Raw genomic sequence first — 64,482 nt, forward strand, 5'->3', positions numbered from 1 at the left:
CAGAGGGGGCGGCTGCCCCTTCCTTGTCGGGGCAGGCGAGGTCCTGAAGGAGACAAAACCAGGCACCGAGCTGAACGCAGGGAGGTTTTGTGAGGGTTTTTTTTTGGGGGGGGGGGGGTTGAAATAGGCTGGCACACCAGCAGAGGGACAGCAGCACAGAAGGGTGCTGATCAGGGAGCAGCGGTGCTTCTCCTACCTCTTCCTCCCCGGAGAGCCCTCTCTCGCTGGCAGCTGCCTCGGCCATCAGCTCTTTCCTCACTGTGAGAGACAAAGCCAGGTTATGGCGGCAGCCGGGGCGGAGGTTCAGCAGATTGCAGAGGAGCCAACGCCTCCCCGGGTGCTCTGTCCCTGGCCTGAGAGTCCACGGGTGAGTGTGACCCCGTTTCCACGACCCTCAAGCAGTCGCAGGAACCAGCTGCGCCCCAAAACAGCCTCCACAGCTGCACCCCAGCAGGTGCTCACTCGGGGCCTCCCTCTTCGAGTCACCCCCATCCCAGACAGACCCCCCCCCTGGTCCGGCTGCCCCCTCTCTACGCCGGCGCAGCAGCTCCGTGGCCTGCAGCGAGCTCCTACCCTGGTTCTTGATGGCCTCCTGGGACGGGGGCAGCTTGGCCTTGGCCTTCAGCTCCATCCGGGCCAGCGCCGCCGCCGCCGCCCTCTGCGCTTCATCGGTCGGTGCTTGGCGAGGCTTCGGTGCCGGTTCGGCTTTCGGCTTCTCCTTGGGGACCCTTGGGCAGGACAGAGCTCGGGAGGGGACGGGCTCCGACGCCCCCACTCGTGCCCAAGCCACCGAGACAACGACAGCTCTACAACCGCGCTGGCCCGGGTGCCGTCACCGCCCCGGTGCCCCCGGGGAAGAAGCCGGGGAACCGGCCGCCCCGGTGCGGCAGCATCGCTGCCCGGTGAGTGTCAGCTCCCTGCGGGATGGGCGGCTTGGGCACCGCGGTGAGTGTCGGCCACAGGACCCCGTGGCTGGCGACGTCGGTACCAGCCCGGTGTCCCCGGGCAGCCTCGGCCCGGACCCTCCCACGTACCGGGTTGCACCGGGCCAAGGGCAGCGGCGGGGCCCGTGGATAACCGCAGCGGAGCGGAGGGGGCCCGGTCAGCCCCGCTCGCTGCCGGCAGCGCCCCGGCCTGCCCGCGGACGGCGCCCCCACCCCACCCGCCGTTACCGGAGGGTCCCCCCTTCCCCGTACCGGGACGGCTCCGAGAGCTTCTGTCCGGGCCCCGCGGTCTTGAACTTCAGGTCGGCCTTGATCTCCTGGAAGAACTTCCGCATGGCGGCGGGGCCGCGGCGACAGCGGCACCGGCACCGGGACGGCGGCGCCCCGCCCGCGCTTCCGCCCCGCCTACGTCCCCGCCACCGGAAGGGGCGTGCCCATCTCGCTGGCTCTAGCGCCTCTCTAGGCTCCCGCTGCTCTATGACCTCTGCGGTCCTCCAGGGCCTGAGGGGAAGGGGGTGCTGCGGGTGAGGGCGGGCCCGGGCCCCCCAGGGCCCCCCAGGGCCCCTAGGCCTGCACCCACGGACCCCCACAGACCTTCAGCCTGCACCTACGGACCCCCACGGCCCCCAGGCCTGGACCCACGGACCATCAGCCTGCACCCACAGACCCCCATAGCCCCAGACCTGCACCCATGGACCCCCACAGATCCCCACAGCCCCCAGGCCTGCACCCACGGACCCCCACAGACCTTCAGCCTGCACCTACAGACCCCCACGGCCCCCAGGCCTGTACCCACAGACCTCTACGGACCTTCAGCCTGCACCCACAGACCCCCATAACTCCAGACCTGCACCCATGGACCCCCACCGACCCCCACGGCCCCCAGGCCTGCACCCACGGACCCCTATGGACCCCAGGCTCCCCATGGCCTGCGCCCACAGCCCCAGCTCTGCAGCCTCAGTCCGCCCTGGGAGGAACCAGCAGCCGCAGCCTGACCAAACCAGCCTGACAAGGGCCCTCCGGAGCGAACCTCGCCTGGCCCCGGGGTGCGACCCAGGCTGAGGGAGCCTCAAGCACAAGATTATTTTCGGTTACCTCTGCCTGGGCCCCTGCCTGCCCCCCTGGACGGGCAGGGGCCTCGCTTTCCCCCCGGCCACCGCAGTGACACCGAGAGCCAGAAACACACAGCTGGAGGCCAGGCCCACGGCTGCATCGCCAGCGGGCACTGACGCCCTGAGCCGCGGCCCCGCCGGCTGCCGGGACCCCCGTGCCACGGCATCGGTGCCACCGCAGAGAGCACATGCTCCCCGAAGACCTGCACGGGGATGTTTTTGCCACCCCGGCGCCAGTCGCGCACCACAGGTTCTACAAGGCCAGCGAGGCAACGTGCGGCCCGGCACTGCTGCCCAGCCCGGTGTACGGCACAGCTTGGTGTACAGCACAGCCCAGGATACAGCACAGTTCGGTGCACGGCCCATCCCGGGATACGGCCCAGCTTGGTGTATGGCCCAGCCCGGGATATGGCCCAGACCGGGATACAGCCCAGCCCGGGATACGGCCCAGCTCAGCACTGCAGCCCAGCCCGGTGTACAGCACAGCCCAGGATATGGCCCAGCTCAGTGTATGGCCCAGCCTGGGATACGGCCCAGCCCGGTGTACGGCACAGCCCGGCATATGGCACAGCCCAGGATACGGCCCAGCTCGGTGTATGGCCCAGCCCGGGATACGGCCCAGCCCGGGATACAGCCCAGCCCGGGATACAGCCCAGCTCAGCACTGCAGCCCAGCCCGGTGTACAGCACAGCCCAGGATACGGCCCAGCCCGGTGTATGGCACAGCCCAGGATACGGCACAGCTTGGTGTACGGCCCAGCCCGGGAGGAGTGAGCGCTCCCTTGCAGGGCAACACGGAGAAACACCCCCACCCTCCGGGTTCCCGCCTGCTCCCCGACACCCCTCACTTCCCAAATTCCCTCCCGCAAAGCCCCGAGGCAACTCCTCCTCTCCCCGTCGTGCCGCAGGCCACACGCCGGACCCTGCCTGCGGTTCACCGAACCGTTTCGATCGGCAAAGACCTAGAAGATCACCGAGTCGGTCCCCGCTCGCCTTCCCCCCCAGGGCCACAATCGCCCCGTAAGCAGTTTTTCCCCCGCCCCGAGCACCGTTTGTGGTTTGTACCCACCCGGCGCTGGGAGCTCCGGGTGAGCCCGCGCGGGCAGCGAACCCTTCGCGTTTCCATGACCCAGACAAGCCAGATTGGGTTAAACCCGGGTTTAAAAACCCAGCGAGCTTCCAGGCAGACGCCTTAGACTGTTTCTCCCCAGCTCAGCTGGGCCGAGTTCAAGTTTTTCAAGCCAAGGTGGGCGAAGCAGGGCTGGCTCCTTCCCCCACCGCCTCGGCCTGGGCGGCTCTTGCTGGTGGCCCTGTCCTCGTCCCGGGGACCCCAAACCAGACCGGCCCCCCTCAGCCCCAGGGCGCAGGGGATGGAGCCCCCCCCGACCCAGGTGGGTTTCGGTTGAGACCGTGCAGCAACGGAACCGCGTCCCCAGGCCAGGGGGGCCGAGGTGGTGGTGGGGCAGAGTGGGAGCTCACCCTGGGGGGCAAACCCCCCTGTGTCCCCCATGTCCCCCCCCCACAGCCGCATACACGGCTGCTCTGCCGGCCCAGCCCCTGGCCCCCACCCACAACCCCACCCTACAGGCCTGACCCCACCCTATAGCGCTGTCCCACACCCTATAGACCTGGCTCACACCCTATAGCACTGACCCTACAGTCCTGACCCACCCTATAGCACTGTCCCATACCCTACAGACCTGACACCCACCCTATAGCGCTGTCCCCCACCCTATAGCCCCAGCCCCCTCCCTATAGTGCTGTTCCATACCCTACAGGCCTGGCTCACACTCTATAGTGCTCTCCCCCACCCCATAACCCTGACCCATACCCTATAGTGCTCTCCCCCACCCTATAGCGCTGTCCCATACCCTACAGACCTGGCTCACACCCTATAGTACTGACCCCCACCCCACAGTCCTGACCCACACCCTATAGCACTCTCCCCCACCCTATAGCCCCAGCCCCCTCCCTATAGCGCTGTCCCATACCCTACAGACCTGGCTCACCCCCTATAGCCCTGACCTATAGCCCTGGCCCCCACCCCACACCCTTGTGTCCCCCCCAGCTCCGGCCCCACCCCCGACCCCGGCCCCCTCCCCCGCCCCCTCTGGCCACGCCCCTCAGCGGCCCCCTCCTCGGCGCCTCTAGCGGCGCCGCCCAATCCCGTTATCCCGCCGTGCCCTCGCCTCGCTCCTATTGGGCGAGACGACGGAGCGACGCGGCGCGGAGCCAACGGGAGCTGGCGCCGCGGGCGGGGGCGGGACATCCTGCGGGCCGGGCCGTCCCCGCCCCGCTGCCCGGTGCTGCCCGCGGCCTGGGCCTCCGCCGCCGCCGCCCCGCCCCGCGGCCGCCATGCCGCACAGCTTCAAGCCCGGAGACCTCGTCTTCGCCAAGATGAAGGGGTACCCGCACTGGCCGGCCCGGGTGAGACCGCGGGACCGCGCCGGCGGGGGGCCGCACCGCGGAGGGGGAGGGGGGGGGGGGCCGCACCGGGGCGGGGGGTTGGCCCGGGCCGGACCGGAGATCCCGTACCGGGATGGAGATCCTGTAGCAGGATGGGGGGGGGCTGGTAGCGGGATGGGGACACGTACCGGCTCCTGTCCCGGGGTGAGGGGGGGGGCTCGTACTGGGATGGAGATGCCATAACGGTACCCATACCGGGATGGGGGACCCGGTACCGGCATGGGGTGTCCTATACCGGCATGGGGGCACCTGTCCCGGGATGGGAGCCCGGTAGCGGCATGAGGGTCTTGTACCAGCATCCACAGTGGGATGGAGATGCCATAACGGCACCCATTCCGAGGTGCGGACCTGGTACTGGCATGGAGCATCCCATACTGGGATGGGAGGTCCCATGCCGGGATGAGGACCCGATACCGGGAGGGGGGACCCCTACCTGTATCTGTCCTGGGATGTGGACTTGGTACTGGTATGAGGGACCATACTGGGATGGGGAGGCCCATCCCAGCACCTGCACCGGCTTGGGATGTCCTATACTGGGATAGGAGCTCTTCTACTGGCACCTGTACCAGGATGGGGACCAGTACCGGGTATCCTGTACTGGGATGGGAGGTCCCATTGCAGCACCCACACTGGGATGGAGATCCAGTATGGGAATGGGACATCCTGTACCGGAATGGGAGACCCCATGTTGACACCTGTACTGGGATGAGAGCCCAGTACTGGCACAGAGATCCCGTATGGGCACCCATGTTGGGATGGGAGCCCAGTACTGGGATGGGGTCCTGCACTAGGATGGGGGGGTCCCATGCCAGCACCCATACTGGCACTGGGGTTTGATCCCAGGAGGGGGGTCCCATGCTGGTACCTGTGCTGGGAGGGGATCTGGCAACAGGCTGGGGGTCCCGTACTGGCACCTGCACCAAGGGAGAGAGAGGGGGTCCCACACTGGTGCCTGTACCTGGCAAGGGATGGGGGAGACCTGGGGGTCCCTTCGCCAGGAGGGTGTTTGACAGCCCCACGCAGAAGGACCCAGGACCCCTTTCCTGTCCTGGTGGCACCCTGAACCCTCCTTTTTCACCTGCACCCCGGGGAGACCCTGACCCACTTGGGGTAACCACATGGGGCCTCAGCCCTGCTTCACCCACCAGGACCCCCTGGCCTGGGGACCCTCTTTCCTGCTGGGGTGACCCCTGCCGCCCCCCTCTCCCCTGCTGCACCCCAGGACCCTGACCCTCCAGGCACCCCGACCCCATGGGGCTGTCCCTCACAGCTCACCCCTTGCTCCAGCACCCCTGCCCTTCACCCTCCATCCTCATCCTCCTGCTGCCCAGCAGAGCCCTTCCCCTCCAGAGACCCCCCCTTCCCAGCTCCCTGCCTGGACGTCAGCCACCCTCTGTCCCCAGCTGAGGGGGAACAGAGCTGGGGTCTGGGGCTCCGTCCCGTGTTGGGGACAGGGGGGGACACACGTGCTGGGGACAGCGCCTGGGCTGGGGGGGGGGAGGGGGGCTGCCGCTGAGCTTCCGCGAGGTGCAGGATCGGAGGGTGCTGGTGCAGTTCGGGGCGGGGGGGGGGGTTTGCGGATGGGGCGATGGAGCGTTCGTGGCGGGGGGCGACTGGTCCCAGCGGCCGGGTGACAGTGTTGGGCCGTGGTGGTGCCTGGCGGAGGCCCGGAGGAGCGGGCAGAGCAGGGGCTGGTGTAGGATGCGCTCACCGGGGGAGTGCGAGGCAGCTCGGGGGGGTCTGCGGTGGTCCCTGGCGGCAGCGGAGGGCGAGGCAGGTTCGTCCACTGAAGGTGTCTGATGGGAAGAGACCGGCTGGTGGAAACCCTGTGGGATCGGGGCCGACAGGTCCCGGGGAGGCTCAGGGTGCCGGAGACGACGCTGCTTGGCCGCACCACGCCGTGAGATCTAGGATGCCATCCCCGCCGTCCCTGCGCCGTGGCGGCCGACCTGGCGCCGAGAGGACTCGGTCCTTCCAGGAGAGCCCTCGCGCTGCCGGCGTCTCTGCAGCCCCTCCTGCTTTAGCTCGCTTGCTTATTTTTTGGGGAAGGCTCACCCCCCTCCTCTCCCGAAGACCTCCCCAGCATGCGGGGCAGCCCTCGCCCACCCCGAGGCTCCCACCCGCGGCTCTACCCGCAGCCCAGACCACGGTGGAGCAGAGAGACGGGCGCTGGAGCCGGCGCGTGGGAAGAAGACGGGGTAGCCCACGCGTCCCGCTGGCAGCGGGGCTTTTCCTGCGGCCGGTCTCCAGCCAGGAAGGACCCGTTGGAGCAATCGCCCCCCAACCCCGGGCTGGAGGGGGCTTTCCCTCGGGCGTCCCCTCCCGAGGCGGCTCGGGCGATGGATCTCTGGGGGGTAGCACAAGGCCCCGCGTTTCCCCGGGCGTTGAGCCCGGCGGTGGAGAGACGACCTCGCGCCGAGCTCTGGCCGTAGAGCCGCCGTGCCGGATCCCTTCTGTTACTCTTCTAGAGATCCCGCCGGGCCGTGACGCCGCAGTGGGACTCTTGGGCGTAGCAAGGTCCCCGCCCGGGTGCTTTCTTGCCATGCTTGCTTCCCAGCGGGTGCGGGTGCCGGAGGCCGACGCTGCTAGCCGGGGCTGACGTGCCTTGCGGAGGATGTGCTCAAGCCGCTCTCTCTGACCACCTCCTGCTTTGGGTTTCCTTTCAGATCGATGACATCGCGGACGGCGCCGTGAAACCCCCACCGAACAAGTACCCCATCTTCTTCTTCGGCACCCACGAGACGTAAGCGCTGCCTCGCTCCCCTCTCCGGGCTTTTGGCCCCGCTGCCTCTGCTCCCGGGCTCACCTCTGCTTTGTTTCTCTCCAGCGCCTTCTTGGGCCCTAAAGATCTCTTCCTTTACGAAAAATACAAAGACAAATATGGGAAACCAAACAAGAGAAAAGGCTTCAACGAGGGCTTGTGGGAAATCCAGAACAACCCTCACGCCAGTTACAGTGCCCCTGCGGTGAGTGCGGGCCTCGCGCGGCGGGGGGGCAGCGAGGACATGGGCTGCCGGCGCCTCCGTCTCTCCTCCGAGTCGCTCTCCTCCCTTTTCTGCTTCTCGTTGCGACGGTGCCTCCGCGCTTCCAGCTCACAGAGCGGCTTTCTCAGGGTTGAAGTAGCTTTCCCTTCCCTGCCCTCTCCCTTCCTGAGGGAGTCAGCGCTCCTCCTCCTCCTCCTCCTGCTCCGGAGGCAGATGCCTTTACCCCCCCTGTCTTTGAGGTGCAGCCAGGGATGCGCTTCGTGCCGCTTGCCCAAAACCACGGAGGATTCGTTGTCAGAGCGAGAACTTGAGGCTTGCTTGTCCCCGGCTCTTGGACCTGTGCGTGGGCTCTTGGGCAGTCCCTTTCTTCATCCATTTCTAAGGTCCTGAGCCGAAAGCCGCTGACCTGCTCCTTCAACGGGCTTCAGAGCAGGCCGGGAGACGGATCTTTGCTGTCAGTTGCTTGCGTGGGCTTTTCGTCACCGTAATCGCGTGGTACAATTTGTTGTATAGGGATCTTCAAAGGAGTTGTCCAAAGCAGCTTCGTAGGCAGTTGGTCTGAAGAGGCAGAGGAAGGTTTTTAAGGTGAGCTACAAGGACGAGGTGGTCTGGAGGTAGGCAGGCTCAGGGAATGAGCCCCCCCCCCCGGCTGGGCTGCTGCCAGTGCAGGAGGGAAGATGTGGTTTTAGTAGCTGTGGGAGATGGTCGGACGCCAGACTGCGGACCTAGGGTCAGGTGAGACCACGGAGGTGCTTGAAAACCAGGAGAACAACTTCAGCTTGTTGGGCGGGAGGTTGGTGATGGTGAGGGAGGCAGCACCCGCTTTGTCCAGGGACTCCACCGCAAACCCCCAGCAGCGGCAAGAAACCTGTTGGTGAGGGACCTGCTGCGACGGAGCGACCGAGGTGATGCCAACAGCGCCAGCAAGGCTGAGGGTTCACCAGCTGCATCTTGTGGCCAAAATTCCTGGAGAAGAAGGTGCTGAAGCAGAGGTCTTTTTTGGCTTTGAGACCTAAATGAAGTGAGGTGCCAGGAGCAGTCAATGATGAGGAGAGGCTTTCCAGCAGGAAGGCTCAAGCATTGGAAGAATCCCAGCTCTAGGAAACCCCTTGGGTGCGACACACTTGCGTGAGGAACCCCACGACGGGCTGCTCAGAAGCCAGGAGACCTTCCCTGCATGGGAGCGAGGGAACACGACACAGGAGCTCCCAACTGGGAAGAGCGGTGGCCACCACAGCGGACACAGTGGTCATTTCTGCTGGGGAAGGCGTGTGATGTGCTGTGGCGTGAAGCCACCTGAGAAGGAAGAGACCTGACCCGAGCTGCGGGCTGGTGGCCAGCCCACTGGGAGAGAACGGTGCTGGAGGAGAGGCTGGACTGAGCCACCCTGCCCCGCTTGTCTGGCGCCACGAGGGCAGAAGAGGGCTGGGGTCTGCTCCCCCAGGAGGGGCTGTCAGGTCGAGGCTTCTCCGGGGGTCTTTGGCAGAGCGCGAGGATGGCGGGGGGAGAGGGGAGCTCGGCGGCGGCAGCGGGTGGAAGCCGAGCTGGGGGCTCCAGAGGGAAGGTGTGGCTGGTGGTCTCGGGGTGAGGGACCTTGGGAAGGGGGTGCAGGGGAATTAGAAAGGGGGGGGTTGACTGAGTGTTCTCGTTGAAGGGCTGGTCACGTTGTCCGGAGCCGATGCCGAAGGGATCTGTGCTGGGAGGGGAGGCTGCCCCACGCTGCTCTGCCTCTCTGCTCAGCGCTGCCGTCCATCGCTTGTCACCCTTTTGTGCCCCTTCTCCTCTCCCCCTCGTGTGCCACAGGCCCCCTGGGGGCGATAACACCGCTCTCGTCCCCGCTGTCTCTAGCCTGCGAGCTCCTCGGACAGCGACGTTCCCGAGAACGACCCGATGGGGGGAAGCGATGCGGGCGACGACGAGGAAGACGCTGCCATGGCTGCCGTCACCGCGGAGAAGATGGAAAGCGATGAGGACTCGGATCGGGGCAGCGACCACAGCGGGCTCAAGCGAAAATCGCTGGCTATGAAAGTGAGTGTGGGCTGAGGGGGTTCCCCTCGGCGCGGCCAGGAGGGTGTCGTGGTCAGGAGGACGCGGTCGTGGGGTCCACCGCTGAGCTTCCCTCCGCCGGGCAGCGTGTCGAACGCACCGTGGGTGGAGGTGGTGAAGAAACCAGCTCCCTCTGGATTGTCTGGTGGGAAATGGGGTTCAGTGTGTGTTGGGGGGGTCTGGGAGCCGGCTCGTCTTCGAGATGGTGGGATGGCCAAGTCCTGGTGTGGTTTGCAGGCAGGAGCTGCACGGCTCGTCTGAGTGTGTGTGGCTGCTCTTGCAGGGCTGGTCGGGAAGAGTTGGGCGAAGCCAAGGGGGACTGGGCTTCTCTCACATTCTCTCTTCTCACGTACCAGATGCCGGTGACAAAACGGCCTCGGAAATCCTCCAGTGACCTGGATCAGGGCAGCCCCTCCCTGACAGAAGAGGAGAACTCGGAAACATCTTCCGAGTCAGAAAAAAACAGTGACCAGGTGAGAGGGTTTTGAGATACGCTTGCGTGGAGGCTGGCAGGGCGGTGGGGAAAGGGCTGGAGGAAGAGCATCGCCGTCTGCGGGGGCAATGGCTTGAGGGAACCTGACTGGCTTTTGAAACCATCGTGAGACTGGTCCCCGTTTCTTCATGTCTGTGTTTTCCTCCAGGACTTCACTCCCGAGAAGAAGCCAGTGGCCAGGGCTCCCCGGAGGATGCCAGCAGCGGGGAGGAAGAAGAAGGTAAAAGACCCCTCGTCTGCAGCGCTGCCTGAGGGAGGCTGGGGGTCTGTGCTGCCTGGAGGGGGGAGCAGGGGGTGGCAGGGCTCTGCCATGGACTTGGACGTAGGTTCAGCGCTAGGAGGGACCTCGCTGGTGCCTCAGTGACCCGGTTGGGCCCCGTCCTGGTTTGGGGCGTGCTGCTGAGCTGCTGCCACCCACCCCATCCAACCCCCCTCTGTTCCTACAGAAAGTGGAGTCCGCCTCTGACTCAGACTCCAAAGCGGACTCGGATTCGGAAATGGGAAACGCGACGGTGGACATGACCAAGTCGGACTCCAACTCCGATTCAGACTCAGATGTGTCTGTGAAGAAAGCTCCACGGGGCAGGAAGCCAGGTAACGCCGAGGAAACTGGTCCTGCCACTGCTGGGCCACTGCTGGCTTCCTCAGGGGACTGGAAAGCATGTGAGGCTGGGGGCTTCTGAGGCTCTGGGGTCTCCTTCTGTGGTGGGCACCTTCCAGCCCGTATCTGAACAGCCCTCTGCCCCCCACCCCCGAGTTTAGGGCTGTTTTCACAGAGGGACAACCAGGGCTCCTGCTGACCTTCTCCCCGTTGTCTTGCAGCTGAGAAACCCCCTCCCAAGCCCCGTGGCAGGAAACCGAAGCCTGAGCGTGTCCCGACCAGCTCCAGCAGCGACAGGTGAGATCAGCTGGGACACTGTCCCCCTCGGGGCCCGGCTGGAGGGTCACCCGCCTGCCCGCAGCACAAGGGGGCCAAGCGTGCTCTGTCCTTCGCAGTGACAGCGATAGCGACGTGGACCGCATCAGCGAGTGGAAGAGGCGAGATGAAGAGCGACGGCGGGAGCTGGAGGAGAAGAGGAAGAGGGAGCAGGAGGAAGAGATCCGTCGGCTCCGGGAGCAGGAGAAGGAGGAGAAAGAGAAGAGGAAGGAGAAAGCAGAGAAGGGCGAGGAGGCGCGCTCGGACTCGGACAGCAGCGCGGAGGATGAAGTGGCCAAAAAGGGCCGCAAAGGCCGGGCCAAGGCCCCGTCCTCCTCGGACTCTGAACTGGAGCTGGAGAAAGAGGTGAGTGCAGAGCTCCGTGGGGAGCTGGGGACAAACAGACAGCCCGTCCTCTCCCTGTCAGGTCAGCGGGGACCTCCAGGAATGGTAGGGACCTCCAGGAGTGGCGAGGACCTCCAGGAGTGGCGAGGACCTGTCTCGGTGGGGTTGCCCACGCAGCGCTGGGCAGGGTCGTGGCCGTAGGCCCGCCCGTGCCTTGCGAATGGGAGCTCTTCCCCTGGCCCAGGCCACCCCCGTCCAGCTGCGGGTGTCGCATCTCCGTGCCGCTCTCCTTCCCACCACAGTCATGGGATTTGCTCCGCTGCCCTGCCCGGAGCGCCAGCTGGATTTGGCTAAAGGCCAGGGCAGGGTTGCAGAGGAGTCCTAGAGCCACGCTGGCCAGCGGCGAGGTCGCCCTTTTTAGTTCCTCCCTGTGGAAGGGGGCTGGGAAAACAGCCCGAAGATCTCGAGGGCTGGGGTCCTGCAGGGCTGGGTTGGGCTGCTGGAGGTCCCAGGGCGCTTTTGGAGCAGCGCAGCGCTGTGCTGCAGCCCGAGTCCTTCTTTTTTTGGGGGGGGGGGGACACAGGGGATGGCCCTGCACCACCCTCGCAGCAGTGGTGGGGTGGGTGCTGGCCGCTCGCGTGGCTGGGTCGTGGCCAGCCGGGGCCGTGGCACCGTCTCCCTTCCGCAGCAGGGAGGGCTCTGCCGCTCTCGCCCGCATTGTTCTCTCCTCCAAGGTAAAGAAGCCGGTGAAGAAGCAGCCCTCGGAGTTGTCAAGGAAACCAAATCAGAAGGAGAAGAGGGGCCGAGCAGAGGAGAAACCACGGAACAAGTCAGCATCTCCCCTCCCCGCATCGGTGCTTCCCGGGGACGGGGCCATTCCTGCTGCTCCTGCTGCCCAGCCCTCCCCGCCTGACACCCCCGGGGTGGGGATGGGGCTTCCGTGGAGCTGCCCCTGGGCCAGCAGCACCCGTGGAGGAGCCGGGCTCTTACCTCCCCTCCCGCCTCCTATTGCTGAAGGGGCTGGAGGAGGTTTTGGGGAGCACCAGGATGAGCTTCCCTGGTGTTTTCTGTCTGGCAGGGGAAGATCCTTGGGGTCTCGCTCTGGGGCTTTGCCTTTCTGCAGTCCCGGGCAGCTGGGGCATGGGGGAGCTGCTGTCTCAGGGCTCTTGTCCGCCTGCGAGCTGGGAGACCGGGGTGGAGCGTGGCAGGGCTCTGCTGCCTGGCTAGTGCCGTCGGGCAGGCTGAGGGGGCTGCCCCAACGTGTGCCGTCCCCCTCCTTGTTAGCCCGGTGGCGAGCAGGGGGTTCCCCCCGAAGGATCTTACCTCTTCACTTTTCCTCCCGCAGACCTTTGAAAGTGGAACGAGGCCGGAAGAAATCTGACCTGATTCCCGAAAGGAGGATGGAGAAGAAAAAGGGTGAGAGCGCCCTTGCTTGCCATCGCAGAGGGGGAGGAGAGGGAGAGAAAGGATCCGGGGTTGGGTTCCCCCATCCCAGGGAGGGATCTTTCCCGCAGGGATCGGGATGGTTTTGCTGGGGCCCTTCCCGGCCCTGCTGCAGTGCTGGCATCGCCTCGGGAAGTGTTTCCAGGGTGTGCAGAGACAATGAACTTCCCTGTACGCATCCCCTGCCGACCTTGGCACACCCCAACCCATCCTCTTCAGAGAAGGGCTGCGTTTGACCTTGGAGATGCAGGAGGGAACCCGACCCTTGCTGGGGGAGAGGCCCTGGGTTCTGGGCAGCGCCGTGCTCTCCTCCAGGGGCCTGATGCCTCGGCCTCTTTCTCTTGCTGCTCCAGAGCCCACAGTCGAAGAGAAACTTCAGAAGCTTCACAGCGAGATCAAGTTTGCCCTGAAGGTGGATAACCCGGTGAGTGCCCGAGGGTCAGCCTGGCCTGGGGCGTCCCTTCTTGCCGTGTCCTCGGCCACGGCTGCGATATCTGGGGGTGCTCAGCCTGGCTGAGCCTCCTCTTGCCTTTCTGGATGGCATTAGGGGGCTGTGCTCCACGCAGTGCTGCCCCAGGTGCCCGCAGGGACACTTGCAGGCAGCTTCTGAGCTTGGTGCCATCCTTGCAGGACATCAAGCGGTGTCTGAATGCACTAGAGGAGCTGGGCACGCTCCAGGTCACCTCCCACATCCTCCAGAAGCACACCGACGTGGTGGCTACGCTGAAAAAGGTAGGGCAGAGGGTCGAGTCCCTCCCTGGAGGGAGCAAGGAGCCTGCTGGGGCCACCCCAGCTCTAAGGGCGTCCCTCCTCCCTCTTTCTGGTGCAGATCCGGCGCTATAAAGCAAACAAGGACGTGATGGAGAAAGCTGCCGAGGTCTACACCCGGTTGAAGTCGCGTGTCCTGGGACCAAAGATGGAGGCGATCCAGAAAGCCAACAAAGCTGGACCTGAGAAGGACAAAGGGGAGGCCGAGAAGGGCCAGGAGAAGCTGTCGGGAGGGGAGACAAGGAGTGAGAAGGGGGAAGAGGAGACGAATGCTGGTAACGCTCCCTGAACCCCTCGGGGTGGTTCCCTGCTCTGGCCGGGCACGTAGCGATCCCGGGGCCCTTCTCGGGGCATGGCACGTCCCCCTGGGGACTGGGGACATGAACAGGGACACAGCACGTCCCAGTGGGGACTGGGGACATGAGCAGGGGTGGCTCTTGGCCTCGGTGGTGGAGGGGATCAGCGGCCACGTGTGGCACTTCCAGTCCCTTGTTCGCTGGAGTGCCAAGAGTGGGAAAGGACTGGATACCGACCGCTCGTGGCAGTGAGAGCAGAGGGCAAACCTCGACGCCCACGCCCTGGTTTTGGGTGCCTCTGGGCTGATTTTTGGCCCGGGACGGCTCCTTGCTGCCAGCTTGAGCGTTGGTCGAAGGCGCTGGGGGGACAGAGGAATGCGGAGACGCCCTTGGCCGCTGGCTCAGGCTCTTGCGCAGGCAGCTGGTGACGGGGATCTTCCACCCTCAGAGCCGGGTCCCTGCCTGGGGACCTGCTGGGGATGCTGCAAGAGCCTTCCCAGAGGAGCTGATGGGGAAAATCCGCTCTGACGCCTGCCTCTGGGCTTGGAGGATGGAGTTTTGGGGCCCTTCACCTAGCTAGCGGGGTCAGGCCAGACCTGGGGGCCCCTTGGTTTTGGCTGGGTGTCCTTCGCCCTGGATGGGGACAGCCAGTGGCCACCTGTGGGATGGGATGGACGAGGTCCACTGTGGCGACCTGAGCCTTGATCTTCCCTTTAGACTTGTCGGGTCCGGTGAACGGTGAATCCCTGACCCAAAAAGCGGAGGGCCCAGAGGAGAAGGACAAAAGCCAAGGGCCGGGAGCGGGAGAGCCAGAGGCATCCACCGAGGAGACCCACAACAAGTGAGCGTGCGAGGGGCAGAGCTGGGGGCTCGGGAGCTCCCCTGGATCTGATGCACGGCCAAGCGGAGCTCTCCCATGGGTGCTCTTGAGGGGGGGGTCTCATGGGTTGTGTCGGGCTTTTCCCAGCTTGGGAAAGGAGCCTGGGGTGCAGGAGAGGGGCAGGGGAAGGCAGAGGGGCAGGGGAAGGCAGAGGGGCAGGGGAGGTGCTCGCTGAGATGCCTGTGCTCTCCCCCCAGCAGCGTGCAGGACTATCCCAAGGCCGAGCGAGCCGGGCCGGAGCGGGAGAGGGCTCGTGGGGAGTCAGAAGCTGTGGATGACGAGGAGGAGAGCTGAGAAAGCAGCTTCTGCCCGGAGGAGGAGGAGGAGGAGGAGGAGGAGGTGGAGGTGGAGGGGCTGTGAAGGGAGACCAGCCTCTGCCTCGTCCCCTGCTTGAGATACTTCACTAAGTCACACAGTAGCTGATGTCCTAGGTCTTGTCCTGTGCCCCCAGCCCCGCGAAAGCACCGACTGCGGGGGCGGGGGGGGCTGTGCTGGTTGTCTGTATTTGTCCCCTCTTTTTTTTTTTTTTTGTTTTGTTTTGTTTTGTTTTTCCCTTCCACCTAATTTCTTGTGATTTCAACCGCCATGAAATGAATATAAAGGGTTTTTTAATGAAAAACACAAGGAGCCCTACTGTCTGTTTCTTGAGGCATCGCTGACTGTGACGAGGGGAAGGCAGGAGCATCCCCCTGCCCAGGATGGGAAAACGCCCCCGTGGGTCCCTCCCCCCTTCTCCCCTAGGAGCCAGGAGCAGGCACCCATGGGTGTCCCTGTGGGGCAGCCAAACCGGGCTGCTTGATTTTCTGGCGCCCAAACTGGGCTCTGCCTCAGCCACCAGGGCTTCACCCCGCTGCTCCGCGCCCCTTTCCCCACCATCATCTCTCCGGCTGAAGGCAGCTGCTGGAGCCAGGTCCCGCTGCTCCAGGGGAGGCAGCAGGGCTGGGCGCCAGGGTTTGGGTTAAAACCAGTTAAAAAATAAAAAAAAAGGGTGTTGTCTCCTAACTCACCCAGGGAGGGACTGAACTGGGGCAGCATCCTGCCTTGTGCTGGGCAGCATCTTTGGCCGTTTGTCTGTCTGCTCTTTTGCAAAGACCTGGAGCTTTTTGTACGTGTAAAATAAAGATGTTCCCAGCTCAACCAGACGCTGCGTCCTTGAGTGCTGTTTGTGCCGGGAGGGAGGGAGGGAGGATGCCCTGACCCCCCCTTTGGAGGCGGCTGTTGCTGTAACTCTGCCCTGGGGAGAAATTTTTGGTCGGGTTGGTTCTTTTTTTTGTTGTTTTTTTTTTTTTTCCCGGGGCTGATTTCATGCTCCAGCCCTCCGTAAACAAAACCCAAATAAAATCCCCAAAAAAAGCCCCGTGTGCCTCTTGCCCAACTGCCGGCGAGAGCTGGGGTGAGATGGGGGCTGGGGAGGCTCAGCCCCATCCTCAGGCTGGGGAGACTGGGAGAGACGAGGGGGGGGCCCCCACCTGTACCCTGATGCTGGGAAGGTGGATGGGGACCCGGGGATGTGTCGCTGCACCCCAGGAGGGGCTGGTTAAACCCTGCACCACCCCAGCCAGAGGATTGTGTGAGCCCTCTCCCCACCTTGGGGCATCACCCTGGGTCGGGGGGGGGGGATTTAAAGGCCGAGATGAGGGCTGTTCCCTCCCGCCCCCCCCCCCCCCCCCAAATGCCCCCATCACCTTTGGCTGTGTTGCAGATGGCAGCACCGGAGGGGGACAGAACACCAAGACACGGCCACGAACAACGGGAGCAGAACCATGTGGGTGCCACCGAGGACGCAGCAGGGTGTCCAGAGCAAGGTGGGGGGGGGGGGTGGCCATGGCTGGTTGAATTTGGGGCACTCCTAGGTCTGGGGCTGCCAGCAGCCTTGGTGACATCCTCCAGCCATGGCACTGATGGGTGCTGGGAGCAGGACCACCCCCAGCGCTTGCCAGGCCTGGGCCCCCACCTCAAGTCCCCAGGCCACCACGGTGCCCAGCAGCTCCTGCAGGGACCCGGCCGGGCTGAAGGTGCCGCAGAGCTCGGCCACGCCGTGCCGGGCTCGCCGGGGTGCCCAGCTGCCCTGGCAACATGGCGGGGGGGGGGGGTGGGTGTCCTGCACCCCCTGGGTGCTGGGACAGGCAGGGTGCGGGCAGGGGTTTGCCTGCACCCGGTTCCTGCCCGTCCACATCTCCTGGCAGTTGCAGAGCGGTTCCTCCAAGCTTTGCTGCACGGCCTCCAGCGGCAGGAGGAATGGCACCATGGGCACGGGGGTCCTGGGGACCCCCCCTCCCTCCCCAGCGCCACAAACTGGTGGCTGTCACCGTGTCGAGGCTGTGCTGGAGCTGCGGGAGGATGTGGTGGGTGTCCAGCCACGGCTGCACCAGGGCCACGGTTTGGCTCCTGGCTTTGCCAGGGAAAGAGCCGAGGGGAAGAGGGTGGCTCTGCTGGAGAGCCGCAGCAGAGCCCAAATCTGGCCCATCTGCTGCGGGGGGAAGAGGAGCTGGAGATGGGGTGCTGGGGGTCCTGCCCCAACCCCCCCCCCAGCAGCATCCCAGGGCAAAAGGGATGTGGGGACCCCCAGCAGCATCTCGGGGTGAGGGGGTTGTGAGGAACCTCCCAGCAGCATCCCAGGGCGAGGGGGACATGGGGACCCTCCAGCAGCATCCCAGAGTGAGGGGGACGCAGAGAACTCAAGGTGCAGAGGATGGTGGCCATGAGGGAGGGGACTCTGGGCTGCATGGGGGGACACCTCGAGGCAGAGCCTGCAACACACAGAGGCTGCCGTGAGACACACAGCCCTGGGACACCGACATGGTCCCATCCAGGGACCTGTGGGACCCCAAGAAAGGGCATAGCCCCAGGGATGAGGTACCTGCTGGGATGGCCTCATGCGCAGGGTCGCAGGCAGAACTGAGAGGGGGCACTGTGCTGTCGCCCAGGGGGCAGGTGGGTGCCATGGAGCCCCAATTTCATCTCTGGGCCCAGCCCCTGCTTGGGGTGGGATGCAGACAGGTGGATGGTGATACGACCCCCCAAAAAAAGCCTCAATCCAGTGCAAAACTAACCAGAGTTTATTGCTTCACAAGCGCTCCCTGACGCTACATGACCAGGGGCTTGAAGGCATCGAGGACAAGGGGACACAGGGAATCCAGCCAGGCGCTGGAGGTGACCCCGACAGGCACTTGGGGGAACCAAGGCACGTTACTGCACATCCCTGGCACAGGTGACAAGGGACAGAGGTGTCCCCTGCAGAGGCAGGCACTACGGTTACAGGCAAGGTGGGCCAGGCAGGGGTTAGTAGATGCTCCTAGCGTGGCTTGGGGAGGGGAACCAACATCACCCCACCCCAGAGGATGCTACTTCATCTCCAGGTCCACCAGGCGCTGGCCTGAGGGGGCAAAGGGTCCCACCAGCCAGGTCAGGGGGGTGTTGTGAGCCACATGCTCCACCAGCTCGTCCATCAGCTGGCGAGCTTTGGCAGCGTGGGCACGGGCTTGGGCCAGCACGCTGCCCGTCACGTCCTGGAGGGAGGTGGCAGAGGAGAGGGCTGCCCGTAGCTCCTCCACGTTTTGCCGGACCTGCCCCGCCGTGTCCTGGATGCTGGCAGGGAGGCCCTGGAGGCTGGACACCAAGGGCTGGCAGGAGCTCTGGAGCTGCTGCGTCAAGCTCTGCAGCAGGGCCAGCGTGCCCGACTCCACCGGCTGCGGGGGGAACAAGGGGGTGGTGAGGGGTGTGGGGGGGAAAGGGACACCGGGTGACCCCGGGGACCCCCTACCTTCCACCTACCTCTGGTGGCACCAGATCCTTGCCACCCCCAGGTTGCTTCTTGCTCCACTCCAGCCACATCTGCTGCAGCTTCTCCTGCCCTCCCTGCAGCTTCTGGTCCATGCCCTGCTTGAGGTGCTCCACCTGGGGGGAGAAGCAGAGGCTGGTGTGGGTGGGCTGCTGCAGCCCCAGGGTGGCATGGGGGGTGGGGGACAGGACACAGGGATGGGTCCTACCAGGTCGAGGGTGCGCTGGAGCTGGGCCAGCACGTCCTGGCTGCTGCGGCGGGCGCTCTGCAGCTTGCCCAGCGAGTGCTGGAGGGCTCGGTGCCGCAGCTTGGTCGAGAGGGAGCCCAGGCGCACGAAATAGCTCTGCTGCTGCTTCTGCTGCTCCGTCTCAAAGCCCTCCACGGCCGTGGCCAGCTTGGCTGTGGGAGAAGAGCTGCTGAAGTGGGCCTCCCACATGCCACCCCTCTCTGAGGGACCCCCCCCCGCAGCCCGTGACACATCTCCAGGGGGTTGTGATCAGCTCCTTACCCAGCTCCTCATCTGTCATGGGCAGGTAATGGTCCACCAGCTCCTCCGACTTCTCCAGCATGGTTCCCATCCCGCTCACCACCATCTGGCCCACGGTCGAGCCCATGACGGTGCTGATGCCGCTGCTCACCGCTGACTTGGTCAGCTCCACGCTGCCCTGCACAGCCCCTTTGGTCATGTCCATCACCCCCGTCACCCGGCTGGTCACCGCGTCCTTGGCCCCAGCCACGGTGCTGGTCAGGACATCCTTGGCCCCTGTCACCGTGGAGGTCACCAGCTGTTTGGTGTCCGAGATGAGCTGGAAGGGGATGACACACAACCCTCTGTTAAGCAGTGCTGGGGATGGGGGCCCTTGACTGTGTTTGCCCACCCCACCCCACTACCTTCTCCGGGGGCTGCTGCAGGATGGGCAGCTTCTCCTCCAGCTTATCCAGCCCTTTGCAGGCGTATTCGTTGGCGGTGGAAACTAGAGATGAGAAAAAAGGTGGGTTTGAACACCTTGCTGCCTTGCAAGAGCCCTGCTAGGGCCAGGTTTTGGGGTACCCCAAAACTCACAGGGTGCTGCCAACTCCCCCAGCTTCTCCTCCAGCTTCCCCAGCCCTTTATGTGCATTTTGGTTGGCGATATAAACTGGAGACACCAAACCAGATTGTTCCTCTCCTGCTGCCTTGCAAGAGCCCTGCTAGGGCCAGGTTTTGGGCACCCCAAAACTCACGGGGTGCTGCCACCCTCCAGCTTCTCCAGCCCTTTACATGCATTTTGGTTGGCAATATAAACTGGAGACACCAAACCAGATTATTCCTCTCCTGCTGCCTCACGAGAGCCCGGCTAAAGCCAGTTTTTGGGCACCCCAAAACGCACGGGGTGCTGCCCCCCTGCCCCCCAGCCCCACTCACTCTGCGGCTCCAGCTTGGTGAGGATGGGCTGGGCCCCGCTGACCGCCGCCGCCGTCAGCGTCTTCACCCCCTTTTCGGCGGCGTCGCAGACGGACTTGACGTAGGGGTGGCTCTCCTTGGTGGAGGCGTACGCCGTGGAGACCACCCCGTAGGCAGAGCTCACCAGGGGCAGGCTGGCCACCCTCGACCCGATGCTCTGGTGGCATCAAGGGGTCAGGATGAGCGTGTGTGTGGGAGCGATGGAGCCCCAAATCTCATCGGGGACGGGGTGGGGGACACATGGTGTGCCCCCAACTCCCGCCCCCCCCCCCCCCCCCAAGGATGTCTCCATGGAATCTCCAAGCCCACCCAAGCGTAGGGTAACCCAGAGCCCTCTCCCCAAACACGGACACCCCGGACACACCCCACCCCACCCCCCCTTGCCCCCGCTGACCTGCTGCTCCTCCGCCTTCGGCTGCGCCGTCCCGGGCTCGCTGGTGGCCATGGCGGGGCTGGGGGGGAACCGTGAGCGGGGTCAGACCCCCCCCAATACCCCCAATTCACCCCCCACCCCCCCCAAGTTTCCCTCCTCCCTAGGATGGGGCAGCCTCCACCCATCCGGGACCGGGACCGGGACCGGGACCGGGACCGGGACCGGGACTCACCTCCGGAGACTACGCCAGGCCCTGGGCTCGCCCCGCTCCCTCCCCACGGGCCTTTATAGCCCCGGAGCCCGGCCCCGAGCGCATGTGACCGGGACCCGCCCAGCCGGGGCCGGCCCGGGGCGGTCCGGGAGCACCGACCCGCTGGGATCGCCGCGGTCCGGGGCTGCACCGACATCAGCCCCCCCGGGAACCGGCACCGGGACCCCCTCCCCGCCCCGCCCCGGGACCCGATTCCCCGGATCCGGACTGCACCGACCCCCGCGGAACCGGGCTGCACCGAGACCCCCGGGACCGGGATGCACCGAACCCCTTCAGTGATTGGGATGCACCGACCTCCCCGGGATCGGCTTCTTCCCCCCCCCCGAGATCCGCTCCCCCGGGACCGGCCTGCACCGACCCCCGCGGAACCGGGCTGCACCGGTACCCCCGGGACCGGGATGCACAGACTCTCCGGGACCGGCTCCCACCCCCCCGGGATCGGCTCCCCCGGGACCAGACTGCACCGAGACCCCCAGGAGAGGCTCCCCCGGGACCGGGCTGCACCGACCCTCCCCCAGATCGGGCTGTACCGACACCCCCCACCCGGGACCGGATCCCCTGAGACCGCGCTGCACTGACCCCCCCTGCCCCGACACCGACCCCCCCCCACCCCCGGCTACACTCGCACCAACCCCCCGGAACAGGTCAGGCACTGACACCACCCCCACCCCCCCCCCAAACCCCCCTCCCCTCCGGGGGATCCTCCAGGACGGGGCTCCCAGAGTTTCCCCCCACCTGGCCCAGTGGAGAAGGGCAGACTGGTCCCAGTGGGGGCAGGAGGATGGACAGTCCGGGGCGACCCAATGTCACCCCGCTGGGTGCCGTGGCCACGCTGCGCCCACGATGCCGGGGACACCCCGGGCCCAGCCCCGCGATGGTGATAACCGGGACGAAGTCCAGTGCCACACGGCCGCCGTTCACAGTCCAGCCACCCCAGCATCTCCACCCCCCCAGCACCCTCCATCCCAGTACCCCACTGCCACCCGCCCCGCTCTCCCCGGCATCCCACTGGTGAAACCCTCCCCGTGAGGTCACCCCACGTCCCCAGCTCTGCCACCTCTGCCAAGCCCCCCGGCGAGCCTGGCATGACATGGTGGCCCTGCTGCAGCCGGCGCTGTGGGCTGCGAGTCACTTGAAGGCCTAAAAAGTTGTTTCCTCCCTCTTTTAAAGTGCTTTGGAGCCGTTAAGACAAGAAATCCCGACATTCCCCCGGTTTGGGGACACCGCAGGGAGCCCCCGATGGGTAAGGCTTGGCACAGGCTGTGTCCTCCACGTGCCACCGTCCTCTCCCTCCCCAAACGAGTCCCCAGCCGCGGCAACAGGGGTCCCACGCCGCGTCACCGAGTCCATCGTCACCTCATCCCCAGCAGGGATGGAGTTCACTGCTGCAGGTGGGTGGGCGCTCCCCCAGTTTGGCAGTGCCGGTGGCTCAGCGCTGGCTGCAGAGCTGCGGGGGAGCGGGCACCTGGTGCGTCCCCACCACGGTGTCACAACCCTCCCACTTGGCCATCTCCACCTGGTCATCCTCCGGATACTCCACCATGGCGGGGGCAAAGGGTCCCACCAGCCAGGGCAGGGGCGTGTGCTGCCCCACGTACTCCAGCATCTCGTCGACGCTCCGCTGCGCCCGCAGCACCTTTTCCCGGCTCTGCGCCAGCACCAAACCCGACAGCTCGTGGAAGGAGTGGGCGCGGGAGAGGGAAGCCTGCACGCCCTCCACGCCGTGCCGGACGTGTCCCGCCGTCTCCTGCACGCCGCTGGGTAAACCCCGGGTGCTGGCGACCAGGCGGGTGCAGGCGGCGTGGAGCTGGCGCAGGAGCCCGCGCAGCATGGCCAGCGTCCGTGCCTCCACCTGCAAGGCAGCCCGCGGGCAGGGGTGGCCCTGGGGTGGGATGCTCCTCCTGCCCAGCCTGGCTCAGACCCCTGTCCCTTGGCATCCTCCACAGGCATGGTCCCCCACCCCATACTTTGGTCTCCTCCATGGGCATGGTCCCCCAAACTGTACCTTGGTGTCATCCATGGGCGTGGTCCCCCACCCCATACCTTGGTCTTCCCCAAGAGCATGGTCCCCCAACCTGTACCTTGGTCTCCCCCAAGAGCATGGCCCCCCCAAACTGTATCTTGGTGTCCTCCACAGGCATGGTCCCCCACCCCATACCTTGGTCTCCTCCAAGAGCATGGCCCCCCACCCCATAACTTGGTGTCCTCCATGGGCATGGTCCCCCCACCCCATACCTTGGTCTTCCCCAAGAGCATGGTCGCCCAACCTGTACCTTGGTCTCCCCGAAGAACATGGTCCCCCAACCTGTACCTTGGTCTCCCCCAAGAGCATGGTCCCCCAAACTGTACCTTGGTGTCCTCCATGGGCATGGTCCCCCACCCCATACCTTGGTCTCCCCCAAGAACATGGTCCCCCAACCTGTACCTTGGTCTCCCCCAAGAGCATGGTCCCCCAACCTGTACCTTGGTCTCCTCCATGGGAATGGCCCCCTATCCCATATTTTGGTGTCCTCCACGGTACCCCCTCCCCGTACCTCGCTCTCCTCCATGGGCACGGCATCCTGCTGGCTCCACTCCAGCCACATGCGGTGGAGATGCTGCCGGGTGCCGTACAGGGGCCCGTCCATGCCCTGCCGCCCCTGCTCAATCTGGGGGAAGGGACAACAAGGTGGGAGCACACCGGGAGGGGGGCTGGGCTGGCAGGGGGCTGGCACACTCCCCGCCACATCCTTACCAGCTCGATGAGGCGGTGGAGCTGGGCCAGGACCCGCTGGGCGCTGTGCCGTGCCCGCTGCAGCTCACCCAGCGAGCGCTGCAGGGCTCGGTGCCGCAGCTTGGCCGAGAGCGAGCCCACGCGGACGAAGCAGCTCTGCCGCCGCCTCTGCCGCGCCGGCGTGGCCACCTCCACGCTCGCCGCCGCCGCTGCCGCTGTGGGGCCAGGGGGTGAGAACGGCACGGCTGGACCATCCTGCGCCCGGCACCGGTGCGTCCCACCACCAGCACTGGGATGACCTCCCCCCCCCCGAGCTTCACACCCCATCGTGGGGACACGGAGGTGCCCAGCCATGGGATGCTTGGCCACCAGGTCATGTGGAGGTGTCACCAAAAAGCCAGATGACCTCTCCGGTGACCTCTGCCGTGACACGGGGACAGCTCTGCCCACTGCTATCCCGTGCCGAGCTATAAATACCCGGGGTGGGCGGCACAGGGCTATATTTGCTTTCTGGTTTCCAGGTGAGAGTTCACCCACCACCACCGCACCGTGTTCCCCGGCTTTGGGTTCCCATTGTCCCCTGCGCGGTGTCGCGGTGACCGTGGGCACCGTGTGGGGCTCAGCGCCGCCCTGGCACGGCAGAACCGCCCAGGCACCCCCGCAGGGGATGCAAGTGATGCAGGAGCAGTGCTGAACAATAGGGTGGGGGTCCCGGGGTGGGGGCTTGGCACCCCCAAATTTGGGAGATGGTTTCTGGCATGGCTGGCACTCACCCAAGTCCTCATCCGTGCCGGGCAGGTATCGCTCCACCAGCTCCTCCGATTTCTCCAGCATCGTGTCCACCCCCGTGGCCAGTAGCCGGCCCACGCGGGAGCCCGCCACGGTGCTGACGCCGGTGCTCAGCGCCGAGCGCGTCCTCTCCACGCCACCCTGCACCGCACCGCGGGCCAGGCCCACCGCCCCGCTGACGGTGGACGACACCAGCTCCCTGGTCTCTGCCACCACCTGGGAGGGGACAGCAGAGGGACATCTTGTCCCAGTGCCTCACCCAGCGCTGGACCCCCCCCCCCCCCCCTTTCCCGTGTCCGCCAGAGGAGACGTTACCTTCTCCGGGGGCTGCTGCAGGATGGGCAGCTTCTCCTCCAGCTTATCCAGCCCTTTGCAGGCGTATTCGTTGGCGGTGGAAACTAGAGATGAGAAAACAGATGGGTTTGAACACCCTGCTGCCTCGCAGGGCGAGTTTTTGGGGTACCCCAAAACTCACAGGGTGCTGCCAGCCCCCCACCTTCTCCTCCAGCTTCTCCAGCCCTTTACGTGCACTTTGGCTGGTGATAAAAACTAGAGACACCAAACCAGATCGTTCCTCTCCTGCTGCCTTGCAAGAGCCCTGCTAGGGCCAGGTTTTGGGGCACCCCAAAACTCAGTGGGTGCTGCCAGCCCCCCCCTCAGCTTCTCCTCCAGCTTCTCCAGCCCTTTATGAGCATTTTGGTTGGCAATATAAACCAGAGACACCAAACCAGATTGTTCCTCTCCTGCTGCCTTGCAAGAGCCCTGATAGGGCCAGTTTTTGGGGTACCCCAAAACTCACAGGGTGCTGCCAACCCCCCAGCTTCTACTCCAGCTTCTCCAGCCCTTTATGTGCATTTTGCTTGGCGATATAAACTGGAGACACCAAACCATATTATTCCTCTCCTGATGCCTCACAAGAGCCCGGCTAAAGCCAGTTTTTGGGCACCCCAAAACACACGGGGTGCTGCCCCCCTGCCCCCCAGCCCCACTCACTCTGCGGCTCCAGCTTGGTGAGGATGGGCTGGGCCCCGCTGACCGCCGCCGCCGTCAGCGTCTTCACCCCCTTTTCGGCGGCGTCGCAGACGGACTTGACGTAGGGGTGGCTCTCCTTGGTGGAGGCGTACGCCGTGGCGACGGCGCCGCAGGCACAGCTCACCAGGGTCAGGCTGGCCACCCGGCTCACCACGCTCTGCCGGGGGGGATGGAGGTGATGCCGGGACCCCCAGCGATGCCCACAGTTCCCCACACCCCAACCCTGTGGTACCCCTACCTTCAGCTCCTGCCCATCCTCTGCCGGCACGGCGTTTTCGGCCGACATGGCAGCGGTGGCTGCAGCGAGAAGAGAAAGATCATGGGGTGCCGTGGGTGGCTGAGCCCAGTGTGGACACCCCGGGGTGGCCGATCCCCACGGCCACCCCCTCACCATGCCGGGGAAAGTGGTACATGGTGGGGCTGAGCCCCCCAGCGCGCCCCTCCACAGCCCCTTACTCCTCTGAGGGCTGAGACCCATCAACTCGTGACAGGAGTGGGAAGAAGCTGGAGAACTTTGGGCCGTTTGAAGGGATATGGGGGGCGGGGTGGGGTGGTTTCTGGAAGGGGTTTGGGGATGGGGATGCCCTCCTGCCCTGCCAGGGTGCAATGGGGTCGGGTCCCCCTATCCCCTCTTGGGTCCCCCCATCCCAGTTTGGGGCTGGAGAGGGTTTTTGGGTGATTCAGCAGGAAGCTGGGCTGGATTTGCCTTTCGCAAGCCCGTGGCAGGGACGTGCCACCCGTCACAGTCACCTCGGCCGGGGCAGCCCCAGCACCCACAGCAGTTCCCCCCTCGCCCCCCCCCGGACAGTTCCCCCCTCGCCCCTTTGGGGTGTCCCGCTGCCCTGCAGCTGCGCCCCGGGTCCCACCCCCTGCCTGGCCCTGTGGACCCCCGGGGGCAAGTCCTGGGGGGAGGGGCTTGGGGGGGGAGGGGGCTTGCAGGCACGTCCTTGAGGGGGGGGACACACAGGTCCCCTTAGGTCCCTGGGGGGCAGGTCCCCTTGGATCCCTGGGGCTGTCCCTTTGCGCCTCCGGGGTGCAGGTCCCCAGGGGGGGCCAGGTCCCCTTGGGTCCCTGGGGGTGTCTCCTTGGGTCTCTGGGGGGCAGGTCCCCTCGGGGCCACTGGGGTGCTTCGGGGCACCCATCACGGAGCGGGGGGGGGACACGGGACAGGCAGGGGACACCTGTGACACCCCCCCCCAGCCCCTGCTGTCCTGCCTGAAGCCGCAGAGCTCTCAGCAGCCCGGGCGGGCTCTGCCCCCCGCCAATCCCCGGAGCCCCCCCGGGCCCTACGGGACCGGACCCCGGGACCCCCGGACCCCCCCTCCGGACCCCCCCGGACCCCCCGGGCCCGCTTCCCACCCTCCAACTACCGCGAAGTCCCGAGGACGGTACTTACAGGGGGAGGGGGTGGAGGTGGGAGGTGGGGGGTCTGTCGCGCCCCCCGGTCGTGATCGCGATCCCGTGTCGCGATTCTCGGCCCCCGCCCAGCGCCGAATTCATAGTTGGCGGCGGGAGCCAATCAGCGAAGGGGAGGGCCGCGCCGCCACCAATTAGGAGGGAGGGGCGGGTCTGAGGGGAGGGGGCTGGCTTTGGGCGGTGCCGCCACGTGGGGGGGGGTCCCACGTGGGGCCGCGGCGGGGCCCGATCCTGCCCCGAGGGCTCTGCAACGTCCCGGGGACCCCGGCGGGGCCAGCCCGGCCTGGTGGGGGGCGGCCAGGGGACCCGAGCCACCCCCCCCCCCCCCCCCCCCCCCGCCAAATGTCCCCGCCCCAGGTGTGCCCTTGCCAGGTGTCCCCATGCCTCGTGACCCCGCACCACGGGACGCCATGGCAGGTGTCCCCATGCGAGGCGTCCCCTTGCCAGGTGTCCTCAGGCCAAACGCCTCCGTACCAAGCGTCCCCTTGACACGTGTGTCCCCGTACCCAGTGTCCCCGTGCCAGGTGTCCCCATGCCAAAGTTCTCCACACCAAGCGTCCCCTTAACGTGTGTCCCCACGCCAGGGGTCCTCTTGCCAAGCATCTCCACTCCAAGTGTCCCCACCCCAGGTGTCCCCACACCGAGTGACCTAACGCCAGGTGTCCCTGTGCCAAACATCGCCATGCTAGATGTCCCCAAGCCAAGCAGAGACCCACAGGGTCCCAGGCCACCCCTGGCCTCTGTGGGAGCTCAGGCCAGGGGACAGCAGTGTCACCCAGCGGTGAGCAGTGCCTGAGGGCAGTGGGCGATCCCAGGGGGTGGCCCTGCTGGGGAGCAGGCTGGCCTGGGTGGGAACGGGCACGGGCAGGGGACACAGCAGGTAAGGGACAGGCATGGCTGGGGAACGTGGTCCCCATCACTGCCTTGTCCTCGGGGACTTCGTAGGATGACACCCAGGAGAAAGAGTGTGGTGGCACCAAGTGACCGTGTTTAATGTGCTCTTGTGGGGTGGGGACAGGGACGTGTGCCAGGAGGGATGGGGACAGGGACGTGGCACAGCCTGAGCCAGGTGGGAAGGGGCTGGGGGGCCACTGGGATGGGCATCACCGGATGGAGACAGGGGCCATTGGGATGGGGACAGCTGGACCCCTGTCCCCCTGCCTCAGTTTCCCCAGGAGAGCTCATCTTGGCTGGGGACAAAGCAGCAGGGAGGGAGGTGACATGCTCAGGCCCCTGAGGTGCCACCAAGCCCCTTGCCTAGGGGTCCGGTGACTGCTGCCCGCCCCCCTTGCTCTCACAGCCTGTGTCCCCAGCCTGGCTCACGGCGGCCACCTCCTGTCCCCGGTGACGCGGGGGGCTGGCGCAGAGGGTGTCGTGGGTGGCCGTGAGCTGGGGGGCCACCCGCCGCAGCAGCGCCAGCAGCCGGCACTCGCAGGCCCAGGGGTTGCCCGAGATGTCGAGCTCCAACGCGGGGCCGGGGGCCGGGGGCGGCAGCTCCAGCGCCCGCAGCCGGTTATACGCCAGGTCGAGGACGCGGAGGTGGCGCAGGGGGACGAAGATGCCGGCGGGCAGCGCCTGCAGCTGGTTATCCTGGAGGAAGAGGAGGCGCAGGGCGGGCACGGGCGCGAAGGTGGTGGGCGGCAGCGTGCCCAGCTGGTTGCCCTCCAGGTCGAGCCGCTCCAGCGCCCGCAGCCCGGCCAGTGCACCCGGTGCCAGGGCTGCCAGGCGGTTGTGGGAGAGATCCAGGCTACTCAGGGAGCGCAGCGGGTGGAAAACCGCCGGTGGCACCTCCGCCAGGGCATTGGCAGCCAGGTCGAGCCACCGCAGCTGCGGAAGGTGCCGGAACCAGGCAGGCTGCAGCACCCGCAGGCGGTTCCCCCGCAGCACCAAGTGCTGGAGGTGGCCGGTGGTGGCGAAGATGCCGGCGGGGAGGTCGGCCAGGAGGTTATCGGTCAGGTCGAGGACGCGCAGGGTGGGCACAGGGCGCAGGAGGGTTTCGGGGAGGGTGGCGAGGCGGTTGGAGGAGAGGTGGAGCTCCTGCAGCCGGGGCAGCCCGGCCAGGGCGGTGGGGAGGAGGGTGGCCAGCGCCGTGAACTCCACCGAGATGGCCAAAAGGGTGGGGGGCAGCCCGGAGGGGAAGGTGCTCAGGGTGGGCTCCGTGCAGACGAAACGGGTGGCGTTGGGTGGGGGGGAGCACGACGCGGCGGCGGGGCTGAGCGGCGGCAGCGCCAGCAGCAGCAGCAGCAGCAGCAGCGGTGGTGGCGGTGGCAGGATCCGGCCCGGTGGCATCATGGTGCTGCGGGCAAGTGGCCATCGTCACTCGAGGGTTGTGCAAGCCCTGCCGTTGCTGTCCCGCTGCCAGCTCTCCACCCAGGGTGGGCAGGCCATGGCTGCGGGGGGGGGGGGGGGGAGATGACCTAACCCCCATGTCCCTCCCTCCCTGGCCCCGCTCTGAGCCCCCCAACCCTGCCCTCACCTTCCCAACGGCTCCTCGGGGACCATCCTGGCTCCTTGGTGGCTGTCACCCCAGGAAGGGGGGGGTGGGGGGGTGGTGTGTGTGTGTTGCTTGGTGGCTCAGCCTCATGTGCCGCCGGTTGGGAAATCGCCGCCTTTGCTGCCAGCTCGCAGGGTGCTGGCATCCGGGGCACGGTCAAGGTCCTGGTGTCCCCATTGTCCCCCGTGGCTCTTAGTGGACACAGCGTTGACAGCCCCCCCCCCTTCCACCCTCACCTCTCCCAGGGACCTTATGGGACCCCAGCACCTGCCCCAAGTGCTCTACCCCCGCTTTGGGGGATGGGGGAAACTGAGGCACGGCATATCACGGATGTCAGGGAGTGGTGGGACCCCACACCCCATGGCCAAGCCCCACGAGTGGCTCTGTGGTACACCGAGCTGTGGCTGGTGGCTGCTGCGGGCTGGGCACGGAGGAACTCATTGCACGGGAGAGCAGCTGGGGTTGGGGTGCCAGGGGGAGGGAGCTGGTGGGGGGTGTGGGAGCACGGGACGTGGGTGCACGGGTGGGTCCCGAGGGGGGGGTAAGAAGGTGCTGAGGCGGCGGAGGGGGAGTCGCCTCCGGTAAACGGGTGTTTATTGGGGCCGCGGGGTACAGACCGCGGGCGGCCGCATGCATGGCCGCGGGGGGGGGGGGGGGGGGGGGAGAGGGCGCCCGCCGCCCCCCACCCTATTTACAGCCTGCCACCCCCCCTGGGGACCTGCCACCCCCCCCACCCCGGGCACCTGCCACCCCGGCACCGAAAGGGCACCCTTTGCCAGCAGAGAGTGGGTTCGGGGGGCACCCCCCAGCCCCAGTGGTGTCCCCACACCCCAGCTGTGCTTTCCAGGAGGGGGGGAATGGATGAGGCTGCCCCCCCCCCCCCCCCCCCAAGCTGGCACTAGGCAGGGGTTGACCCCAGGCCATGGGGGGGGTGGTGTGAGTGTGCCCTGTCCCCAGATAACACACACATTTGGGCCCCCCCCACCCCTGCACTCCAAAAGTTCACCGTGTGCCGTCACCGCAACCGACGCACCCCGGTGGCACCCTCTGGCCGGGTGTCCCCAGGGTGCTGGCAGCACCCACAAGCCCCCCTCCCAGGGTGCCTGGGTGTAGCTGATGGGGCCGAGGGGCTGTGGGGTGGGGTGGGGGGGGCCACAGCCCTGCTCTGCCTCGGCTGCGCCCGTGTCCATCCTGCTGCCTCCCAGGGATCCCCCTCCCAGGGTGCTGCGGTCCCTGGGTCCAACCTGGGGAGGGGATGGGATGGACGGACCCCCCCCCCCCCCCCCCCCGCCACCCCGGGACCCAAAGCAAAGCAGCCAGAGCGTGGGGCACTGCCCCACGCCAACCACAGACACCCCCAAACCCTATCTGGGGGCACCCAGGGGGTGCCTGTGTCCCCCCCCCGACACCCATGCAGCATCTCACCCCATGCCTGCAGCTCCTGCCTGGCCACCCCCTCCCTGACCCCAGAGAGCTTGGGGACCCCACCGGTGTCCTGGGGAGGCGGGGGGACACACACACACACGGTGGGACCCTATTTTCCCGAGGGAGTCCGCTCCACGCCGTAGCGCAGGAGGTGGTGCAGGTCCGTCAGCGCCCGCGGGGGCCCGGCGCTGGGTGCCCGCGGCGTCGTGCCGTGTCGCCCGTAACCGCCCGCCGGCGCCTCGCCGCTGTTGAACGTGTGGTTCCTCTTGAGGTGGGCACCAGGGCGGCTCGTGCCATTGTTGGCGTTGAAGTTCAGCTGCTCAGGGTGCCAGGGTGGCCCCTCGGTAAAGTCTCCCCCCTCCCCGCTGGGTGCCGAAACCACCCGTCGGCGATCGGGGCTGGGGTGCGGCGTGCCGGCGAAGTCACCGTAAGAGCTGCGGGGTGGGCGGCGGGTGCCGGCGGGTGGGTGCTGCCGGGTGCGGGGACCCTCCTGGGCGTCCCGACCCCAATGCCCATCACCCGAGGAGTCGCTGAGTTCGGCCTCCAGCTCCTGATCCACCAGGATGGCGTGGCAGGAGAGGGGGATGCCGCGAGCCGGGCGGCCGGAGCCGGCGTGCAACCGAGCGGTGCCGGCGGCGGTAGTGCCGGATCCACCGGGGTCCCGCAAAGCGGCGTTGATGATGTTATGACTCTGCTCCCAGGTGCAGTTTTGGAGGGCGCCGGGGCAGCGTTTCTGCTGCAACGGGGTCTGCTCCGGCGTGGGCAGGACCCCCGAGTCCAGGTCGTGTTGGGTGACCTTCCCCAACTCCTTGGGCCAACCGTTGGGCATGAGCGGGGCCAGCAGGGCGCCGGGTTGCCCGCCGCGTGCCCGCCGCTCGCCCAGCCGGCTGACGCTCACCACCGACTCGCTGTGCGCCAGGATGGTCTCCTTGTCCTTGCGGCGCGCCAGCTCCTTGCGGTCCCGGTGGCCGATGAACCAGCAGACGCTGAAGCCGGAGATGACGGCGCCGATGACGAAGGCGGCGACGGAGGAGATCACCAGCAGGTTCACCGATACCAGCCCGTCCGGCTCGTCCACGAAACTTTCCGTCACCAGCCCTGGGTGATGGTGGTGGTGGGGGGGACACACACACATGACACGTCAGGGGACGGCCGTGGTGGGGACCCGGCGGTGCCACCGCCGTGTCCCACAGCCCCGACCCTGCCCCGCACTCACCCTCGCACTCGCCCAGGTGGGATGTGCTGCTGCCAGCGATGTCCTGCTCGAAGGCCACCCTGGGGGGGGTGCAAATTGGGGGGGGGGGGGGTGTGTCAGCTGGTCCCTGATAGCCTGGCAGAGGGCTCCCAGCTTGCTTCGGCAAGCAATGAGTTTACTGGGTCTCAGCCGTAGGGGGGGGTTCCAGGAACCAATGCTCTCTGGGAAACCCCTGGGCCCCATCCTGTGTCCCCCAGTGTCCCCCCCCCTCCAGGCCTGGCAGCGTTACCTGGGGCTGGGCTCCAGGAAGACGCAGGAGCCCTCGGGCGTCCAGCCGCAGTAGGGGTCCCGGCTCCCCAGGCAGTTCCTGGCAGGGAGCAGAGACGTCAGGATCAGCCCCGACATGGTGGGGATGACACCCCGGCCCTCACGAGGCATCCTGGCCCCACACCGTGCCGTGCCTCAGTTTCCCCTAGTTGTGCTCCCAGCCATGCTGGGCCCTTCCCAGCCAGATCCCGGCACAGGGCAAATTCCTGGGATGTGATGGCAGCCCCCCCTGCTCCTCACATGCCCCCGCCCTGCAGCGAGCCCTGCCCACCCCGGGGGGGCTGCTGAGACCGGTGCACTCACTTCATGCAGCCCGAGTGCTGCTGGCAGCGAGCCACGGGCACCCTGGCCACGCACGGGGGGAAGGCCAGCAGCAGGGACCCCGCCGCCTTGTCCAGCTCCAGCCCCAGGAGCCGCCGCTCGTCCTCTGTGTCCCGGCCACACCTGGGGACAGGGCAGAGCTCAGCGTGGCCCCAGCCCTGGTCCACGCCTGCCGTCCGTGGAGCTGGCCCCAGTGTAGGCTGGTCCAGAGGAGGGTATCTCACCCATTCCCCCCACCCCATTCACCCACCCACCCCTCTGATCCACCCACCCAACCCTTGCATCCCTCTGACCCACCCCCTCCAACCACCCGTCCATCTTGCCCACCTGTCCATCTTGCCCACCCATCCACCCACCCATCTGTCCATCCAACTACCCATCCATCTTGCCCACCCATCCAACCACCCATCTGTCCATCCAACTACCCATCTCTCTAACCACCCACCTGCCCACCCATCCATCCATCCACCCATCCATTATCCATCCATCCGCCCACCCACCCATCCAACCACCCATCTGTCCAACCACCCACCTGCCCATCCATCCATCCATCCATCCATCCATCCATCATCCATCCATCCATCCATCCATCCATCCATCCATCCATCCATCCATCCACCCACCCACCCATTCAACCACCCATCCACTCCATCCATCCACCCACCCACCCCCCCAGTCACCCACTCCTCCCGCACCCCAGCCCCCACCTCCCGGGGTGGTAGGTCTCAAACTCCTCCAGGAAGACGCTCTGGCTGCCGGGCAGGGTGGGCGCGGGGCTGGTGCTGGCGTTGGGCTGGATGAGGAACTTGAGGACGGTGCCCGTGCTGGAACCCAGGAAGACCACGGTGTGGTTGCCCCACGGCCCCGCCGCATTGTCCACCACGATCTTGCGGAGCTGGTACCTGCACGGTGTGAACGGAGCGGGGTGTTGGGGCATGCGGGAGCCTGCGTGTCCCTGGGGAGGGGGAAACTGAGGCAGGGTGGGGGGGCTGGGATCCCCCCGGGGATGGACAGGCTGCGGCTGGCCCAGAGCAGGGAGTCCCCAAGGAGCGTGAGGGGCCGTGCAGATCCGAAATGGAAACTGGTCCAGATCCTGGCCAGGACCCAGCCCAGGTTGCAGCCAGGAACCAGCCAGACCCATCCCAGATCCCACCCACGATCCTGACTGGATTCCACCCAGATCCCAGCTGGGATCCAGCTCAGACCCCACCAAGGAACCAGCCCAGAGCCCCCCAGTCCCCTGGCAGGATGCCAGCTGCTCCCCAGCCCCATGTCCTCAGCCTTGTATCCCCATCCCAGCCCCATGTCCCTGTCTCCAGTCCCGTGTCCCTGTCCCCAGCCCCACATGCCTGTCTGCAGACTTGTGCCCCTCTACCCAGTCTTGTGTCCCCCACCCCAGTCCTGTGTCCCCAGCCTCAGCCCCATGTTCCTGTCCCCAGCCCCACGGCCTTGTCCCCAGCCTTGTGACCCCATCTCCAGCCTCGTGTCCCTGTCCCCAGCCCCGCATGCCCAGTCCCAACCCCATGTCCCTATCCCCAGCCCCACATCCCTGTCCCCAGCCCACATGCCTGTCCCCAATCCCACGTCCCTGTCCCCACCCCACGTCCCTGTCCCCAACCCCATGTCCCCAGCCCTGCACGCACCCCGGCTGCCCTGCTGGCAAGAGGCTACGGCCCGAGAGCGCTGCTTGATTAATTCCCCATCAAGCAGCAATTAAGGCAGATTTAATTAGGATGAGACAATCTCGACTGCAAAGTTTATGAGATTTATCAGGTCTTCTGGCACTCTCCCGGGGCTGCCACGCACGTGCAAAGGTGGCACAAGAGGCTCCGGCCAGCACCCGCCAGCACCCGCCAGCACCCACCAGCACCCACCAGCACCCACCAGCACCTCTCAGCCCCTCCCCGGGCCGGATCCTGCCCCGGGCGCTCACCGGCTCATGGTGCGGAGGATCCAGGGCGCGTTGCCCAGGGATGGCACCGCCTCGTCCATCAGCGGGTGCGTCTTGACGAAGTTGAGGATCTCGTCGGGGAAGGTGCTGGAGGAGTTGTAGCGCATCCCCGGCGACGCGCAGCACCCGGGCCTGCGGCCGCGGCACCAACTCGGTGTCCCCAAGGCCACGCTGGCTCTGTCCCCAGCCCTGCCTGTCCCTTGCCCTGTCCCCAGCCCTGCTGGCACTGGCCCTGGCTGTCCCCATCCCCCCTACCCTTCCTGCTGGCATCAACCCCATCCCTTTCCCCATCCCCACCACTGTCCCTGCCAGAACCAGCCCTTGCCAACCCTGTCCCTGTCCCCATCATCATCCCTGTCCCCATCATCATCCCTCTCTCCATCTCCACCACCCTCTCTGCAGGTACCAGCCCTGATCACTCCTGTCCTCATTCCTGTCCCCATCCCTGTCCCCATCCCTGACCCTGTGTCCCCATCCCATTCCTCGTGCCCCTTCTTGTGGCTTCCAGCCCTGGCTGTCCCTGTCCCCATCCCCTTCCCCATATCCCTCCCCATGCCCCTTCCTGCTGGTCCCAGACTGGCTGTCCCCAGCCCCGTCCCCGTGGCACGTTGCTCACCGGGGCTTTGGCACCATGTCCTCGGGCACGGGCGTCCAGATGGACTCGGGCGATTTCTGCTCCCGAAATCGTCCCTCGAAGACGGCGGCCACTTGGGTCATGTCGAAGGCGCAGACGGCCGAGCCGGGGATGCTGGGGGGGGACGTGGGCACAGGGTGAACACCTCAACCCCTCCCCCATGTTGCCCACAGGCACTGGGGTGCACAGAGGGGTCCCAGCCCAGCCCTGGGGGTCTCAACAGGGCACAAGAGGATCTGACCTGTTGGCAGGCGTGGAGAAGACAGCCAGCACCACGGGGCGCCCGTCCAGCTCCAGGATGTCCGTCACGGCTTGGATGACGTTGAAGTAGAAATGCGAGTCGCCCGGCACGGAGCAGTTGAGGCGGGCCTTGAGGAAGGAGGTCCACTGCTTCTCCAGCACCCGCTGCGAGCCCCCCATGTCGTTCTTGCACACCCGGGCCACCCGGGACACCACCACCTGCGGGATGGACACCCATCATCCCCTGATACCCAACCCTGATGACCATCCCCTTGTCCCTGTCCCCACCCTGGGTGTCTTGGGCCACCACGGGGATGTCTCCCACCTTCTCCAGGTAGTTGAACTCCATGGCGATCTCTCGGAAGAAGAAGTAGACGTGGCTCCTCCATTCCACGGCGTGCACGAAGTAGGGCTCTGTGGGGACAGTGGCAGGGTCAGGGACGTCCCATGGTGGCGTGAAAAGGGGACGTGTGCCACGTCTTGGCGCGGCACACGGTGGGCACCATGCCGGGGGAGGCACCTTTGAACCATTTGGAGTCATGCTTGACGGTGCGGAGGGTCGGGCTGTCCCCAAGGCTGCGGTAGATGACGGCGTCGATGGCCAGGAAATCCGTCACTGTGGCCGTGAAGAGCATCCCCCCTGCGCGGGAGAGGGGTGTCAGCCGGGAGCAGGACGGGGGGACAGCACCCGGCACGGCACCGGCAGGGCCAGCACTGACCTGTGAAGAGGGCCACGTTGGCGTGCTTGGGGTCATAGGGACACCGGGCCATGCCACTGATGTTGTCCCCGACGGGCTCCAGCGTGTCCATCTGCAGCGGGTGAGACGGGGCGGTGAGCGATGCCACGCGGGCAGCGGGGTCCGGGCTGCCCCGGCGGCGCAGGCAGGAGCACCCCCTGCCCATGAAACCGGTCACCCGGACACAGCAGGGGTGACACGTGGGGTCCCAGGTGTCCCCGTCCTGGCGGGTTGGGGGTGGGTGACTCACGCTGTAGTTGGCGCAGATGGGGTTGAAGGCGTTGGTGCCGCAGACGAAGAGCAGGCTCTCGTTCCGCACCAGCAGCACCTTGACGAAGTTACGGCACTCTGCCTGCGCCGGCGAGAGGGGACCGTCACCCCTCGGCTCCTGGGCCCCCCCCCACCGCACCCCTGGCTGCTCCCACCCAGGCCCCCATCACTGTGAGGATCTGGCTCGGGGGGTATTTTCACCCCAAAACGGCATTTACGGGACCTGGAAATTGGATTTCTGGCAGATGCTGGGCTGTGCCTGCTCTGATCCACAGGCCCGACATAATTAATTACAAACCCAATTATCCAAGCGGCCAATAAATCACGGAGACACAACCGCTGGCAGGGAGCGAGGAGGCGGAGGGTGACACGGTGCGGGGGGACAGGGTGGCTTTGTCCGTGTGACACGGGGTGCAGAGGGTGCTCGGTCCCCACCCAGAGGGGGGTCTCAAGGGGTGTGGAACCCCCCCCGTACCTCGTGTTTCCCCTTCATCCGGCAGATGCTGATGTCGTGCTGGTTCGAGCGCCACGTCAGCTTCTGGGAGGGGGGAGAAAACGCAGCGTGGGGCTGGGGAGAAGCCGGCACCCCCCGCCAGGGCCCCCCCCCGGCACCCGGGGGCTCGGCTCTTACCCGGTGGTAGCGCATCTCGCCGGCACCGGCGGGCTCCAGGCTCACGCGATAGACATTGTCCCTGGGGAGGGGGACACGGGTGTCACCGCCCTGCGGGGCTCCTGGCCGCCATGCTCAGGGGCTCCCCGAGGATGCGCCCCCCAGTAAAGCGTGTTGGGGAGATGTGGGGTGCTGGGGTGGGCGGTGAGCATCACCGGGGCAGGGACAGCCCTGCTGAAGCCCCCCCTTGAGCCCCCCGGGGTGCCCCCAGGACAGCGTTTGGGGTGCTCCAGGGCAGGCAGTGGGGTCCATTCCCAGCGAAGAGGGTTGGGGTGGACGTCAGGTGCCCGAGGGATTTGGGGTGCCACGATTCAGACCTGTCCCCGATGAAGAGGGTCCGGTTGACCTTGAGGATGCGCTGGATGTTGAGGCGCTGGGTCCCCCCACCCTCGGGGCCGACTGGGCGGCTTGTCCCATGGCCCACGAAGACGGCATAGTGCTTCACATCTGGGGGGACACACACACACACAGGGGAGGGGGTCACATGCTGCTGGCGCACCCCCACCCACCCCAGTTCTCCCGGCCAGCCAGAGCGACCACCCTCACCTAGCCCTGCCCATGGGTGCCCCCCTCCTGCCTTTACCCCCAAACCCCTTTCCATGGGTGCCCCCCTCCCGCCTTCACACCAAAGCACCCCAAAACCCCGTCCCCTCTCCACGCCGAGGCGTGTCCCCCCGCCTTGCGCATCAGTGCAGCACCCTGACACCCCCCCCCCCCCACCCCACCCTGCACCCCTGGGTGGGCACTCACAGTCCTCAGGGGCCACGGCGATGGGACCGGGCTCCTCGGGGAAGGTGCCACGGGCCGTCCTCTCCGCCGCGAGCAGGAGCAGCAGGACGAGGGGGACGCGGGGTGGTGGCCCCATGGTGTCCCCCGACATGGGTGGGCACCCACCGCACCTGTGGGTGCAGAGAGAGGTAAGGGGGGGGGGGTGTGGGGAAGCACCCACCCAGACGCCTGGGTTCCCACCCCATTGGGTGCCATTGACTCCCCCACCTTGTAGCACCCGCAGCCCCAAACCCATCACCGGTGCTGGGGTCCGGGGGGAGTCTCGGGGGGCGGGTGGGGGGCTTAAGGCGCCGGCGCTGGGCTGGTGCCAGCAGCGAGGGGCCGGCACGGGATGCGGCTGGGATTGGCGATAGGGAAGCGAGTCCTTCCCCGGCTGAAGAATTTCAAATATGCTGGGAAAAGCAGCCCCCGCGCCCCCGCTGAGCCGCCCCCAGCGCCTGCGCGGCTTCACACTGGGGCTACTGGGCCCAAACTGGGGCTTTACTGGCCGCCCCACCACCACCAACCCATGGGGGAACGAAGCCAGCGCGTGGTGGCATGGCAGGGCTGGGGACATGGAGACGTGGGGACACAAGGATGTGGAGAGATGGGGACGTAGGGAGATGGGGGAAGCCAGGGAGGTTCTTCCCCCACCCGAAATGCCGTCGGGATGGCTCGGAAAATCCATCGGAGCGCCACGTGCCATGGCAACCCGCCCCCCCCCCCCCCCCCCTCCCCAGGCCGGACAGCCCCAATGCCACCGCCACCGTCCCCCCACTGCGCCAGGCCAGCGTCACCAGCCTGCCACCCGTCCCCATGGGGCAGTGGGGATGGGGGTAGGGCTGGGTAATTAGCAGCCAGGCGGGGATTTAATTGATTATCAATTCCATGAGAGCAGGGAGCGGGTGCGATCGAACCGTCGCCCTCCTGCCACCACGTCCCCTGCGGCGAGCAAGGACGGGTGACATTGCGCAGGGCTGAGGGACACGGTGCTGGGATGCCGGGCAGTGACACCAGGGAGGCTCGACCCCATCCCCTCTGCGGTGTCACTGGTCCCAGTGAGACCCGGCACTGTCCCCATCCCGGTCCCTTCCGAGTGTCACAGCCTCGGGGGACACCTGACCCCGACCCCGCTGTGCCACAGCCCCCGGGTAGGATCTGACTGCATTAGGACCTGACCCTGGTGTCACAGCTCTGGGGACAACTGACCCCATCTCCATGGTGTCACGGACCCCAGGGACACCTGACCCAGTCCCCATCATGTCACAGCCCCCCAGGGACAATTGACTCCATCCCCACAGTGTCACAGCCCCAGGGACAGCCAGCTCTGTCCCCACGGCATCATAGACCCCAGGGACATCCAACAACATCCCTCCAGTGTCACAGCCCCCCCAGGGACACCCACTTCATCCTCACAGTGTCACAGCCCTCGTGGACACCCAACCCCATCCCCACAGTGTCACAGTCCCTGGGGACAACTGACCTCATCCCCACAGTGTCACAGACCCTGGGGACATTCAACAACATCTCCAGGGTGTCATGGACTCCAGGGACACTCAACCCCATCCCCACAGTGTCACAGATCCCAGGGACATCCCCACGGGCGGTGAGCTGGGCTCAGACGGACTCCCCTCCCTGGGGACAGCCACAGCCATGCAGGGCCAGGATAACCAGCCGTGGAATGGGGCCATGCCTCAGTTTCCCCACCTGCCCAAGGCGCAAACACCACCGCCCCTTATTGAATTGTTTTTATGTATTTCTATTAAAAATACCAGACAGGTGCCTGCAAGAGCAACCCATGCCTCAAAGGCCGGCACGGCCAAGCTGGCAGCACTGGCAGCTTGGCACAGCCGTGGCACAACCGCAGCAAACACCAGAAGCAACCCAGAGGTTTGGCGCTGACGACGAGTTCATGCCGAGGAGCGGGGTAGGGGGGGATTTTTCCCCCCAAAAAAAGAGGGAAATGAGCTTTCTGCCACAGGGACCCAGCAGTTTGTCACCCATGGCACACTGCCACCGGCTCGGCTGTGCCGCGGTGTGCCATGGGTGACAAACCAGCCAGGCTGAGCCCCATCCCCTGGGCGCCTGCCTGAAAATTCCTATTTTTAATCTATTTTTTGTGCCTGAGCTGTTTTATAAAAGCCATTAATCATTTAATTGCTGTAATTAAAGCCTCAGGTGCTTTTACCACCTGAGCTGAATTAGGGGGCTCCCCCAAAGCCCCCCCCCAGCTTTCTCTTCAGGGGCTGCCGGGGGCTCTTCGCGCAGCCTCGTTACCCAAACGAGCCGTCCCCCTTGGGTAATGATGTCCCTGGGCCATAAGTCCCCCCCCTCCCACTGGCTGACACCAGCAGCACCCAAAATTCACCAAATTTAAACGTCCCCAGGCCCAGGAGGGAGGGGGGGACCCTAAATAGCAGCTCAAGGGAAGGACTCAGCGTATATCAGCCACCTGAGAAGCCACACACGCCGGGTGGGATTTGGGGTGCGGGGAGGTCGTGTCGCAGCCTGGGGCGCCTGTAACCCCAAGCAGGGGGGGTCCGGTGTCACCGTGTGTCCCCCCCCCCCAGCCTGTGTGGTGACAGCAAGCGGGCACGGGGTAACCGGAGCCTCCGGCGCCATAAATGCCTGCGATTGTGCGGGGAAAGAAAAGGCAGCGAAGGCAGCGGGGAGGAGGGGGCTGGGGAGGAGGGGGGCACGGCGGGGAGACGGGTGACAAACAGGGACCCATTCACGGCGGTGGTGGAGGAGAAGGGACGGTCACCGTGCATATCCCCAACACGGCTGGGGGGAAACTGAGGCAGCAGGTGAGGATAGGGCGGCTGTGCCGGGGATGTGCTGGGGGGGGTCCGGGGGAGGATGGGGGGGGGGGGGGGCCTCCAACACTGGGTGGCTGAAGAGCCTCGGTGATGTCCCTTGTCCTTGTCCCTACTGCAGCCCCCTACTCCGTGCCTCAGTTTCCCCATCTGAAAGCACACGCAGCCCTCTCCCTCCACACACAAGGCTTTGGGGTGGGGGGAGCAGACCCCTCCACCCCCCCCCCCCCCAGCATCTCCTCGACCCCCACCACAGGGGGAATGGGGAGGAAGGGGGAGCAGCCCCCCAGTTTTGGGCCCCCCCCTCGCCATCATTTCCAGGGGCTGAAAAAGGAGGGGGACTGCCATGCTCCCCAAGCACAGTGGGGTCCCTCTGACCCCAAAGAGGGGGCTGCCAGCCCCTATCAGAGGGGGTACGTTGCCCCCATTCCCCTCCCGGAGATGGGAGCCCTTCCCCGTGGCATCAGGGCACAGCTCCTGCCCCCAACCACCCCCCCCCCCCCCCCAGCACCCCACTCTGCCCACCTGAGCTCCGCCGCCCGCCTCCACCGCTGTCCCTACGGCACGGCCACCGCTGTCCCCACCGCTTGGAAGGGGGGTCTGGGTCCCATCGCTCGGGGTGGGTGTGGTGTGTGTCCCCCCACACCCCAGGACGCCCCGATGGAGCTGGGGGCTCCGGCGTCCCGAAACTGGCTCAGCTGTCACGTAACACCCCCCCCCCCCCCAGGGACCCCCAGGGGAAGGGGGCCTGCACCCCCCATTCACGCCAGGTGGGAAGGTAGGGCTGATGTCACCGTAACTGGAGCCACCACCCCACACCCCCCCCCTTGCCACCCCCAGCAGCTGTCACCGCAGCCGGGGACCCGGGGGGGGCCACCCATGGGACACCCCGAGCGGCACCACGGCGTCCCCTCCCAAAGCATCGCGGGAAAACGTCAGCGTGAGCCCACCCAGTGACACCCCGCTGAGACACCCCCCCCTCCCCGCAAGCCACAGTGGGGACAGAGACACCACTGTGTGTGTCCCCCCCATCCCCACCGGCCATCCCCGCACCGGGAGCTGATCCCGGCTTCGCTCATTCCCGTGGGATCCCAAATGCTGTACTGGCTCAGTCCCAAACCTGAACCCATTAGAAGGGCACTGGGAAAGAGTGGGGGACACTGGGAAAGATGGGGAGGATGCTGGGGAAGCGGGGGGGGGGGGGGGGGGGGGGGGGATGGACACACACTGGGAAAGTGGGGGCCACCAGCCCCGAAATTCCTTCAAATACAACTTTTTGGGGGAATAACGGCAGGGGCGGCCCAGCACAACCAGCCACCGGCCTCTAATTAATCAGGGTTCGTTAGGAGGCATATGATGAGGGGGAGCATTATTCAACCCCCCCGTATGGGGGGGCTGCCCCATGGTATTATCTCAATATCTAAATCCCTTCCCTTTTCGTCGGGCTAATACCGGATTTTATTGGCTGTTTGGGGTAATTTCCTTCAGCAAGCACCCAGCGCCAATAAGCAATCAGCAATTACATATGCTAATGAGGCCCTTATAAGCAGCATTAAGGAAAATGCCCCCCCCCCCCCCCCCCGCCACCCACCAGCCCCCCAAAATGTGGCACCCCCATGCCCAGAGCATCGCTCGCTCAGCGGGGTCACACAGAGGGTCACCCCCCCCATTGCCATAGTGGGGGTTTGGGGGTGACCAGCAGTAGTCCACCCCCCTGCCAAATTGCCATGGGGACCCCCCCCCCCCCAAACCCAGCTGCTGCCGGGGCTGGGGGGGGGAAGGGCTCAGCCCCCCCCCGGGTTTCCGTTCGGGGGCCGGTTCAGATGGCAGAGCCAGGAAGCAGCTGTCCCCACGGCGGGGACGGAGCAAATGTCACCCCGGCCACCTGGCACCGCGAGCTGGCCCTGGCCCTGTCCCCCGACATGTGTGTCGTCCCCCCCCCGCTCGGCCAAGCAGCACCTCCCGCGGGGGGGGGGGCTGCAGGCAATTAATACCCCCAGACCTGGGGGGGGGGGGGGGGAGGTTGCCAAGAGGATGAGGAGGACACCCCAGCATCGGTGGGGTCCCCATGGGGGTGACAGGGATGACCGGGGGGGGGGACGACACACACAGGACACACAGAGCACCCACCATTTACCTTGGCGCTTCCGCGGCCCCGCTGGCGGCTCAAATGTCCCCCCAGGCCTCCCGCTCCGGTTACCGGCTCCGCTTACAGCTGCCGTTTATAGCCCCCGTCCCTGTCCCCATCCCTGTCCCCTCCCCATCACCCACCCCCCTACCCCCCCCCCGGGGTGGGGACCCAGGCGTCTGGGCCCCCCAGGACATCCCCAAGCACTAAAGGGTTCCAACCCCCCCCCCGACATGGGCTCTGGGGATGGTGGGGACCCCCATGGTCACTTTGGGTGGCTTTGTCCCCGCACCTGTCACCCACTGCGGGTGCCCAGGGGTGACACGAGCCGCTGGGTGCTGTCAGCACCTTCGACACCCAGGGGGTGACACCCATGGGTGCTGGGTGCCCCTGACATGTCCCTTCCACCACGTCAGGGTGGTGCTGGTGGCTGGCCAGAGCCGCATGGTAATTTGCATATTAAATACATGCTCATCTGCATATTAAGGATGGTTCCTTATCGAGGAGGCCTCACGCTTCACGCCAAAATAAACCCCGTGGAGGGGACAGTGAGGACAGCAGGCGGGGGCACCCTGGGGTGCTGTCCATCCCCCCTCCCCCCAGTTCACAGCCCTTGTCCCCTGTCCCCCCAGGGCACATGGATCCTCCTGGTCCCCCCCGAGGCACTTGTCCCTACACACACACATCCCCCTCCTCGTCCCTTCTGTCCCCTCGGAGACTGTCACCCTCCTTGTCCCCAAGGACACTCATTCCCTTGTCCCCAAAAGCACTCATCCCGCCTTGTCCCCCCACTGGGTGCATCCCCCTCATGTCCCTCCTGGCCCCTCCAAGACAACCCTTGTTCCCCTTGTCCCCAGAGTCACACATCCCCCCCTTGTCCCCAAAGTCACTCACCCTCCTCGTCCTCCTCGGTCTCCTTTGCCACCCCAAGGCCTCAGCACCCTTGCCAAGTCCTCCTGGGCTGCCAAGCCTCACCCCAGCACCCCATTTCGGCACCCACAGTGGGTGGCTGTGGGCGGCCGCAGACAGGTGACACCGGCAGGAGCAGGTCTGGCCACTCTGAGTCACCACATCCAGCCTCGTGCCTCAGTTTCCCCTCGGTGAGGGAAGGGGGAACCCCCTGCTCTCACTCCGAGCCTGGCCACTTTCCCAGGAGCCCCCACTCAGAGCCCTGCTGGTCCCCTGGACTGCACGTCCCCTGCACCCCAGGGTGTCCCCGTCCTCAGGGTGCTCATGTCCCAAGGGTGCCCAGTCCCCAGGGTGCCCAGTCCCCAGGGGTGCCCAGTCCCCAGGGGTGCCCATGTCCCAGGGGTGCCCATGTCCCAGGGGCGCCCAGTCCCCAGGGTGCCCCCATCCCCATGGAGCCCACGTCCCCAGGGTCTCCCACCCCCAAGGAGCCCCATCCCCAGGGATCCCTGTCCCCATGGAGCCCATGTCCCCAGGGTGCCCTGTCCCCGAGCAGGCAGAGGGACGCCGCAGCTCCCAGTTCAGCCCCAACAGGCAAACCCAGCTCCACGCCGGAGACCCTACAATAACAAACCGCCGCGTTTACACCCAGCTCCAAGCAGGAACCCTACAAAAACAAACCAGGGCACGGAGCCCCGTCATTAACCAGATGGGAAGTCGCTGTACACACCCACACCGCTCAGAAACAACCCCCGAAATAAAACCCCAAAACAACCCCAGTCCTGAGAAAGCAACCTTACAATAACAAACCCACGGATGCCAGCAGCCAGGGAGAGCCAGCGGAGCCGCAGGAGGTGCCGGGGAGGCTGGGAGTGAGAGCTCAGCCCCTCAGCCTGCTCATTTTTTAAGCCTTAATGAAGTTTAGTTGTTGGGTTTGGTGGTTTTATTTCCATTTTGGGCTCCCCCCGCATCAGCCACGCTCGGCTGCTCTGCTCCGGACGGGAAAATCGGGCTTTTAATTGCTCCAAGCCCTGGTACCGGCGCCTCGAGTTCAGATTTCTACGCTTCAAAACACTTATTTGTAGTTAAATAAGATTAAATATCCGCTCGGTCAAACAGCGCAGAGAGGGGTGAGGGGTGCGGGCAAGTGCTAGGGGGGGTTGCAGCCCCTAGGGACCCCGCAGGTCCCCGCTGTGTCACCGTCCCTAGCATCACACTGTCCCCAAGGCCATGGTGGGCCCAGAGCTGCCACCCAGGACACCCACTCTGCAGACCCTCCCACCTCCTGGGGACACCAAGGGACGGGGACCTCGGTGGGGACAGGAGCCACGGCCACCCCTGGCCAACCTGCTCCCGCCACCACCAGCTCCCAGCAGGGCGGGTGTGCCAGGAGGGTGGCAGGGTGCCGGTGCCGGGGTGTGGGCCACAGCACATGAGCCCAGCCTTCACCCGGCGGCCTCCTCCTCCTCCTCACGGCGAGGCTGCAGGCTCACCGCTGTGCCCCGGCTCCATCCCGCTCTCTGCTTTGCAGACCCCAACTTCAAAGGCTTCGGTGGTGGCACCAGCCCCGCGGGCTGCTGGGTCCCAGGGACAGATGGGACCTGCGTGGGGTGGCACCCAACCCCCCACCACCGTGAGCCACCAGCACCCCGGCGTGGGGGCACCCTGAGCCCCAACTGGGCTGTGGGGTGTACGGGAGCCGGGCGAGCACGGGTGCTGGGTGCTGGCACTGCTGGGATGCGGGATGCAGGGTGGGATGCGGGTTGCGGGGCGAGATGCGGGATGCAGGGTGGACTGTGGGATACGATGCGGGATGCAGGGTGGGATGTGAGATGTGGGATGTGGGGTGCGATGAGGGATGTGGGGTGGGATGAGGGGTGGGATACAGGAAGGGATATGGGATGGGATAAGGGATGCGGGATGGGGTGTGGGGTGCAGGATGCAGGGTGGGAAGTGGGATACAGCCTGGGATGTGGGATGCTGGATGGGATTTGGGATGCAGGATGGGATGTGGGAAGCAGGCTGGGATGTGGGATGCTGGATGGGATTTGGGATGCTGGATGGGATGCGGGATGCAGCCTGGGATGCAGGATGCTGGATGGGATGCGGGATGGGATGCAGAATACAGGCTGGGATGAGGGATGCCGGATGGGACGCGGGATGCAGCCTGGGATGCGGGATGCCGGATGGGATGCGGGATGCCGGCGGCGGCACGGAACAAAGGGCCATTGTTCGCGGGCGCGCGCCCAGCGCCGCCACCTCCGCGCTCAGCGCCTCGCTGGAAGGTCAGGTGTTTCCTCGCTGCCCTCGAAACAGCTCCTTGTTCTCCCGCCAGCGCCGGCAGAGCCGGCTCGGCCACCAGCCCCCACCAGGCTGGCACAGCCCCAGCCCCCTCCCCACCGCCACCACGTGCTCCCGGCCGCCGGTGTTGCAAAGCTCATGGCAGGATGGGTGACAAAGGTCCCTGTCCCCTGGGTGGCCCCGCCAGATGTGCCGGGTGTCTGTGCATGGGGTGTCACGTGTGTGCAGGTGTGTGCGTGTGCATGTGTGTCCACCATGTGTCACGCATGTGTGCAGCATGTGTCGGTGTGTGCACCAAGTATCACGTGTGCGGGCACTGGCTGTCACGTGTGTGCAGGTGTCAGCACATGCACCGGCTGGCACACGTGTGCAGGTCTTGTGGGCGCCAGGTGTCATGTGTGTGTGCCGGTGCGTGTGCCCTGGGTGTCATCTGTGTGCAGGTGTGTACCACGTGTCATGCGTGTGTAGGCGTTGGTGTGCGCACTGGCTGCCACGTGTGTGCGCTGGTGCGTGTGCACCAAGTGTCACACGTGTGCAAGTGCCAGCATGTGCACTAGCCGTCCTGGGTGTGCGGGTGTCATGTGTGTGCACCGGGTGTCATGTGTGTGCAGGTGTGTGTGCGCTAGCTGTCATGCATGTGCAGCTGTCGGAGCGCACACCAGCTGTCACGTGTGTGCAGGTGTGTGCACCGGCTGTCACGTGTGTGAGGGGTGTGCAAGGAGCGGTGTGCACGTCTGTGCACACAGGGCCGTGCGTGCGTGCGTTGGCAGGGCACGTGGGGCCGCTGGGCACGCGTGGGGGCACGCGCACGTCTGCTGTACGTGTGCCCGCGTGCGCACAAGGCTGTCGCGGGGCGTGCAAGCAGCAGGGGCTGTGCACCGCGCCCTGCCTGTGCACCCCAGCTCCGCCGGGGAGCAGAGCACCCCAGCACCGGGGAGGCCGGACAGCCGCTCCCAGCCCAACCGGGCAGGATCAGGCCCTGGGCTATTCCCAGCGCTGACCTCACGCCACGCTGGCTCGCTCCCCGAAAGGTGACATGAAGGGGACGGCGCAGCCGGGGCCGGGGCAGCTGCCGGGGTTATTTGCAGCTCCGTGCTCCCTACCTGGGCAGGATCCAGCCCCGAGCAGCCTCCCGGCTCCCAGCCTCCCAAATCGCCTTCCGAACGCTTCCTAATTTCCCGGCGCTTTATCTCGACGTCCCCCAGTGGGAGATGATGGATGGGGCTGATAATAAAAACCAGTTATGATCCCTCTGCCCAAACTGGGGCTGGATCCGGTCTCTCCGGGGGGGGCACGTGGGTGCTGCCACCGCTGCCTCTTCCCATCCCGCCCTCCTCCAGCGCCTTGGGTTTGGTTTCGGTGCTGGGAGGGGGATGGCTGCCACCCCCCTGTCCTGGTCCACAGCTACTGTGAAGCCACATGCTGTCCCCTGCTCGGTGCCTCAGTTTCCCCACTCGATGCCCGAGCACCCCACGGGCATTTGCAGCCGCTCATCGCCCCGCCGAGGACCCGCCCGCAGCTGTCGCTCCCCCAGGGTCACCGTGTCCCCCCTGAGATCCACCCAGCACCAAACCCAACACCAAGCTCAGCCGCGGCACTGCCGGGTTTGATGAGATTATCCCGGCAGGCGGGATTACACAGGGAAAAGCCAGGGATTAGCCACGGCGCATCGCCACGCTGCTGCCACAATCAAGGCTGGCCTCGCAACCAGCGGGCCAAACTGGGCTGAGCTGGGAGGAACTGGAACCGAGGTGTGACTGCAAAGCCCTGGGGCTGGGGTCCCCTGGGACGTCCTCCAGTGACCGGTGGCTTCACCAGCCACCATTTAATTAACTGGCTGCCGGGAGCCGGCACAGAGAGACGAGAGCGATCTCTTCTTTTTTTCCCCCCTTTTTTTCTTTCTTTTTTTTTTTTTTTTTTTAATTCGACAAAAGTGTAATTAAATAGGGAGTAAAATCCTGTTAGCACAAGGCAGCCCCACTGGGATCTCCTCCGCGCCAGACGATTGCTCTTCCTCTCCCTCCCACCTCCGCGAAGGGAATCGAAACCTCCATCACCCCTTTCCATCAGCCCGAAGGTCCCTGGGGCCAACCTGGGGGGTCCCCAGGGCCACCGCGTCCCCTCTGCGGTGGGGTTGGGTGCTGCCGGGGGTACGGCAGCATCCTTTTGGGTACCACGCTCCGGCAGCCACCTCCATCACCAACGTGGGGATGGAGGGGTATCAAGGAGAGACCCCAGAGCCCCCCAGGATGCAGCACCCGTGATGCTGGCAGCGATCGGGTGATGCCGGCGGTGATCGGGTGATGCCGGCGGTGACCGGGTGCAAACGGGTTAAGCAGGCGCAGCAGCACAGCCCAGATGGAGCTGGGCTCGCTCTTGGTTTTCTTTACTACTATTTATGTTGCCGAACGCACACTGGATGCCACCGCACCGGTACCACCGCGAAACCATCCCACCCAGGCTGGTGGCAACCCGCTCGCCCGGCACGGCGAGAGATGCTGGCGTGGGGAAAGCCACCGCTCTGGCACCTGGCAGGGAAACCTCACCGAACGCAACGCCGGGAAATAGATACGGCTGGAGTCGCCCCGGTGCGGGAGATGCACCGAGGGGCCAGCACAGCTCAGCCCACTGAAAAATTAAATCGCATCCAAACTGGCAGGTTTAATTAAAAATATTCGAGCTTGTCTAAGGATACAAACTGCACCCGGCACTGCAGCAGGGCTCTGCATCCAGCGCCGGCACCCGGCGAGCATCGTGCCAGCGCGGGCCTCGTGGCCAGGCTGAGACACCCCCCCCCCAGCCTCATTATAGCAGAGCTGGTGTGGAGGGAAGAGCCCTCCCAGAAGCGACTGGTTTAACTGGGAGCCAAGCCGTCACGTGGCATGTGCAGAGCAAGCTGCAAGCGATGCCGGCTCCGAGGGCCGAGGGGGACGGTGACACCCAGCCTGGCGCGTCACCACCCTGCCCCGTGACTTCTGGCTCCTGGCAGGGCTCGGAGGGCTGCGAAGCCACCGAAAATCTTCCTGGTTTAGGGAGAGCACCGGGGGGGGAATCCCTGCGACCCCCCGCACCTGGGGGGCAGCTCTGCCACGGGGAGCGGCACACGCACACGCCTGCACACGCCTGCACACGCCTGCACACATGTCCCCGAGCACGCACGGCCCACCTCCAGCCCGCTGCGGTCACCGGGCAGCACAGCCCGGTTTGCCGGTGGCTTCGCCACCACCGCGAGTTGAATTTGGTTGAATTTCTCTTTGTTTATGGGAACGGCAGCGAAATCATCTCGGAAAGCGGCTCCCGAGAGCGGGGGGAAAGGAGCCGCCTCCCCCGCAGCCGAAACACCGGTGGCACCGTTGCCGCTGGCGGGGGCTGAGCTGCCCCCCAGCACCCTCCAAGCCCCCCCCCTCCAGGGACCATCTCCAGTCCCCCCCCCCTCCCCATGCCCAAAACCTCCCCACCGCAGCCACGTGCCCCGGTGACAGCGGTGACCCAATTCCCGTGTCACCCCGGGGACGCTGCAAAAAAGGGGTGTCTCGGCGGGGCCGGCACAGCAATCGCTGCTCAGCACCCGCCTGGATCCGGCCCCCAGCACCCAGCGGGGACACGCACCTGCACACAGACGGCTCGGTCTCGGGGGGGGGCGGGGGGGTGGCGGGGGGGACACGGGGGACACTGCGCTGCCAGGGCCCTGGCACCCAGGGCCGGATCCTGCACCCGCCGACTCTGCGCGGAGCTGGGAGCTGCCCTCTAGTGTCACCCTGTTCGGGTCCTAAATTGTGGCTAAAATTGCCAGGGGGGTGGGGACAGAGAGCCCCCCCCTCCCCCAAGCCAGTGCACCCCTTCTCCACATCGTCGCAGCGGGACGGTCGCACGGGGGGTGTCAGCCACCCCCCCACTTCCCAGTGCATCCCCCGAGCAGGATCCAGCCCCCACTGGGGCCAACATGGACCCAAAGAAATTGGGGTGCGGGGACACGGGGGGACACACAGACACAGTGGTGTCACATGTGCCACCATCGTCCCCACCTCTCCCAGGCGCTGGGGACAAGCAGAGGTGGGTGTCCCCAAGGTGGGGGTCACTTGTGACAGGTCCCCCCCCTGCTCCCTCCCTCTACCCAGGATGGGTGGAGGGGTTGGGTGCAGCACCCAACAATGGGGGAGGGGGGGATCCCCTCTGCACCCCCCCGCGACTCACGGCCCCGTTTGGCAGAGGGGAAACTGAGGCACGGCGGGTGGCAGAGCTCACCCAAGGTCACCCCGAGCCGATGGCACAGCCTCGTGGCTCCCCCACGGCTCTTCTGCCCCCCCCCCCCCCTCCCCAAAGTCCTCCCCACAGGGACAGGGCTCCCCACTCCCTCTTGCCCCAGGGGGGGGGGGCGGATCTGGAGGGACTGGCAAGGGCAGGCAGGGGTTCAGGGGGGACCTCAGCACCCCGGCTGCTCTGGGTTATGTGGGAGCAATGGAGGTCAGGCCGGGGGGGGAGGTGTCGGGGGGTGCCCGCGGCACCCCACGGTGAAGGCGACAGGGCAGGATCTGGGTCAGGCTCAGCACCCCCTACCCCATGTTATTTTAGGGTTACTCCCCGCCCCCCGCCGTCAAATCTGCAGCGAGCACGACGGTGCTGAGCCCCAAAAGGGGGGATGGGGCCCCCCCAGCCCCACAAACGCTGCCTGCACAGGGGTCCCCAGCCCTGCGGTCCCCAGCCCTGACCTGACGCCAGGAGGGTGCCAGTGGTGTCCCCCCTCCCCATGCACAGGGGGGTGCCCCACTTCTGCCCGGAGTCCCTCCCCATCCCTTGTCCCCACCAAGTTACAGCTCCAGCGAAACGGAGCCAGGCACCCCCCCAATTTGTAGGGGCTCAGTCCCCCCTCCAGCCCTGCGGGGTTATCTGCGGGGGGGGGGGCCTACCACCAACCTCCCCAGGCTGAGCCCTCGCCGCTCCCCGCTGCTCTTTCGGGGGCTCCATCGGCCAGGCCCCCCCATTTCAGCCACTCCACACCCTTCCAGCCCAGCAGAGGCTACATGGGGCGGGGGGCACACACCAGCCCCCCCTTTTCTTGACACCCACCCTCCCCCAAACAACAAGCCCTGGCTGTTTCCCAAAGAAGCGGCGGAGGCAAAACGGAGCCCGATGAAGCAGGGACACCCCCCCCCCCATCTCCCTCCTCCCAGCTCGAGGGGGGGCTCCCCCGGCCCCTCAGCACCTCGCACCCATCACCGTGCCACGGGGCTTGGGGGGGGGGGGGGGTGGTCGGGGTGCCGGCCCGGGGTGCTGTTGGGTGAGATGGGGGCGTGGGAGGGGATAGGGGGTGGGACTGGGTGCTGGGTGGAGGGGATGGGAGGGGGGGTGTGTGCTGGGGGGGGGCTCAGAGGGGCAGGGGGTGATCGGTGTGCTGGGTTGGGGAGAGGGGTGCGGGATCAGGGTGCTGGGGGGAGATGGGGGTGCGGGATGAAGATGCTGGGAGCACCGGGGTGCTGGGGGCACACACACAGAGAAGGGTGCGGGGGGGGGCATGGGGGTGCAGGATCAGGGTGCGGGGAGGGTCTCCGAGGTGCTGGGAGTGGGCTGGGTGTGCAGGATTAGGGTGCCGGGAGGCTCGTCGGGGTGCCGGGGTGGGCTGGGGGTGCGGACTGGAGGTGCGGGGGGTGCCCGGAGTGCCAGAGAGAGCTGGGGGGGGGAGGGATGGATTGGGGTGCCTGGGGGGCCCCCAGGAGTGCTGGGGCGGGGATGCAGGATGGAGGTGCTGGGGGGGGGGGGAGGGGGGGGGGCGGGGAGCGCGGTGCAGGGGGGCCCGAAGGGTGCAGGGAGGGGGGGGCAGAGGTGTGCGAGCTGGGGGTGCCGAGGGTGCCAGAGGGTGCGGGGGGGACTGGGGGGGGCCCCCTCCAGCCCGTGACCCTTCAAGGTTCCGCCCGCTCCGCCCGGAGAGCCGCTAACAAAAGCGCCGCTTCCCAATGCAGCAGCCGGCGGCGGCGGGAGGGGGGAGGGCTGGGGGGGGGGGGGTGGGTGTGTGTGCACCCCCTTTTCCTCCCATTCCCCCCCCCCCGCGGGAGGGGGGCAACCGATGGGGAGGGGGGGGAAGACAAACCGGGGAGGAGGAGGGGGGGGGGGGGACGACGACACGGACCGGACCGCATCGCCGGGGGGGCGGGAGGGGGCACCGGCCGCGCTCTTACCTCGCAGTCCCGGGGTGATGGTGGTGGGGGGCACAGGGGGTATCTGGGGTTGAGGGAGGGGGGGGGGGGGGGGTGCGCCCGGGGCACCGCGCACCTGCGCCCGCCGGCAGCGCGGCTCGGCCCGGCCCCGCTCCGCTCCGCGCCGCCGCGGCGGGAGGCGCCGGGGCACCGGAGCCCGGGCGGGGCGGGGCCGTGAGGGGGGGGGGGTTGGGGAGCGAGCCGGGGTTGGGGGCGGGGGGGGGGGGGGGGGGGGAGCGGCGAGCCGCGGTCGGAGCCGGAGCCGGGCCCGCCCGGTGGCTGCGGCTGCACCGGGGCCGCTCCGGTAACAGCGGCGCTGGAGGAGCCGCCGCCGCCGCCGCTCCCGGAGCGGTTGCGCCCCCCCCCCCCCCGCCAGCCCTGCCCCCGCCCCGGGGAGGCGGCCCGGCCCGGCCTCGGGGTCCCCCCCCGCCCGCGGCGAGGAGGGGAGAGGCGGGGGGAGCCGGCCCCGCTTGCCCCAGACACCCCCCCCCCCCCCCCCCGGGCAAAAGGGCACCTCCCCCCCCCCCCCCCGCCTTCCCTGGCATGGGGAGGGGCTGGGACCAACCCCGTACCACACACACACCCCCTGCCTCAGTTTCCCCCCCATCCCTGGCACGAAGTGGTGGTGAGACACCCCCCCCACACCCCGCCTTGTCTCAGCCTCGCACCCTCCCGGCGAGGGGGCTCCCGGCCCCCCCCTTTGCTGCCGAGAACATCCCTGCCTCAGTTTCCCCCTGCAAAAGGGTCGTGTCCGTCCGTCCCCCCCCCCCCCCGCCTCCTTCCCCTCGTGGCGCTGCAGAGGTGGCACTGCCGTGCCCCCCAGCCCCCTGCCTCAGTTTCCCCTTGCAGAAGGGGCTTCCCCCCCCCCCCCCCGCCCCATCCCTGGCCCTGCCAGTGGTGGGATACCCGCAGCCTCCAGCCTCAGTTTCCCCTCGCACCGAGGGCTTGGAGTTGCTCGGTGCCCCACGGGTGCTGCCCGCCCGCACCGAGGGGAGCCCTAACCTCCCCACCCCGGGGTGCGGGGGATGCCAGGGTGGGTGACCCGGGAGGTGACCCGCAGGGTGGGGGCCCAGCGCGGCGGGAGAAGGTGCTTTGCTTTCACCACTTCAATGCTTTAGCCACCCCCCCGCCACCCCCACACACCCCCCCCCCCGCCATCTGCTTCACCAGCCCGTTTTAGCTGAACTTTCCCCCAAAAAACCCAAATCAGAGTAGTCAGAAATAAACCACGCCACCCTCCCCCACCTCGGGCAGACGCTCAGCACGGGGAATCTCAGCTCAGCCCCCCCCAAAGTGTCGGGGTGCGCCACGGGTGATGCCACCGACCTCCGGTATCGGTGTCACGGCCCCGCTCCCCGGCGAAGCAAAGCGCGGATCCCGCAGAGCTGCCGGTGCCGTGGCAGGACGGCGCCTACCTGCCTCGGTGTCATCGGTGCACTGAGTTGTGCCCAGTGCTCAGCCCGCCCTGGCAAGCAGGAGGTTTCTCACGCCGCCGGTGATTCACCTCTTCCTGCCTCTCCTCCGGTTCCTCCCGGTTCCCCGGGGCGGGGAAGGGGACAGCCACCCCCGGGGTGGGGACACAACACACACTGGGCTGCCCTTGCTGGAAAAGGGGGGGGGGGTGTCTCCAGGGGAAGGAAACCGCGGCCGTGACTCAGCGCCTGAGTCACCATCCCCAGGGGGACACTGAGGGGACATCGCTGAGCCCCTTGACCTATTCACACACTCCCGGCCCTCAGCTCCCCACGCTGGCCAAACCCTGGCTAATTAAGGTTAATTAACACTCCTCTGAATTAATTCCTCCCCAATTCCCGTGCCGCCGCCGAGCGTTGCTGAGATGCTTTTCGCGCAACATCGCCGACATCCCACGGCACCCCGACATCCCACGGCACCCCAATATCCTGTGGCACCCCAACATCCCGCAGCCGCGCTGGACGCAGGAATCCTCCCGGGGAGGGATTTTTGGCCGGCGGTTTGGAAAACCACCGCTCGGGGAGGGCTGTTCTCATCCGTACCGAGATTTATTCCCGAGCTGTGGGGTTTATCTGACCTTTCGGAAACAGAGCGAGTTGCAGAGGAGCTAATTGGGCTCGTCGTAAATGCTGCAGCCGCACGTGTGATGAGCGGTGCCGTTCTCGGCAGCAGGGTGTGTGGGGGGGGGTGGGGGGGTGTCGGGGTGGGGGATGGGGGGGGGGGGTTGGCTCCCGCTTGCGTGCACCCCGCCGGCCTCGTGCATGCCGAGCACGCGGGGCAGTGCGGGGCGTGAGCCGCGGGGCCCAGGCCTGTCCCGGCACGCCTGCCGTGTCCGGCACGGCACGGCACGAGATCCCATGCCATCCCCCCGCCCGGCCCCCCCCCCCAAGCCCTGCTGGGGCCCAGGCAGGGGTTTTGGGGAGCGGTGTCATCACAGCAGCCTCCATCCTCACTGGTAGACCTCCCCGCCCCCCCAGGATCAGGACTCTAATGGTGTCCTCTCCCTAGGACAGGGACCCCCCCACCCGGGACCCCCCCACCCACATGGCGATGTACCCCGGGCAGCACCCTGCCCTGCAGAGAGGGCGCCTTGTGGGGCAGGGGGATGCAGGGCTGGTCCCCCAAAGGGACATGGGGCACAGCGGGTCCCCAGGGACAGGGACACTGGCTGCCCCGCCAGCCCTGGGGGGTCCTGGCATGGGGCACAGCGGCTTGGAGTGTGGGGGGGTCAGGTACCACAGTTCGGGGGTCCTCTTCTCCCCATGCTCCCTCCACGGGTGGGGACCAGCCGTCAGCCCCGTTTCTTTGGGGCCATCCCCTGCGCCCAGCCTGAGGCGTGTCCCCCCACCCGCAGCCCTCCCCAGGGTTTGGGGGGGCCAGGCAGGGCACCCAGCTCTGGTCCTGCCATGAACCGCCCCCCCTGCGCCCGCTTCCAGCCCTGCCCCGAGCTGCCAGCTTAACCCCGGCTAATTGCCTCGCTCCTAATTAGCCGCACCTGCAGGAAGGCCTTGCCTTGCCCAGCAGCACTCTTAACGGGATGAACTGGGCAAACTGGGAATTGTGCAGCATCCTCCCAGGCTGAGCCCGTCCTCCTCCCACGGCCGGGTGCCCGCAGCACCCAGGAATGGGTGCTACACCGGAGGGGTGGCCCCTCCAGAGAGGGGGGACCCTGTGGGTGCTGCTGGCGTGGGGCAGGGGGTCACCCCTGGGTGGGGACCCACGGGTGCTGCGTGTGGAGTGAGGTGGGAAGGTGGGGAGGCTGAGGCACGGGGAGGGGGCACCCAGTGAGAGGAGCGGGGTGAGGAGGGGAGGCTGGGGCAGGGCTGAGGTGGGCGTGTGCGTGGGCACGTGTGTGTATGTGCACGTGTGTGCATGTGTGTGTGTATCCACCGTGCGTGTGTATGTGCACACGTGTGAGTATGTGCACATGTAACCATCCCTGTGCGTCCGTGTGCATGCTACATGTGCGCACACGTGTGTGTATGTGCATGCAGGTGTGTACGCGTGTGAACGTGCGTGTGTGTATCCATCGTGTGTGTGTATGTGCACATGTGTGAATGTGTGCGTGTATCCATCATGTATGTGTATGTGCATGTGTGTGAATGTGTACACTTGTATCCATCCTTGTGCGTCCGTGTGCATGCTACATGTGCTCACACATGTGTGTGTATGTGCATGCAGGTGTGTACATGTGTGAACGTGCGTGTGTGTATCCATCATGTGTGTGTATGTGCACGTGTGTGAATGTGTGCGTGTATCCATCATGTATGTGTATGTGCACGTGTGTGAATGTGTACACGTGTATCCATCCTTGTGCACCCGTGTGCTTGCTACATGTGCTCACACATGTGTGTGTATGCGCATGCAGGTGTGTAGGCATGTGAATGTGCACGTGTGTGTGTGTACGTACATGCGTGTGAATGAGCGCGTGTGTATCCATCCCTGTAAGTCCGTGTGCGTGCTACATGTGCGCACACGTGTGTGCATGTGCACGCAGGTGTGTACGTGTGTGAACGTGCGAGTGTATATCCATCGTGCGTGTGTACGTGCACACATGTGAATATGTGCACGTGTATCCATCCCTGTGCGTGCTACCCGTGCGCACACATGCGTGCGTATGTGCATGCGGGTCTGTTCGCGTGTGTGCACGCGTGGGCACACCCTGCGGCACAGCCCGCGCCTCTTCCCGGCCCTCCCAGCTGCAGCCCAGGCCGCTGGGGCGGGTGCCCGGTGCTGGCTCGCTGCCCCCGGGCTCCGCGGCGCTGGGTGCCGGGGGGCTGCCCGCACACAGGCCTCCTTTCAGGCCCCCCGCGCCGTGCCAACGCCGCCCACCTGGGCCGGGAGCTGGGCACCGCACCACAGAGCCGCCTTTGTGCCGCCAGGGCTATGGGCACACGTGTGCACACGCGTGTGTGTGTGCGCGCGCACACGTGTCCCTGCCTTCGCTCCGCTGGCAGCGTCGCCATCGCCCCCCCGAACCTCCCCAGCTGGCTCCGGCATCCCCAAAATACACCGCCCCCCCCCCCAAAATATACCGCCGGGTCCCCAGCACCTGCCGCCGGCCGTGGCTGTGCCCGGCCCTTCCCCAGCACGTCGTGGCGCTCGGGGAGGAAGAGTGGTAATTAAGTTAATTTGCACATGCAAATCATCCTCAGTTTGAATCTGTTAATTTTATAATTTGATGTTTAATGTACATATCTGCTGTGTTTTCCCAGCCAGAAACCCAACATTTTCTGGGTGCTAATGATGGGGGCTGTGCTCCAGGGGCGGGGGAGAAGGACCCCACGCTTGCACAGATGCTGATGATGCGCCAGAGATTAATCACCACCAGTAACGACCGGCACCCTGCGATGTGGGTGCCCGGCGAGGCCGGGAGAAGGGGGTCACCCAGCGCCCAGCCGGGCTCTGCCTTCTCCCCGCAGCCCTCGCCCGCCCGGCACGGCAGCAGCCGGGGCTGTGCCGCAAACCGGCAATTTGAGTTGGGTTTTTAAATATTTACAAATCACTACCTGTCCGCGAGGCTGATGCCGTCAGGGAGAAGGCGATGAGCTGCTGGGCACGACCGCTCCTGGTGCAAGGCAGGGGGATGCTGAGTACACACGGGGCAGCCCCAAAAGCGGCTGAATTTGCCCCGTTCTAGAGGCGGGATGGGTTCTGTCCTTCCCTCCTGCTAGGGAGGTGTTTTGGGATGTGGGTGGTGGTGAGCTGAGACCTGGCAGCTCGTGTCAGCCTCCGGGGGATGGAGGGACATGCTGGCCGCTGGAAAGTCCCCCCTCCTCACAGTGCCACCAGCAGCGTTCGCAGCAGCACCTGGCTCCCTGGGGAGCCCAGCACCAGCCGTCAGCACCTCGAACTGCAGGATACATGGAGGACACCTCCTCACCCCTTCCCAGTGCATCCCTGAGAGCTCTGCCAGCCTGTTCCCATTCCCCCAAATCCTGCCTGAAGACGGGAGACAGAGAAAACTGGGGCTGTGCGAGGAGTGTTGAGGCCAAGCACCACCCCAAGCCCAAATATTGCCCTGAGGCCAAGCATCACCCCGGGGCTGAGCATCACCCGGGGCTGAGCATCGCCCAGAGGCTGAGCATCACCCCAGGACTGAGCATCGCCCCGAGGCCGAGCATCACCCCGAGGCCGAGCATCACCCCGAGGCCAAGCATCACGCCATGGCTGAACATCACCCCCTGGCCTAACATCACCCTGGGACCGAGCATCACCCCAGGACCCAGCGCTGCCCCGTGCCGCAGCAGCCGCGGGCTGGCAAGGGCCGACAAACCACGTCCCTGTTTATCTGCGGTGCTGGCTGGGGTTTTGCATGCGCCGGATTTGCAGGTTCCCTTTGAAGCTCTGGCTGCTGTCGGCCCCTCGCCTCTGCCTCAGCGGAGATAAAGCGGTTCCCCGCAGCCACCGAGCTCGGGACGGACGTTGCCACCCGCCTGCCTGAGGCTGGATCCGGCCAGGTGATCCCCGGATCCCCAAGAAGGCAGGGAGCAGCCCTTGGGGAGAAGAGGAGGGTGATGCCACCTTTCTAATAAAAACTAATTGCGATTAATCCTGTCTCATTGTTTACTCGGGGCTGATTTAAGCACATTTCAGGCTAGACTGAGCAGTTGAACAGTTCTAATGTATTTTTCTTTCTGCTTTAATGACCTCATTCCTGCCACCCCGCTGCTGTCTCCCTGCTCCCGGAGACGAGTGCTAACTTCATCAAGTTCATCCGGAAAGAGAAAAACCCTCCGTGGCTGCTCTGAGGGTGACTGGGAAGGGACCGAGCCCCCCCCAGCCCCATGGGGGCCCGCTTGGTCCGGTGCCAGCTGGGACAGCCCCTTGACCCCAGGAGCCTCCCCCAGCTGTGGCTGCGGCCCTTGCTGGGCTCTCCCGTCCGGCTGTTCCCCAAGGCCAAATCCAGCTGTTCCCGTTGCCAGCCCTGCACAGCCCCTCCGGCTGCTCTCCCCATGATCCCAGGGCTCTCCCGTCCAGATGTGCCCCCCCATCACTCCCCTCCAGCTGTCCGCACTGCCATCCCAGGGCTCTCCCATCCAGCTGTTGGCCTCCCCGATCCCATTCCAGCTGTTCCCACTGTCACCCCAGGGTCACCCATCCAACTGTTGCCCCCGTGCCCCCAAACCAGATGTTCTCACTCTCACCCAGGCCTCCCCCACCCAGATGTGTTCCCGGGAGCCCAGTCTCTCCCAGTCCAGCTGTTCCCCGCTCCCAACTCACTGTCCCTTCTCTCCCAGCCACCCTGACACCCCAGCCTGCCCCCATGGCCCCTTCCCAGTCCCCTCCAGCCTCCCACAGAGCTGGGGCTATTTTTAACCTCCCCTTCAGCTCTCTCCTGCTCTGTTTCCATCCAGAGACAGTGACTTTCACAACCTCCTTTTTCCAGCCCGGAGACTTTCTGTTCTCCTCCCTCCCTCCCTCCCTCCAGCGATGAAACGATGCTGGGGGGGGGGGGGGCGGGGGGGGGGGGGGTGGGGGCAAGGAGCTGCCCATCCCCTCAGGTCCCTGCTGAGGGGCTTTGCCACATTCACGTTTTCCTTGGAAGAGCTGCTGCCTGCCCTCACTCCTCCCCAGCTTTCCCACTTTCTCCCCGCAAGGACAAAATCCTTCAGGTTTCCTGCTGAGCAAGAGGAGCAGAGTGAAGGCTTTGGGGTGGGCGAGGGGGGAATTTGCCCGCTGGGGTCATAGCATGGTGATGGGGTGATGAAGCATGTCCCCCCCCCGCCATCCACCCTCCAAACACCACCGCACCCCACTCCCCCTCGCCTTGCATCCCCTCGCTCCCCCTCCGTGCCTCAGTTTCCCCAGCAGCCCAACGCACCGTGCCCAGGAGACACCCCCCCCCCCCCCAAAACCAACCACCGCCACCAGCACCCCCCAGCCGGATGCCACCAGCCCCCCGTGCAGATGCCCTTTGGCAGAACCACTCTTGCCGGAGAAGAGCCGGCCCAGGCAGCGATTGTGATTTTCCCCTCAAGCGTGGCTAACGCCGGGCGGCACAGCCGAAGCCAAAGCATTTTTTACCCCCCCCGGGGTAGCTCAGGCAACACCCGCTGCAGAGACAAGACTGGGGGGTGTGGGGGGGGTGTTTTTTCCCCTCCCACAGGCAGGAGAGAAAAGCAATCAAAAGGATTTCACCCGAAATAAAGGCACAAACTTGGAGCTGGCTGCTGAACCCATCCTGCCATTTATTTGGGCTCCCCCCCACCCCCCACCCCATCAGCTATTCTCCAGCTTTCAGCTCAATCCTGATGCTCTGACGTCCCCTCTCCAAGAGGATAAAACCCCGGGAGCTGGGGACACGCAAGGAGCCCTGTTCCTTGAACAATGACCAAATTCACTAAATTCAAGGACAATCAGAGTTGAAGAAGCTGGGGGGGGTGTGTGTGTGTATTATTATTTATTTATGCTGTTATTACAGCGAGTTAGTAAAAAATGATGCACTCCTTGCTTTGAAGTGGAGCAAAAAACCCGCCCTAAATGGTTAAAAAAAGCCAATTAAATGGTGAAAATCCTGCCCTTCCTCCCTGCCTAAGGACTGGAGTTAAGGTCAGCTCTTTCCTTTCCTTAATCTGTGATTTTTTTACCTTGATAGCAATTTTCCCTGGGCTGCCAGCTGGTTGGTAAACGGCCTCTTTTGTCTTTAGCCCTTCCTTTCTTTTCAGGAAAATGGAACCCTATTTTTTTATCGGCGTGTTATTTATACACCGCGGGGTGCGGTACCCAACGCCAGGAGACGGGGTGATGCTCTGGTACCCGCCGCGTCCCAGGGTGAGGGATACAGCCACACCGGGTGCCATGGGAGCAGCGGGGCCCGTTGCTTTGGGCATCAGCCCGTGGCTTGTTTAACGTCCCCGTCTGTCACCGCGAGCGCCTGGGACGCGGTCCAGCGAGCGGTTTGTGGCGGTGAAGTGCCAAGCCAGCGCGCCGCGGGCGCCTGGCAGGCGCGGGGAGGTTTCACCGGCGTTTCCCGTGGCCAAGCATCGCGCTGTTGCGTGTCCCCAACCCGGCACGCTTTGTCCCCAAAGGGGTGGCTGTGCTGGGGGGCTCCAGCACCTCTGCGGCTGCATCACACTGGGAATGTTCTCCCCGTTGGCTTCCAGCCCCTGAGGCCGGATCCTGCATCCCCCTGCCTGGGGAAGCCTTCAGCCTCGCTGCTGCCCAGGGCTTTGCTCCGATCGATGCTTCAGCCTCTCTTAACACCTCGCAGGGATCGATGGACAAGGCAGGGAATTGCCTGCACCGGAGGGACATGGATAATCCCCCTGGCAGGGCTCTGCCTGCAGCCGCTTGCCTTAACCCTGCCCGTGCCGTGGTGGTCGCCGCGCTCTCTGGCAGCGTCACCCGCTTGGTGCCCATCACCACGGCCTCTGGGCACCGCCGCAGCGCTGCATCCTCGGGGCTCTGCCTATTCTAGCCACTTGCTCCCATCTCTGCCTCCCCTGCAGCTGCAAAGAACTCCGACAGCCACCGAGAAAACACCAAAATCCACCGAAATCTCCCCAAAACTGGAGCCTGCTGGTGGCGCTGGGGCTGTTTCCCTGGCTGCGGGGACACTTCTGCGTGTCGCTGACCTTCCCCTGCCAGACCCCACACCCCATTCCACGGAGCAATTTAATCACTGAAAGGCAATTTGGCACCTTAAAACCACGCTCTGCAAAGGGGTGCTGGGGTGCTCACGCTCCCACGGGGCTCCCGGGTGGGTGCACGCCCCCAGTGGGAGAGGGGGCACCCCCACGGCGGGGACGGTGCTGTCCTGCACCATCCATGTGGCTGGAGCACTGGAGCATCCTTAAACAGGGGCAGGAACCAGCTCAGCCAGTGCCAGAGACCTGCTGAGCCCTGTCACAGCTCAGCACACGCATGAGTTCATCACAAGCAGGATCCAGGTCCCTGAGGGGCGGCCACAGCCAGGGATGCCAGGGACGGCAACAACCCGGCGAGGAGCTGGATCCCATCCTGGGAAGTTGGCTTTCGAGGAACAGCGATGCGGGGAGAGGGAAGAGGAGGCTGGAAAGGCTCCAAGATCAGCAGCGCTGATACGAAACCATAAATTATCCTCCCGGCTGAGCCGGCTGCGGGGAAAGGCAGCCCCTCCGAAAAGCCGGGGAAGTGGCGCAGCCGGCGCTGACCCCGGCATCGCCGCCGTCTCCCTCGGCTGCGGCTAAATGGAGGTGAGCCGGCTGCCATCGTTAGCGGGAGCTGCAATTTCTCGTCAATCCAAAGCGAATAATTAACGGGCACCGGCGGCCGGGGCTGCTCCCCGCATCCATCACGGCACGCGGCCCTGGGCCGGCAGGGTTGGTGCCTGCTGTAAATCACCGGCCCGGAGGCTCTGCGCCAAAGCACGCTGCCCATCACCGCCGCTCGCCAGGCCCCCAGCGTGAGCCAGTCCCTCGGCGGAGCAGAAACCCCCCCGATTTGGCAAGGGGGCTGGGGAGCATCCACAGTGGGATGCGTCGGTTGGGCTGGGATGACTCCAGTTCCCTTCATGCCCCCTCCAGCAAGCATTAACCAGTGCTGCTTCCCGGCATCCCTGCGATCTAATTACACCCAAGATGAAGCAGGGAACGATACCTTGCCTTTAATTAATAACTCGTCACGGCTGAGAGCTGGCTGAGAGCACGAACGCCGGGTGCCGGCGATTCAGGGTGCCCAGGTTTGGAGGTGCAGCCCCCCCCCCCCCGCACCCCACAGGCACCCTCAGAGCCCGAATGGGAAACACGAGCTGAAAAACGACATTTAAATAATAAATCCCAGCTATTACGGGGAGGCCGTACCTGGGAGAGCCGGCCAGCGCCGGCGGCCAGCCGGGTAATTAGACCGCGGCTGAAATGATGAAAAGATATCTGCAGGCTTTGAGGCCGAGGCTTTGAAGCTGTAAATCCTGTGAAGGCAGCATCCCCGCACGCACCCGCCGGGAGATATTTACCCAGGACCTGCTTTCCTCCATCCACGCCGTGCTCGGAGCCTAGGGAAAAAAAGTGTGGTGTCCCCCCCGGGGGAGTTGCTGAGCCTGGAGGGATGCTCCTGGGTACCCCGAGTTCTGTGCAGGTTGCTCTGGGGAAAGGCAATCCCGGTGCTGGGAATGCACGGGGCACCGCGGCGGTTCAGGTGGAGGTTAAATCCGGCACCACGAGCGGGGCTGCCGGGGAGCGCCTGAGCCTCATCCTGCGGGGAACTGATGAGTGTTGGCGCTTCTGGGATGAAGTAAAAGGCCCCGGTTCAAAGCAGGGGGTGGATGAACTCAGCAAGAGGGACAAGCGCCGCCGGGGGAGGGTTGGCGTTGCCGGTGGGTTCTACTGGCCTGGCTGGGGCTGCTCCTCCAGCACATGGAAGGGCCTTGATTTGAACACCCCCCCCGCCCGTGTTTGCATATGCACACCCCCACATACCCACAGACACCCCTGCACATGCTCGTGCATGCACACACCCACCTCTGCATGCACCCGTGCATGCACAACACCCCTGCAGCCTCACACCCGGGCGCTCTCGCACCCCCCCCTGCACCCACACCCCTCCTGCTCCCCAGCACCCGGCAATGGGCAGCAGCAGGAGCAGCGCGACCTCCCCGGCCGTGGGTCCCCCAGCCGGACACACGGACCATCTCCCGGGGTGCCAACGTGCCACCCTGCGTCTCCCTGGCCATGGAGCTGCCTCTGCCGCGCTCACCAAGGCCAAGGCTGTGTGGGGATGGAGCCCGTGCCGGGGGGCTGCCGGACAGGCACCCTTGGGTCCTTAAACCACAGCCCGGCTGCAGCCGTTCACCCAAAGGGATGTGATCAGCTCCGTGGCAGAGCCAGGAGCATCCCAGGATACGGGTGCTGGAAGGTGTCTGCCCTTGGAGAGGGCATCCCTACGGGAAGACCCTTGGATTTGGCCTCCCACCTGCCCCAAAAACCCCTTGGCACAGGGATCTTGGGCCAGCGGTGCCATGGGAGGCCGTAAGCGATGCGGGTGGGAGCCGGACAGCCAGACCCCAGCAGGAGCGAAGCAGCAGCTCAGCAGAGGGGTAATTAGCAGCTTACGATTCCAGATCCTCATTAGGGGCTGGCACCCCCCGCTGTTGCGCTCTGTGCAATTAGTCGCTAAGTAACATGCAGATATTTATACCCCTGCGAGGAACCGGGCCGGCACGCTGCCGGCATCGCCGGGATGCTCCGGTCGGGGCCTGGCCAGCGTGGGGACGGTGACATTTTGGGACAATCAGCCCATCCTTGCAGGCCAAGGAGCTGAGATCAGGGTCCAAGGGGCACCCTGGGGTGCTCAGCGGTTGGGGCAGCACCCTAGGGTGGGCACCCACGGGGACACGTGTGGCATCGTCACCCTGGGGAAGCCCCAGCCCCGGCACCGCCGTGGGGGACCAGCTGCTCCAAGAGCCTTTTCTATAGGGAAGATGTTTCATCTTCCCTCTCACCCCACCCTAATTAATTGTTTTAATTAAGGAAATGCCACCTCCACTCCCGACTGCCATTTGCCTGCAGAAACGTTGCTAATTACAGCGAGGGAAATGCGCTGTGGCTTGTTAAACCCGTTCGCAGGCAGCTGGGAGGGGGGTTGCGTGCGTGGGGGGGGGCTAAAAATATATGGGAAAAGGGAAAATAAACGAGCTCAAAGATGCAAAACAGCGTCCAGGGAGCAGAGGGGGTTTGGGGGTCCCCCGCGAGAGGGGAAGGGGTGGCCGTGGGCCAGGGATGTGCCTGGAGGTGGAGGTTTGGTACCTCCATCCGTCCCCTCTGCCCGGCAGCGGGTGGGCACTAACGAAGAGCCCTTCGTTACCGCGTCACCCAGACGGAGCCTGGCTTGAGAATGGGGATTTAAACCCCAAGTTTGCAGATGTACGGAGCTGTCACCAACACCCCCTTCGCCGGCTTTGTCACCAGCAGCCGGGAGCTCGCGCTGCTTTCTGCTTTTTAACAGCTTTCATGAATTTTAATGGGCAGTTGCTGCCGGGTTTCGCCTTCTCTTCCCGTTGCTTTTCCCCCACCCGCAGCCCTTTGGGTCACCCTTCTCCTCCTCAGGGCACCTCCGGGCTCACAGCCAGCCCTTGGCATCCTCCAAGTCCCCCGAAAACCTTCCCCAGCGTCGCCCCTGCCGCCCGCGCAATGTTCTTGCCCCAAAG

At 65.8% G+C, this 64,482-nt stretch overlaps 6 protein-coding genes across 8 annotated transcripts in view; 1 reads left to right on the top strand and 5 right to left on the bottom strand.

Moving 5' to 3' along the window:
* Window positions 1-1,279, bottom strand: part of UBXN6 (UBX domain protein 6) — a 5,254-nt gene extending 3,975 nt beyond the window's left edge. Inside the window, exons 1-4 of one of the 2 annotated variants that reach the window (XM_086477498.1) lie at window positions 1,197-1,279; window positions 574-728; window positions 197-258; window positions 1-22 (exon numbers count right to left, since the gene is read on the bottom strand). The exon at window positions 1-22 is cut by the window's left edge and continues 89 nt beyond it. In XM_086477498.1, the coding sequence (XP_086333624.1) occupies window positions 1-22; window positions 197-258; window positions 574-728; window positions 1,197-1,279 (322 nt within the window). Of the gene's footprint in view, window positions 44-196; window positions 259-573; window positions 729-1,196 lie in introns of both variants that reach the window. The other variant, XM_086477497.1, reaches the window with a different exon arrangement.
* A 3,131-nt stretch (window positions 1,280-4,410) lies between these two features.
* HDGFL2 (HDGF like 2) lies at window positions 4,411-15,010 on the top strand. Of its 2 annotated transcripts, none has more exons than XM_086477408.1 (16): window positions 4,411-4,482; window positions 7,188-7,264; window positions 7,349-7,487; window positions 9,354-9,533; window positions 9,908-10,024; window positions 10,193-10,264; window positions 10,491-10,638; window positions 10,867-10,942; window positions 11,041-11,326; window positions 12,040-12,134; window positions 12,651-12,721; window positions 13,102-13,172; window positions 13,379-13,480; window positions 13,578-13,791; window positions 14,530-14,653; window positions 14,890-15,010. In XM_086477408.1, the coding sequence occupies exons 1-16, from the start codon at window positions 4,411-4,413 to the stop codon at window positions 14,984-14,986; spliced, it is 1,941 nt and encodes a 646-aa protein (XP_086333534.1). In that variant the 3' UTR covers window positions 14,987-15,010. The 2 variants fall into 2 exon arrangements, with proteins under 2 accessions (XP_086333534.1, XP_086333535.1); XM_086477409.1 differs by having other exon boundaries at window positions 14,893-15,010.
* A 3,026-nt stretch (window positions 15,011-18,036) lies between these two features.
* LOC104344935 (perilipin-3) lies at window positions 18,037-20,361 on the bottom strand. The gene is made up of 7 exons (XM_086477561.1): window positions 20,311-20,361; window positions 19,878-20,073; window positions 19,365-19,447; window positions 18,982-19,279; window positions 18,682-18,872; window positions 18,467-18,589; window positions 18,037-18,381 (listed from the first exon to the last, which is right to left on the bottom strand). Exons 1-7 carry the CDS (start codon window positions 20,359-20,361, stop codon window positions 18,037-18,039), a joined length of 1,287 nt encoding a protein of 428 aa, XP_086333687.1.
* Window positions 20,362-21,989: 1,628 nt separating this feature from the next.
* Window positions 21,990-25,380, bottom strand: LOC147413780 (perilipin-3-like). The gene is made up of 7 exons (XM_086477560.1): window positions 25,333-25,380; window positions 25,056-25,251; window positions 24,378-24,460; window positions 24,040-24,278; window positions 23,295-23,529; window positions 23,095-23,208; window positions 21,990-22,412 (listed from the first exon to the last, which is right to left on the bottom strand). Exons 1-7 carry the CDS (start codon window positions 25,378-25,380, stop codon window positions 21,990-21,992), a joined length of 1,338 nt encoding a protein of 445 aa, XP_086333686.1.
* Window positions 25,381-27,767: 2,387 nt separating this feature from the next.
* On the bottom strand, window positions 27,768-29,012 carry LRG1 (leucine rich alpha-2-glycoprotein 1). Its single transcript, XM_086477751.1, has 2 exons — window positions 28,987-29,012; window positions 27,768-28,806 (listed from the first exon to the last, which is right to left on the bottom strand). Exons 1-2 carry the CDS (start codon window positions 29,010-29,012, stop codon window positions 27,768-27,770), a joined length of 1,065 nt encoding a protein of 354 aa, XP_086333877.1.
* A 1,526-nt stretch (window positions 29,013-30,538) lies between these two features.
* SEMA6B (semaphorin 6B) lies at window positions 30,539-42,815 on the bottom strand. The gene is made up of 17 exons (XM_086477559.1): window positions 42,790-42,815; window positions 37,525-37,673; window positions 37,092-37,221; window positions 36,736-36,796; window positions 36,580-36,642; window positions 36,085-36,186; window positions 35,817-35,907; window positions 35,618-35,737; window positions 35,423-35,511; window positions 35,099-35,316; window positions 34,840-34,971; window positions 34,206-34,355; window positions 32,980-33,174; window positions 32,255-32,395; window positions 31,914-31,991; window positions 31,646-31,704; window positions 30,539-31,527 (listed from the first exon to the last, which is right to left on the bottom strand). Exons 2-17 carry the CDS (start codon window positions 37,652-37,654, stop codon window positions 30,539-30,541), a joined length of 2,748 nt encoding a protein of 915 aa, XP_086333685.1. The 5' UTR covers window positions 37,655-37,673; window positions 42,790-42,815.
* Between the last annotated feature and the right edge of the window lie 21,667 nt (window positions 42,816-64,482).

The sequence above is a fragment of the Leptosomus discolor genome, chromosome 24 (genome assembly GCF_034619465.1).
Source record: "Leptosomus discolor isolate bLepDis1 chromosome 24, bLepDis1.hap2, whole genome shotgun sequence".
NCBI classification, from domain to species: domain Eukaryota; kingdom Metazoa; phylum Chordata; class Aves; order Leptosomiformes; family Leptosomidae; genus Leptosomus; species Leptosomus discolor.

What these genes read in the sequence shown, in the direction of transcription:
- LRG1 (XM_086477751.1), bottom strand. Translation starts at nt 29,012, where the DNA reads ATGGTCCCCGAGGAGCCGTTGGGAAG. An exon ending in CCCGAGGAGCCGTTGGGAAG is followed by an intron (nt 28,807 to 28,986) that starts GTGAGGGCAGGG and finishes ACTTGCCCGCAG; the next exon opens with CACCATGATGCCACCGGGCC.
- SEMA6B (XM_086477559.1), bottom strand. Translation starts at nt 37,654, where the DNA reads ATGTCGGGGGACACCATGGGGCCACCACCCCGCGTCCCCCTCGTCCTG. An exon ending in GACATGGTGCCAAAGCCCCG is followed by an intron (nt 34,356 to 34,839) that starts GTGAGCAACGTG and finishes CCGCGGCCGCAG; the next exon opens with GCCCGGGTGCTGCGCGTCGC. An exon ending in CAGCACTCGGGCTGCATGAA is followed by an intron (nt 31,992 to 32,254) that starts GTGAGTGCACCG and finishes GCTCCCTGCCAG; the next exon opens with GAACTGCCTGGGGAGCCGGG.
- LOC147413780 (XM_086477560.1), bottom strand. Translation starts at nt 25,380, where the DNA reads ATGTCGGCCGAAAACGCCGTGCCGGCAGAGGATGGGCAGGAGCTGAAG. An exon ending in TGCAGCAGCCCCCGGAGAAG is followed by an intron (nt 24,279 to 24,377) that starts GTAACGTCTCCT and finishes GTCCCCTCCCAG; the next exon opens with GTGGTGGCAGAGACCAGGGA. An exon ending in TGCCCATGGAGGAGAGCGAG is followed by an intron (nt 22,413 to 23,094) that starts GTACGGGGAGGG and finishes GCTGCCTTGCAG; the next exon opens with GTGGAGGCACGGACGCTGGC.
- HDGFL2 (XM_086477408.1), top strand. Translation starts at nt 4,411, where the DNA reads ATGCCGCACAGCTTCAAGCCCGGAGACCTCGTCTTCGCCAAGATGAAG. An exon ending in ACCAGCTCCAGCAGCGACAG is followed by an intron (nt 10,943 to 11,040) that starts GTGAGATCAGCT and finishes TGTCCTTCGCAG; the next exon opens with TGACAGCGATAGCGACGTGG. An exon ending in ACCGAGGAGACCCACAACAA is followed by an intron (nt 14,654 to 14,889) that starts GTGAGCGTGCGA and finishes CTCTCCCCCCAG; the next exon opens with CAGCGTGCAGGACTATCCCA.
- LOC104344935 (XM_086477561.1), bottom strand. Translation starts at nt 20,361, where the DNA reads ATGGCCACCAGCGAGCCCGGGACGGCGCAGCCGAAGGCGGAGGAGCAG. An exon ending in CACCAAGCTGGAGCCGCAGA is followed by an intron (nt 19,448 to 19,877) that starts GTGAGTGGGGCT and finishes TCTCATCTCTAG; the next exon opens with TTTCCACCGCCAACGAATAC. An exon ending in TGCAGCAGCCCCCGGAGAAG is followed by an intron (nt 19,280 to 19,364) that starts GTAGTGGGGTGG and finishes ATCCCCTTCCAG; the next exon opens with CTCATCTCGGACACCAAACA.